The 71,903-nt window shown below is 42.7% G+C and overlaps 10 non-coding genes across 10 annotated transcripts; 2 read left to right on the top strand and 8 right to left on the bottom strand.

Moving 5' to 3' along the window:
* Positions 1 to 2,549: 2,549 nt before the first annotated feature.
* Positions 2,550 to 2,623, bottom strand: trnan-guu (transfer RNA asparagine (anticodon GUU)). The gene has a single exon. It is a non-coding gene; the product is annotated as a tRNA-Asn (tRNA).
* Positions 2,624 to 13,431: 10,808 nt separating this feature from the next.
* Positions 13,432 to 13,503, bottom strand: trnat-cgu (transfer RNA threonine (anticodon CGU)). Its single transcript has one exon. It is a non-coding gene; the product is annotated as a tRNA-Thr (tRNA).
* Positions 13,504 to 15,938: 2,435 nt separating this feature from the next.
* trnak-uuu (transfer RNA lysine (anticodon UUU)) lies at positions 15,939 to 16,011 on the bottom strand. The gene has a single exon. It is a non-coding gene; the product is annotated as a tRNA-Lys (tRNA).
* Positions 16,012 to 27,628: 11,617 nt separating this feature from the next.
* Positions 27,629 to 27,700, bottom strand: trnaw-cca (transfer RNA tryptophan (anticodon CCA)). The gene has a single exon. It is a non-coding gene; the product is annotated as a tRNA-Trp (tRNA).
* A 1,440-nt stretch (positions 27,701 to 29,140) lies between these two features.
* On the bottom strand, positions 29,141 to 29,214 carry trnan-guu (transfer RNA asparagine (anticodon GUU)). Its single transcript has one exon. It is a non-coding gene; the product is annotated as a tRNA-Asn (tRNA).
* Positions 29,215 to 30,821: 1,607 nt separating this feature from the next.
* trnaw-cca (transfer RNA tryptophan (anticodon CCA)) lies at positions 30,822 to 30,893 on the bottom strand. Its single transcript has one exon. It is a non-coding gene; the product is annotated as a tRNA-Trp (tRNA).
* A 6,769-nt stretch (positions 30,894 to 37,662) lies between these two features.
* On the top strand, positions 37,663 to 37,734 carry trnaw-cca (transfer RNA tryptophan (anticodon CCA)). Its single transcript has one exon. It is a non-coding gene; the product is annotated as a tRNA-Trp (tRNA).
* A 1,576-nt stretch (positions 37,735 to 39,310) lies between these two features.
* trnan-guu (transfer RNA asparagine (anticodon GUU)) lies at positions 39,311 to 39,384 on the top strand. The gene has a single exon. It is a non-coding gene; the product is annotated as a tRNA-Asn (tRNA).
* Positions 39,385 to 57,584: 18,200 nt separating this feature from the next.
* On the bottom strand, positions 57,585 to 57,658 carry trnan-guu (transfer RNA asparagine (anticodon GUU)). The gene has a single exon. It is a non-coding gene; the product is annotated as a tRNA-Asn (tRNA).
* A 13,532-nt stretch (positions 57,659 to 71,190) lies between these two features.
* trnak-uuu (transfer RNA lysine (anticodon UUU)) lies at positions 71,191 to 71,263 on the bottom strand. The gene has a single exon. It is a non-coding gene; the product is annotated as a tRNA-Lys (tRNA).
* Between the last annotated feature and the right edge of the window lie 640 nt (positions 71,264 to 71,903).

Genomic DNA, 71,903 nt, shown 5'->3' on the forward strand with positions numbered 1-71,903 from the left:
TCAAACAAACCTGCACAGTATTTTTAAAATATTTCAGCAGAGGATTCAACTGGAGTATAATAATAATAATAATAAACTTTATTTTATATAGCGCCTTTAAAGGTGGCTTCTCAAAGCGCTTTACAGGATGACAATAACAATAAATAAGAAGACTACAACAATAAATAAGAAAAATTTCACAAGACAGGACACAATTATAATTACAGCAATACAACAATAACAATAGAGGAGACCGTGGAAGATGGTATTAAGAAGAGCAGAGGGGTGAAGAATGGAACCAGTTAAGTAAAGGCTTTTCTGAAAAGGAGGGTTTTGAGTCTGGATTTGAAGGAGTTTAGAGAAGGTGACTCTCTAATATCCTTGGGCAAGGAGTTCCAGAGCTTGGGGGCATAGCAGGAGAAGGCCCTGTCGCCCATACAATGTAGACGGGCTTGGGGGACAGTAAGGAGGGCAGAATTTGAAGAGCGGAGGTTGCGAGGTGGGGAGTAGGGCGATAAAAGTTCAGACAGGTATTGAGGTGCCAAGCCATGTAAAGCCTTGTAGGTGAGCATGAGGATTTTAAAGTCTACGCGGAATTTGACCGGAAGCCAGTGCAAGGACTCCAGGATAGGAGTAATGTGAACACTTGCACTAGATCTGGTCAGGATTCTGGCTGCTGAATTTTGGACATACTGCAGCTTGTTCAGAGTAGATTTAGATACCCCAGGGAGCAGAGCATTGCAGTAGTCAATTCGAGAGAATACAAATATGTTGATCAGCTTTTCAGCCACAGTTAATGATAGCATAGGGCGTAGTCTTGCGATATTTCTAAGGTGAAAAAAAGATGTTTTGACAGTATGCTGTACATGTGGGTCGAATGTTAAGCCAGAATCGAATATAACCCCAAGGTTTTTCAATTTTGATTGGAGCTCAAGTACAGAGCCATCTACAGACAGGGTTACAGGACTGGCTTTGCGAAGTTGATGGGGGGTACCAATAAGCATGACTTCAGTCTTGTCACAGTTAAGATGAAGGAAGTTTTGAGTCATCCAAATTTTTATGTCAGAGATGCAATTAGATAGAATAGAGACAGCCACATCAGTGTCGGGTTTGGTATGGATGTATATTTGAGTATCGTCAGCGTAAAAATGAAAGCTGAGGCCATGTGATCTTAAAAGCTGACCAAGTGGGAACATGTAAATGCTGAAGAGCAAGGGGCCCAGTATTGAGCCCTGAGGGACACCAGACTTGACAAGACCAATTTCAGACCTGTACCCATTGAGAGAGACAAAGTGACAGCGATCAGTGAGGTAAGACTTAAACCATTTGAGGGCAGTGTCAGAGACTCCAAACACAGTCTCGAGACGAGAAAGCAAGATGTTATGGTCAACAGTGTCAAAGGCAGCACTGAGATCAAGAAGGATGAGTATGGAAAGAGAACCAGAATCAGAAGCTATTAGGAGATCGTTGGTGACTTTGACTAGGGCGGTTTCTGTGCTGTGAAGTTGACGGAAGCCAGATTGGAGGGGTTCGAAAAGGTTGTTTGTCATGAGGTGGTTATGTAACTGAAGTGTGACAGCACGTTCTAGAATTTTAGAGAGAAAGGGTAAGTTGGAGATGGGGCGAAAGTTGTTAAGATTGTCGAGAGCCATGTTAGGCTTCTTTGGCACTGGGGTAATAGCAGCAGTTTTGAGGACCGTTGGTACAATGCCGGTGCTCAAGGATTCATGTATTATATTGAGGACAATGGGACAGAGAGAAGAGAAACAGGACTGGAATAAAGTGGTGGGAATGGGATCTAAAATAGATGTGGTGGGTTTCATGCGCGTAACTAGTTTGTTTAGGGATGCTGAGTCAAGAAGAGAGAAGCTGGAGAGACGGGAACCAGAGAAGTTGGATGAGGAGGGAGGAGGTGTGGAAATTATATCCGTAGTGGAGAGAATGTGATGCCGGATGTTGTCAATCTTAGAACTAAAGAAATCTAAGAATGTGTTGCAAAGTTGTGATGAGGCAGGTAATGTGGTGGGGCAGTTTGGCTTGAGCAGTCTGTTGATGGTGGAGAAAAGATGTCTGGGATTGTTTTGGTGATTTTCAATGATATGAGAGAAGTAGGTGGATCTAGCAGACTCTATAGTAACCTTATAATCAGATAAGTAATCTCTCCAGGCCTGATAATGTACATTTAGGCCGGAAAGACGCCACCTACGCTCAAGTTTGCGAGAGGCTGCCTTCATGAAACGCAGATGGTCATTGTACCAGGGGGCAGGGCGAGAGAAGGAGATGGTTCGAGTTTTTAAAGGAGCAAAGGTGTCGAGGGTAGATAAAAGAGCATTGTCAAGTAACTGTATTTTGTCCTCTAGAGGGTCAGAGGAAGAGAAACAGGACTCGACGATAATTTGTTTTGGGTGAATATGGTTTTCTGGGGAGTTGCAATGTTGGGCATTATTGGACATTTCTCGGTGACCCTGACACGTGTTACACACTCGCATTTCCTGCAAATATTAAAATGGTTATGGTTTCGCTGAAAAATCCAATCGACTAAAGACAACGTTTACATCGCAAAAGAATCCCGTCCCTGGGTGGAATCGAACCACCAACCTTTCGGTTAACAGCCGAACGCGCTAACCGATTGCGCCACAGAGACCGGTGTGTTCTTTTCTCGAATCAGAGGTTTTCGGTTAAAACAAAATCTCTTACCGTTTATTTTGGTAATATATGGTAATATTTCTTCTGCACTGTTAACCAATAATTGAATTTCATTTTTCGCAAGCTGTGTGAATTTCATCAAAAACAAGTTTTCCAGAAAGGAAATGAACACATGCATTTAACGAAATCAAGCCCTTTGTGATTGCCCGAAATGGTACGTTCTGTACTACAAGATAGGAAGAAAGACACGGCTGGGATTTGAATCTCGGTTCTTTTGTTTAATAGAGAAGCGCTTTAACCAACTAGGCTACGGTGACAGGACACCCATCACCTTTTACAGCCGCTTGGACACACCGCTCTGAGACATCTGCGTTCAGTAAGCGTTTAACCTGAGCTCAGAGCAAATTGCCTCTTTTACATAGCAGCCCCGACACTGAGAAACGAAGAGAACTGGCTTTTATCTGGCATTTCCATGTCCAATGCGTTTGACATCTCCCAAGGGCGACAGAGTTCTTTTGCCACACTATTTCTTCTTCTTTTTTATTTCTGTACGCTTTGATAAAAAACGAGAAATCATGCAAGGGAAAAATGTCTTTTTTTTTCATAGAGAAAACGTGCACCAGGAAATGTTGTGTTGAGAAGAAATGATTTAACATGATACGTGACCTAATTTATCGGAGCAATTGCTCAACCAGCAAGGTCTGGAGAGGTTGGAGAGTCTGGTGGATGTGATAATTATACGGTGTTGTGAAAGAAAACAGTCTTTCTTTGAATTCTCAGTCAATCGGAATTTCAGTGCGAAACATAAACCCCTTGTCTGATTTAAAGAGATTATATTTTAAAACTCATAAAAAATCAGAAAACACATGTTTCTCACTTTGAAATTTTAGACGGAGCGGTGCATTACTAGTAGCGACGCTGAGCATCCTATGGGGGAATTCAGGTCATGTGAAATGCCAGCGGTTTAATAAACAACGCGTCTGGTTTCGGATCATAAGATTGTAGGTTCGACTTCTACCTGGCTCGTGTAAATTTTTTTCAAGCTCCTCAGTAATAATGTATATTATGTAATGAACCGCACCTGAAAGCAAACGTTGGGTCTGTTTCCTTTGTTTTCCAGCATGAAATAGCAAATCGTTACAAAAAGCAGCTGCTAATGTCCAATAGCGTTTTTTTTTTTTCAAATTACATTTTCAGGCTTCAGACACTTTTTAATAAAACAAAAGTGTCCGGAAACACATTAACTTTCAGGTTTGCTTGAACCTGTATTAAAAAAAGTTATCTGAAACTTCTGGGATTCCATTATCTGATGTAGCTGTCTCTAAAGTTGGACGTGATGTTAAGCAGATGTGAACTGTGCCTTTTCACTTAAAAAAAAAACAAACAAAGTTCTTTTTTTCCCCTTCACTCCAATGCTGGAGACTGTAAGCCTGTGTGAGCTCCACACTGCGTGTCCTGTACTGCTCTATTTTGTTTAGATTATCTATGTGGTGTACAGATAGAACTCAACTGCATGGTGTGAATTCCGTGTTCAGGACCAGCAGAACCTGAAAAAGTAACAGCTGACCTCGACATGATTTGAACACACAGCCTCCTGATCTGGCGTCAGACACGCTACCATTGGGCCATGAAGTCACAGCTGTCTGTGCCTTTGAATTCCCCAAAGGAGACAAATGAGCTTCACAAAGAAAAATCTGTGAAGAGCGCAGCTCTTCCGAAGAGAGTCTTTTCTTCCCAGACCACATTTTATTCTTCCTGCGCAGCTCTTGTGTAGGTGTTGTTCTCAATTACAGATCCAGGAACACTGATTGTTTTTTCTATTTTTTTAAATTAAGTACCCCATGGTGCAACGGTAGCACGTCTGACTCTAAATCCCCAAGTTCATTTTCAAAGTATATCGGAGTCAACTGATACTGATCAGGTTCTGCTGCTACTGAACCCGCAGTCTTCACCTTAAAGTTCAATTCCCCAAGCCTTTTGACCTTATATGTCCATCCCTTCTCGTCAAAACTCGTATTTTCACAGGGTACCCTTCAGAAATCGCAGTATAGAATGAAAAAACTCCAGTAGATCTCGGCCGCTGTTGGTGATTTTTCTTTTAAAATAAATGAATCTCTGGAAATTTTACGGAGTGTATCACTTTCACTGAGACCGAGAAGTATTAAGCTGTACATGCGTCTTTGTGGCTCAGTTGTTAACAAAAAGGGTGGTGGTTTGAGCCCCTCCAGGGACGCTATGAGCCTTTTAATGTACACACCCTCCTCACTTCATTTCTCCACGGCCGGTCTTGTATCGCTAACAAATACAGAGCCCGTAGGAGGCAGTAAGCTCGCATATTTTTTTTCTTATAAAATATACTTTATTCCGAAAAAAACACATCTCAAAAAGAAAACATCTCACACATGTCCATTCTGCCCCACACCGCCTTGGCGAAGGGGCAGCTCCAGAACACGTGCTCCTGAGTCTCCTCGACGAAACACGTGTCCCGGGGGCAATGCGGGTTCCTGGTAAGCGAGTGTCTGTAGAGGACCTCTCTGGTAGCCAGTCTCTTGTGTACGGCCATCCAGTTGAGGTCCTTCAGTTCGTTGTCCAGTTCTTTAGGCTGCGTCCTTTCCCAGACTTGTCTGGGAACTTGCAGCCTTTCGTCGGAGACCAGATGCCCCCTCACCTCTTTGTACAGAGCTCTGTGGTTGGTGCAGAGCTCTGGCTGTCTCGTGGCCTCGTACCTCCTGCTCCACTTGACAGCGTGGGTGTAGAACTTTGGTCGCCTCTCTGCCTTGGGCCCAGTGTTTGACCACTGGACCAAGTGCCTCATCGGGATGGAGAGCCACAGCCTGACAAAGTACTGGTACTTGTGGCCGATGGGCTCCCGCAGCGCCCGACAGAGGTTGCAGTAAAAGATGCAGTCGAGTTTCAGGGGGAAATGTGGGACATCTCGACCCCCTTCCTCGACCGGCTGACACATCCGGTTTCTCGTGATGTACTCGTACCTGCCGCCCCAGACGAAGTCGAAGATCATCCCTTGCAGCGCTCGTCTGAGTCTAGCCGGCAGCGGGTACACCACCGCCAGGTAAACCAAAGCCGGCAGGACGTCTGCTTTCAACACCATCACTTTCCCTGTGTAGGACAGCGACCGCGTTTTCCACAGACCCAGCTTGGCGTTCACCCTGGCGATCCTCTCGGTCCAGTTGTTGGTCTCGTTGTCCCGGCTCTGGAAGGAAACCCCCAGTATTCTGAGGGGCTCCGTGCAGAGCTCGAGACCCTCCGGCGCCATCGTCCTGTGCTTCCAGGGCCCGAAGAACTTCAGTTTGCTCTTTCGGCGGTAGAGCTTCGACACCGAGGCTCTGGAGTATTGCTCCATGACCTGCAGGGCCCTCCTCAACCCCCTGTCTGACCTCAGGAACAGCGTTGTGTCGTCGGCGTACTGGGAGATCTTCAGGGTTTCCCCCGCGCCTCCCGGTATCTCCAGGCCGTCGATGATGGGGTCCCGTTTCACCGCCTCTGCTAAGGGCTCTGTGAAGAGAACATAGAGAAGGGGTGAAAGGGGGCAGCCCTGTCGTACTCTGGATTCCTGGGGAATGAAATCCCCCAGGATTCCGTTCACGTTCACTCTGCTGCCCACGTCAGAGTACAGAATCTGAATCCAGCGGCTGAAACTCTCTCCGAAACCGAAGCGTTCCAGCACCCTGAACAGATAGCTGTGGTTCACTCTGTCGAAGGCTTTCTCCTGGTCCAGGCTGACCACCATCATGGGCACGTTCCGGTCCTCGGCCCAGGCGATGGCGTCTCTGGTCAGCTGGAGGTTCCAGCTGACGGATTGCCCCTCCACACGTCTGGTCGCTGTGGATGATATGGGGGAGGGTGGTTCTCAGTCTGCCGGTCAGGAGCTTGGACAGGATCTTTACGTCCACGCAGAGCATCGTGATCGGCCTCCAGTTTTTGAGGTCGGCGGCGTCTCCTCCCTTGAAGAGCAGGGAGATGACGCCCTCCCTCATGGTGTCTCCGAGTTTCCCCCGGCGGAAGATCTCCTGCACCACTTCCACCAGATCTGCCGCCAGGGTGTCCCAGAAGCAGGTGTAGAATTCCTTGGGGAGTCCGTCCGGCCCCGGCACCTTGCCATTCTCCATGGACAAGCACGCCGCCTTCAGCTCCTCGGCCGTTATCGGACCCTCCAAGTCCTCCCTCACCTCCTCCGGTACTCGTGCCTTCAGCCCCTCCAGAAAAGCATCGCCTGCCTCCACCTCCGTCTGCTTTTCTGAAAAGAGCTCCGTGTAGAAAGCGGTGGCTGCTTCTACTTTGTCGCTCTCGTCCAGCACTTCCTCTCCATCTCCCCGTCTCAGGCTGTGGATCACCCTCTTTTTCTGGGCTCCCCGGACCTGGTTGAAGAAATAGGAGGAACAGGTTTCATTATTTTCATAATGCTCCCTTTGTGCCTTGACCAGGAAAGCCTTGGCTTTCTCGGTGTGCAGTTTGCGGAGCCTCTCCTTCAGGTCCCGTGCCCGGGCTGAATTGAAGGCTCCTCCCCCGTTAGCCGAGCTGTACTCCTCCTCGAGTTGCCTCTGGAGACGTGCAGCTTCCTTCCTCTCCCTGGCCGCCTTCCGTCTGCAGTACATCTGCGCCAGGGTTCGGGTCCCGTCCTTCACCGACTCCCACCATTCCACCACGGAGCTGTAGCCGTCTCTCAGATCAACCCAGCTCACGTAGTCTTTCCGGAACAGTGCCCTGAAGTCGTCTTCCTCCAGTATCTCCCAGTTCAGCTTCCAGTACCCACGACCGAATGCCGGCAGGCTGGTGTTAGCCACCACCGTCAAGCGACCGTGGTCGGAATACCACGCCGGGGACACCGTCGCCGATTCCAGGGAGCAGGTCGTGTGCAGGAAGATGTAGTCCAGGCGGCTGCAAACTGCCCCGGGAGTTTTTCCAGGTCGTTCCGGCGTCGTTAGGGCGGCACCGTCTGAAGCCGTCTACCAGGGAGAACTGCTTGAGTAGCGACTCCAGCTCTGCCGAGCTAGCGTCGCTCCCCTTCTCCCGGTCGACGTTGAAGTCCCCGCCGAGCACCATCTGTCTGTTGGTGGTGCAGCAGCTGGCCAGGTCAGCAAACACTTCCTTCAGGATAGAGGGTTCTGTTGGAGCATAGACGTTAATTGCTCTCAACTTCTGCCCCCTCCAGTCGATGTCTGCGACCAGGATCTGGCCCTGCACCACCGAGAAGGAGGAAACCAGCGTCATCTCTGGGTTTCCGAGGAGAATTCCCACTCCGGAAGAGTGGACCCCTCCTACGCTCCAGCATGATTCTCCCTTCGTCCATTCCCTGGTGAATGTCAGCTTGTCGCTTTCATCCTTCAAGTGGACCTCCTGTAAGAAACAAACTGAGAAAGACTTTGAGGCCAGATCATGAAAGACTCCCCGTCTTTTCACGGGGTCTCTCAGCCCTCTCACGTTAGTTGTTAGGAAGGTTAGTTTCACAGTCATGGTTAAACTAGTGAAAGTTAAACCTCCTCTCTGTACTTACAGTTGAAACTTGGGAGTCTACATCTGGGCACTGTTTAGCCTAGATGTAACTCCTCTCGTTCGGGTCCTGGGGGGAATATGCTGGGCTCCCTCCAGGTTTCGCTGGGGACTGAAATGTAAACATGCTGGACAGGTCCAGCCCTACCATCAGTCCGGGCTCCAGGCCGGCTTCGAAATAATCCTCGTCGTCCTCGAGGATACTCTCCGCCACCGCTTCGGGAAGGCTCCTTTCTTCCCTTTCTCCGGGAGTTTCGGGGGCCTCAAGTTTCTCCTGGGCCTCGGGGGAAGGGGGCTCCAATTTCTGGGCTGCCTCTTCCTGTTGTTCCTGGGCCTCGGGGGAGGGGGTTCCAACTTCCTGTGATGCCTCTTCCTGTTGTCCCTGGGCCTCGGGGGAGGGGGTTACCTCTTCCTGGGCTGCCTCCTCCTTTTGTCCGTGGGACTCGGGGGAGGGGGGTTCCGTTTCCTGGGGAGCCTCCTCCGGTTGTTCCTGGGCCTCGAGGGAAGAAAGTTCCGTTTCCTCTAGGACGAGGAAACGGTTTTCCCTTACCACTCTTTTTTTCTGTCCTTCCGAAAGTGGGTCCACCCTGGGTCTCTTCTCCCGCTATCGCTTTCCCTTTTTGCTGGGAGTTATCCAGGACCCTTACTCCGGTCGGCCGTCTTGTCCCTCTTCCTGGCGGCCATCTTGTGGCACCGATGCGGCTGGGGGTGTGGCCTCGGCAGTTTCGGTTCTCAGCGGGGGAGGTGCGGGTTCTTTGTTCTCAGCCCTCTCCCTTTGTCTGGAGACCGGTTTCTGCCTGCCGGCTTCCACCACCTGCGCAAACGAAGGTTTGCTTACCTTACATTGGCGAAGGAGGTGTCCCTCGGCGCCGCATCCGTCGCACTTTTTGGCTGCCCGGCAGGTTTTTGCCAGGTGCCCGTCCTCATTGCAGTTGTGACATCTGACGATGTCACATGTGTTTGTCTTGTGGCCGGACTGTCTGCACTTGCTGCAAAAATCCGGCATCTTGGGGTAGTAGAGGTACCCCCTGTCGGCTCCGATGTTGAAGCGAGCCGGGGGGTGCTGGAAACCGTCAACGCCCTCTGGGTCCTCCTTCAGGAGGACTCGGTACTGGCGTTTGCCGTACCAGACGCCTTTGTCCCTGATCTCTGTCGGTTTTCCCACCACGGTTACATACCTCCCTAGGTACGCTGTTACCCGTTCCGCTGGTACGTAGGGATTGTATGTGCAAACCGTGATGGTCCTCTGATTCGTCTTCCTCATCGGCTCCGGCCTGTAATCAGAGAAACCAGGGTGCTTACCTTTCTCCCTGATCAGTCTCGTTGCCTTTTCGTACGATGCATCCGTAGCCATTTAGGCCTCCATGTATCTCTCTGCCTTGTTGTCCTGGAGGCAGTAGAGATCTCCGGCCACCAACTGCAAGATTCCTCGCAGGAAGGTCATAAAGAAGGCCTTTGCAGTCGGCATCGGCTCCGTCTTCTTTGTCCAGTGGAACCGGATCAATGTCCTCTTGTCTGCCATCTTTGAGGGAGAAAAAAAAAAAGGAGGGAAAGAGAGAGAGCAAAGGGAGCAGCGAGGGAGCCCTGGCCTTTGTCCTTGTGGGCAAAGCCCAGCTAGGTGCAGGCGCAGGAGGAGAGAGAGAGAGGAGAGCGGAAAGTGCTTCCGGGTCTCAAGGAAGAAAGCAAGCACCGCGGGCAGGCCACGTGTACCTGCTCCCAGCCAAGAGGCCAAGGAGGCAGAGAGAGAGAGAGCGAGAGAGAGAGGGAGCGGATAGCGCTTCCGAGCCTCGAGGTGGAAAGCAAGCACCGCGGGCAGGCCACGTGTACCTGCTCCCAGCCAAGAGGCCAAGGAGGCAGAGAGAGAGAGAGCGAGAGAGAGAGGGAGCGGATAGCGCTTCCGAGCCTCGAGGTGGAAAGCAAGCACCGCGGGCAGGCCACGTGTACCTACTCCCAGCCAAGAGGCCAAGGAGGCAGAGAGAGAGGCAGAGAGAGAGGGAGAGAGAGAGAGCGAGAGAGAGAGGGAGCGGATAGCGCTTCCGAGTCTCGAGGAAGAAAGCAAGCACCGCGGGCAGGCCACGTGTACCCACTTCCAGGCAAGAGGCCAAGGAGGCGGAGCAAGAGAAAGGGGGAGGGGAGAGGAGAGGAGAGAGCAGAGAGAGAGAACGTTGATGCCGGATTCCACCCAGCTCAGCTGCTGCTTGGCCTTAACCCCCTAGGCTCAACCTAGAGCGATACCAGCTCAAGCACTCTTCAGAATCTTCGATCGCCTTCTAGACCTTTGGAAAGACAAGAACTGCGGGCATGCCACTTGAACTTGATCTTAGCCAAAAGGCCGAGAAGGCATAGGTTTCTTTACGGCATTCCTGAACTCTTTGCACTAATGAGCCCGGGCCTTTTTCCCGTCTCGCCGCTACGCATATGGGTCTTTTTCCGCTCTCCTACTCCCCATGGCTAGTCCCTTTGGACGTCCGTGACAGGTGCCCCTTTGGAATAGTTTTCAGAAAATGTGAGAAAAGGAAAGTTATGTACAGTAAGCTCTCACACACAGCTCTCAAACACAGCATTAGAGATTGGAATCTGATTGTAAAAAAAAACTGCCCGTCTCCCTGGCATTTAACGTTGCTGTTGTTTTTATTTTACATATTGTTAGCATTTTAATGAATTGTTAAAAGATTTATACACAAATCGCTAAATACAAAACGAAAAAAACCCAACTGTATGCAATTGACCATTCATATTCCTGAATTTTAAATCCCTGTGTTTATCTGTGTCCAAGTGCCTGGTGCAGCTATTTTGAAAGCATACCTCAAGGAGGACTTTACACGCAGTCTGGGGTATTTAGCTTGTACTGTGTGCCCTGTTTGCCTTTGTAAGCATTTGTTTAAAAAATAAGTTCACAATACGATAAAAACAGAGAAAGCACAAACTTAATAATATAACGATTCAAAATCAAAACCAAATCATATGAAGAAAAATCATATGACCAAATCATAAAGAAAAAGAGTCAATTTCCGCCTGCACTGATATCCCTTCAAATGTTTTAGAAGAACTCTTGACGTTAATAGAGTAGAAGCCTGCATTTCTTCTACTAAACGAGACTATGGGGAGTGAGTATTTTGATGTCGAACTGGGATTTAAATAAAGAGGAACACTACACTACATTGGGCTACGCGTGTGACAAAACGTTTATTTTAGACCTCTCGATAGCTCAGTTGCTAGCTCTTAAAACTGTAGAAAAAACAGCGAGTATGTCTTATGTCCCTGGTCTGAATCCAGTTTGAAGGATGGTGTTTTCTTGTTCCTTAATCAAAAAGTGAAAATTGCGAATTTGTCTTTCACTTTGACGTTCACCCGAAAGCTCAGTATACAAAGAAGTAGAGGCTCCTGTTCTGAATAATTCCGCTCTGAGACACCTGCGTTAAGTTAGCGCTGAGTCGGCTGGCTGAGCTTGTTGCCTCCTTTACATTCAATAGGAGCCCCGACACTAAGAGAAACGTACAGAAATGGGTTTTATCGGGAACTTTTCATGTCCAATGCACTTGACATCTCCCACGGGCGACAAAGTTCATTTAGGACACCTTTCTTTCTTTCTTCTTTCAGCAGGAGTACAATAATGGCAACAACATGTTTGGAGTTCGGCATTTCATTTAGTCTGCGGAAACATCGTATCGGAATGAACTACCTGAGATAAAAGAGTAATTGCGGCTTCAGATCGTTTTTACAGAGCATTGCGTTGTTCTGTTCATGCTGACTACACGCTTTAGATATGTCATTTACTGCAAGCGTTGCTTTTCCAGGTTTTTCTGAAATTCCTCGCATTTGAGCCAGCACTAAAATATTTCATTCCCGTCGCTGAATACATCGTGGAAACGGTATTTGCAACGGAATGCTGTCACACATGAAACCTTTTTGTTATTCGGTTCTGAAGTTTGAAAATGAAAATAAAACGGGGGTCACCTCATAGGCTTGAAAGAAGTCCAAGCAGCATAAAAACCCATGAATTCTCACAAATTGCATTGTGCTGCAACTTTCTTCTGCTGCTGTTATAAATCAGCCTTAAACATTTGAATGCATACCTTACTGCTGCTAATCACATTCACATGTTTATGAAGCTTTTTTCTGTCCGTTATGTTTTTGCTAAGCAGTTTCTCCGTTTTCCTCGTACTGTGATTGTCAGCGAGCACAACAAGACTGAAACAGTGTAAAAGCAGGCAAAAAAGACAGGGTAAAACGCCTGACTGTCGGGAGTGGGATTTGAACCTCTGCCTCTATTTGGAGAGTGAAACACAAAGCTTAAAAGACACGAAGCTGTGAATTTGCTGTTTTAAACCGCTCGACTATCCTGAAAAAATGTGTGCTGATTGCACCAGTCGCATCCAATTTTCTGTAACTTTAGGATGATTGATACGACTGGACAAACACAATTTGTGGCGTTTAGCATGACATGGAAAACGGTACCAGAGCATTCGGGTCCGGACTACCAGACTCAGAAACAGTTTTTACCCCGCACTATCAAACTATTAAACTCCCAGCCTCTCTCACTCTCTCCTCACTTCTCACCTATGATCTGAACCTCACGGTGCCTTCTTTCTTACCAAAAACCCAAACACACATTGAAAATCTACCTCTACCATACATGTCAAAAGCTCACTCCCCATCATTTCTATCCCTTTATTTCATTCTTTTGATGCATGTTTTTGCACATAACCTGTTACCTTTTTGTTGTTTTGCACGCTGCCTGTTGTTTTTTGCACATCGGCTGTTGTCTCTGTCTTTCTTTTGTTATACAATTGTATTGTTGTTGTGTTTTCTTCTTTGTACTACTTATGTCCGAGAGCTTGCTAAATAGCATTTCGTTATACCATATACCTGTGTATGAGTATAATGAAAATAAACTTGAACTTGAACTTTAAACTTGAACTTGAACTTGACATAGTCTTGCAGGCAGTATATTATTTTATCGTTTACTCGTTTAAAAAAACACGGTCTTCTCGTTTCTAAGTCAGATTTTTAGTGCTTTCGAACGTTCCTTCCAACCTGGACTGACAGCTCACCCGATCTGTTTGTGATCAGACCATGGAGTCGGGGGCTGTACAAAGCGCACGTTCCTTCCCAATGCTGAGGCGATCATTCAGAAGATGGGTGTGAAGAGAAACAAGCTTTGTCGACTAAAAAACAAGGCAGGATATGCAAGAATACTAATCACTGGCGAAAGTTATGTTCTCTTACTATTGAGATCCCTACATTGCGAGTTTTTTTAAGACTTTGAAACTAAAGAAAAGCGGTGACAAACGAAACAGGCACAGGTGGGGTTTGAACCCACGCTCTTTGGTTTACGAGACCAACGCCTTACCACTTGGCCACCGCGCCTTCGAGTAAGCATGGGAATAAGGTTGTTCAAATTATTTTTTTCTGAATCTGGTTTACATCGCCAAATGTAAACCGGAGGCAGCAACAACAATAAAAAGGATACTTGTCCTTAAACTTGGACGTGATGTTCTGCAGACATGTGCACAATGTCCTGTTTTCTTGCAGTGTAGACATTTTGCTGTTCACGATCCGCATTCATCTGCTTTGTGCGTTGTTAGTCCGCACCTGTAACATGTAATGTCAGCCGTCCCCTGTTCTTCTATTTCTCTAGCATGACTGTGTCCTGCTGCTCGGCTTTTGTTTGTAAAGTTTGAGCGAGCGCCCCGTTCAGTGTCACTTTGTCACTGTGGTCAGAAAGCATTCTTGATTCTGCTTGAGCTGCTTCATGAATTCTAGCGACTGTAAGAGCTCTTTTTAAAGTCAGCCCTTCCTCCTGCAGCAATTTATAGTCTCTTATGTGCACATTTTTCCACAAGTTGATCTCTTAACATGTCAGTTTCCAATACTCCAAAGTCACAAATTTAGCCAGTTCTCTTAGTGCAGTCACAAAAGCATCAACAGATTCGTCCTGAGACTAAGTTCTCTGCCTAAATTTATGCCGTTCCAAAACCACATTTCTCCGCGGTGTAAAGGAAGCGTCTAAGGCAGCTACAGTCTTTTTCTCCAGGGAGGTTGGCAAAAATCCGCTGCACGGGAGCCCCGATACAGTGCAGTAATGTAGCACGTCTCACGGCATCCTCAGCTTCTGTAGATCCACCGGCTATTTAAAAAAAATCTGTACGACTCCATCCATATCTTGTATTCCGTATACAAATCCGGAGCTCCGAGGTTCAGTAGAAGCGGTGGAAAAAGCCGGGCATAAGCAAAGCTTCTCGGCGCGGCGGCCATATCTTCCAATGCGCAAGCTAAACGAAAAGTCCGAAAATTCAGAAGTTCGTTTCTACCAGCAAGAGAACTAAAATCTGCAGTGTTCTGCTCGCTTTGAGTCCGTCAAGCACTCATCTCTCGTCGCCATAAATGTTGTGTATCTTAATAAAGAGATGTTTTTATATTATTTTAACTATTTTGTTAACTACACAGATCACGCCCTTACACCATATATTCCCGCCTTCTACTCTCTCGTTCTGTTGTCTCGCGATGTCTACTCACTATACTACATTTAGCATGACTTCTTGTTGCAGTTGAGCTCAAAGCTGGAGATGATCTCCATATTTTACCGCAGTAACTAGTCCGAAACGTAGTACACAGTACACACTTTTTAAGTGAACTCAGGTTGTTAAAAAATTAAACCAGTGCCCTGTCACAGAAACGTACCCCAGTCTCCCGTGCAACAAGCGGGGGTACTCAGCACTATACTAACGAGGAGCGCTTGTCTGCAGCTGAGCATCAGCTCTGTTTACTGTCAGCAGTCATTTCCTCATTTCCAAATACTTTTTCACCTGCTCTCAGCTTTTAAAGACGGTCATAAACGCTCAAGAAGTAATTCATGTCAGTTTGAAGTCTGTTTCTGTTGTCTCAGCTCTTGATAAAGAAAAGCCGTGCGTGGGAGACTCCCTCTCTGAAGAAGTTTGCCGTCACCCTGCGAGGGAGAAGAGCCATCAATCACCGAGGCAACCACTGAGACAGTTAACATTAAACACGTGAAATGCGAGATGTTGTGATTTTTTTTCCAGCTTAAGGCTTCTATCGTTTCTACTCTAACGAGAAAGACCTCTTTATTAGAAGTGAGATTTTAACAAACGTCTCCAGGGTTAACTGCGACCTGAACGCAACGCCTTAGACCACCAGCCATCTTGCCTGTGGTACTTAGAGCAGCGCTCATTAAAAATGATCAGAAACCGAAAGCGCTTCTTATGCGGATCAGTATATTCCGATACCACTGGTTCTGCAGAAGAAATAAGAAAAGCCAAACTCAAAGCAGTGTGTTGCCATTACGGGTATTCTGTCTGCAGCTGCTTTAAGATCTACTCACACCGTGTTGCCATTAAGGCTACCTAGTTAAAAAAAAACTTATCGTCATCTTTTTGAACGTGATTATTAGACACCCGTTAAATCTCCACCGAGGTTTCTTGAGAGATCGTTCAGCGAGCGAGTATTAAAACACTACGTCGCTTCCAACCTCTGCTGTCACTGTAAACTCGGACGTGATGTTCTGCAGATGTGCAGTGTGCCTTTCCTCTTGTCGTATTCAAGAGTACTCACTGTGTGAGTTCCTCACTGCGTGTTCTGTGCTCTACTGTGATTTAATTTAGATGATTACGTGGAGTAGAGTGACAAGATCTACTTGAACATTTTCGGTTTGTGAAATGAAACACTAAATACACTACTGTAAATACAAGTAATGGACATTTAAAATAACCACAGTAAAGCTAGAAGAGTGAAAGATAAAAGACTATTTAGAATGACATTCACAATAGAATTAAAAACGGCACAGCCGCCCGAACAGGGACTTGAACCCTGGGCCCTCAGATTAAAAGTCTGATGCTCTACCGACTGAGCTATCCGGGCTCTGAAAAGACACCGACACTGTCGGGATCCTCGGAAGTCACGTGTCTCTTGTGCCGAAGAGCAGTCATACCTGACCCGTCTGGAATGACCACTGACAGACTTTATCATGAAGCGACGGCACCACTCCCAGTAGAATGAGTGAGAAATACAGCATGACATGGGTAGTTAAGGGGCTCCCACAATCCATCTTTCCTCACATTACTGATTTTTTTCAATAGCATTTTGACCTTTTTTCACATTCAGATTTTTTTCACATTTAATAAAATCTTTTAATCAACAACATTAAAAAGAAAACAAATGGAACATTTTTTGGAACAATAATTAAAAAAAAAACTTTCAATGCCTTGGCTGTATACGTTTATAAAGGGAGTTGCAACATTGCTGAAATGTAAAGAGCATTTCTGTAGAGAAAACAGCATTTTTTCTGCCTTGATGTTAAGCTTAGGGAGCCTGTCTTTTGGAAATTCTATTTTATAACACCTTGCACAGCCTCCCGGCAGACTAACAAATATTTTTTTGGAGAAATTGGCTCACACACCGGAAGACACTAACGTTTATTTACGTTAGAGTATGTAAAACTCAGGCTTTAACAGATGTTCATGATGTTTCACACGGGGTGTTACCTGTTGTAGTGTTTCAAAAGATGTGTTAGCGGACCACAAATTATCTTGAAAAGATTTGGGTTTGTACTGGCTGGGATTCAAACCCGACTCAATTATTTGGAAGGCGCCTGTACCACCAACGCACTTCCGAGAAGCACCTGCAAATTATCACAATCCTCTCTCTCACCTACAAAGTTATGGAGACACAGACGTCCAATGAAAACTAATTTTATTCACTCAAGGCTCCACTTTTGTTGTGATGTCATTTTAATTAATATTAACTTTGATAAGGTGTCGTTTTTGCCTCTTAAAGTTAAAGTCTGCTCCTTTCTTCCTGGTATAGAAATAACATGTTCCATCTTTGTTTAAAAACACCACTAAAAGTAAATTATTCAGCTCTAACGCCTGTGTGCATTGACAAGACATCTCAAAAGGACTTATCAAATAAGAACACGATCCTTCCCGTTACCATTCCTGTGGCTGGGGCATTGTTTCACCCTTTTATTTTCTTCTACATTACTTGCAGACAGGGCTTTATCACTCGAGTTGTACAGAACAAGTGTGCATCGGTCCATGAAAATCATCAGTAGTGCTGTTTTTCTATGCATAGTTTAATCAAGAGCACTTAAAAGATGCAAAAAGCTTTCAAATAAATCAGAATTGAAAGACAGTCGAGTAAGGAGGTAGAAAAAAAGCACTTCCCCGTCTGGGAATTAACCACCGTCGCACGTGTGACTGGATACAAAAATAATAGATTAATTTGTTCCCAGTCTCTTGAAGCTTTAATGCGATTATTTTTCCTTCCTTATTTCTTCATTCCCATGAATTTACTCTGTAGTAGAGGAAACGCGAAAGTGGGAAACTGCAGGCATTCTTCGTGAGTGGTGGATTGTGATCAGTGAGCATCTGGACAAGTCTGTTCCATTACCTTTTCCATCGGGGATGTAGCTCAGTGGTAGAGCGCATGCTTCGCATGTACAGATGCAGCCATTCAAAATGCGCGGGGGATACTGCATTATTTTGCGGTACGCTGTACGCAGTCTACCGCAAGCTACTGGTAAATACCACGAGTTACCGTAAATTCTCCTATAATATGACAAGCAAAATAATAGTATCCGGAATTTCGGCAAGGTGGAGCTAATAAAGCTCAACCTCTCATGTTTGAGCTGTGGCCATTAAAGTCTTTAAAGAAGATATTACTAATAGTATTAATAATGAATGACCTTGGACAAGCTGTAAGTGTAAACTCAAAGTATTGCCCTGGTCAACGTTCTTTTTTTCATTGACCGTCTTGTTAAAAGTAACACCACAGCATTTCGCAATCACGCATTTGTTTCCAATCATGCAAAGTACAGTAATTTTTGAGAATCTCCGATTCACCATGCCTTTCACATGCTCATAAAAGAGATTGATTTAGGAACGTAAACATATTACAGTATGAAAACTGTACTGTATACAGTATGTATATGTATATTTAATGTCTTAACTGTGGCCGTTTAAGTATTGAATATTCATATCTAATTTTACCACTGAAGGGAAATCTTAGTAGCTGAGCATAAAAAGAATAGGAGCATACTGCAACGCGTGTGAAGGCCATAAACGATATTAATTTTGGAACATAAACATACAGTACATGGCTGGTCTCGGTACTTTAAAGAAAACATTCACGAAACATGGTTTCATTATGACCAGAATCGGTCTTGAGATATTTTTAACTTGATTTACAGTATTTGAGAGGTATGTCTTAACACCGATACTACAGTGCGTAAATACTGCTCACGTATATGTTTCTAGGTTTATATTATGTATTTCATACGGTCAAATTACTTTTGAGCAACTAATAAGAAGCGCAAAACGGTATGCATTTTAGTTTCATTTTGTGCTGGGACTCTGCTTTTAACAATGTCGCCGTGGATTGATTAGAGATATCAAGTACATACAAGTCATTTTTTAAATGTTGTAGTTCGTCTTGTAAAAATGTTACGAGTACATCATCTATCAACAATTACACAGGTTCTGTTTCCATATTGCGGATTTTGCGGATTTTAGATTTCACGTTGTGAATATATGATTTGGGCAAACAGAGCCGCAAAGAAGTACATTATGGGTTGTTGTTTTTTTTTTTGCAGTTTTATCTAGAACAAGCGATGCTTAAACCTTTGTCTGATTCTTGTGAAACTATCCACACGACAGTTACAGTACCTAGGAGTTGACTTCAGTGATGTCACTGATGGGATGTTTCTAAAAATCCATCCTCTGTAAAGCGTCTTCTCTAGTTGTCCTGCATATGTATTCGCTAATGAAGCTGTGTGTTCTGAGCCTGGATCTCTACATTTCTGTATGAACCAGCTTAGAGGGCTAAAGACAGCTTGTGTTTAAATTGAGTGTAAGGCAATTTATGCTTCTGAAGTCATGGTCAGCATTTATTATTGTACTGTGCTGTAAACTTGTTTTGTGCCTAGTCACATTATTTTATAGTGTTTTTATAGCGTTATTAAATCCGGTGGCGCTGTGTGTTAGTTTCCTGACTCCCATGTCACATGGTCTGTGATTGAATCCCTTGGAACTATGACTTTATTTTTTAACAAACATTTCTTTGAAAAAATGAAACGTTTACCTTGGTCAGAGATTAAGGTCGCTGCCTTTCATCTAAAACCCTACTTGAATCCTTCTAAACTAAAAATCAGTGTTAGTGAGTTAAATAAAGAGGTATCCAGGTAACAGTGAAACGGGCAGACAGTCTGGGGAGATCGCCCGTTTTCCATGTAAATAGTTCCCTGGTTCTGCACCCCTTGGTGTTTCTCTCGCTCTCTCTCGGGTCACCTGATCATTAGCTCGAAAGATTTGAGTGCTTTGTGTATATTCTAATGGTAGTGGGGGCAGGGTGTGTGGGAACAGGTTTGGTTGAAATTGCATTGGAGATCTATGTTCTTCACACCTGAAACATTTTCTCTGAAAGCATTTTCTTCGCAGTTTAGCCGATCTTGTTACAGCATGTTACAGTTTACTATTATTAACCATATTAATTTTAAGTGCTTAATGCCATTTTTTGACCAGGCACGAATATTCTTAAGTCCATATCTTTGCAAGGGAATCAGTGCGAATTGCAATACTAATTAAATGACCGCAGGCACTTTCCACCCCCTCTGCCAGCAGGAACATTCCTATTCTTAGCTCAGCAGCTCATTACAAACCGGGTTTTTTTACACAGCAATACAGCTTTGCGTTGTGAATCTGTTTTTCCAAAGAAAGTGGAATACAGTGATACTACCTGCTATACAGATACATATGTTTAGATATTTAGACCCTTAAATTAATATCATTATTAATAATAATGATTATAATGATAATAATGATAATCGGCCAGTGAAAGCTCTCTTGTCCTTCACATCAATGCCTGAAACATTTTTTTCATAATGTCGACATACACAGTCGTGTAACTGACAGTTTGAGGTAGCCTATCGTGTAAATTTCGCTTTGTTGCTGATAGGTTAAGATTTCGAAACTCTGCCCCAAAGTCATGTGACTGATTTTTCGCCCTGTTTCGTTGGTCAAACGCAATGATCACAAGCACCACCATGGTAACTGGGATGTATAGTTTTTAATTCCGTTTGAATTATAACTGTACGTACTGTCTTCATATTTGGCCAGGGCTTTAAAGAGAAGGCGCGCCAAAAAATTTTGGTGCCGTCGTCTCCGCTTTAAAGGTACCCCCTTGCTGGAAGAATTTGACCTCGGAACGTTTGCCCAGCGTAGTTATAGTGGACATAAAAACAAGAGTTTGCTGGCATTATATAATTATGTGAATTACACAAATATAATTATATCTTATTAATTTCTTGAGATACGCGATTCTTTTAATACAGTCTTTGCTGTGCTCTAGAGGATCCTTGTGATATTCGAGCTCTAGTTGAATGATAAGTGTCGCAGTTTAAATAAATTTTGTAGTTGGCAATTATGAAACACTCTGTTAAAAGCAAGGGAGTTTTTATGTCCGTTGCAGTTCTTTTGAAACTGAACTTGTTTGAATTGACTGAGCTCCGTGCTGTACCACACAATGTCTGTTTTTTTTGTGCTGTCCTACTGTACTTCCTACTTTGAAAATACCTGTGAAACCGGTTTAATTCATCACAGCCAGCCCTCCCGCAGAGAGGGGGGTTGTACTTGTTAATGTCTTAGCACAAAGCAGAAACTTCTTGGAAAGATTACAGATTTTAATCGTCTTTTTTCTGAACCAGGGAAAATCTGATCATGTTTCTCTATAACAATAATAAAAAACTTTATTTTACATATCACCTTTAAAAGTGGCATCTCAAAATAATACAGTAGATGTAAACCACAGATTACAAAGTAAATACCCAGACAAAAGCAAACGCGTTTTTAATAAGATGCTTTTATTCGTTCATAATCCGACGATCTCAGGAAGACTAATGGGGGTCTGGCTTTTTTTCTGGAAAACCATAACTCTGGTCTTGTCCAGATTGACTGTCAGCGCCCAGGTCTGACAGTGCTGCTCCAGCCTCTGTTCTGTGGGCGACAGCAGGACCAGTTCCTCTGCAAAGAGGAGGAACTCGATTTCTGTAATTAATGCCGATCAGTAAATCAGGGGACGACAAAACAGTTATTGCGCCCGGCTCCTCAATGGGCTTTGACGTGCTAATGCGTTGGTTTAACAGTCCGGGTGTGGCAATGTTTTTTTTATTATTGTTATAGAGAAACATGATCAGATTTTCCCCGGTTCAGAAAAAAAGATCTGAAGTACTGTACTGTATACTAGTTTGTCACTCTTCTCATCCCCTCTTTGCTAAATGGCTTTTGAATCGAGTCACATGAAGACAGAGGTGAAACAGCCCTGTCGCAGTACACAAATATAATTATATCTTATTAATTTCTTGAGATACGTGATTCTTTTGATACAGTCTTTGCTGTGCTCTAGAGGATCCTTGTGATATTTCGAGCTCTTGGTGAATGATAAGTGTCGCAGTTTAAATCATTTTCGTAATTAGAAATTATGGAACGCTCTGTTAAAAGCAAGGGAGTTTTTATGTCCGCTGCAGTTTTTTTGCAACATGAATATAATTATATCGTTATTAATTTCTTGAGATACGCGATTCCATATTATATTCCCTTTTAATCAAATTCTAAAAGTATGCTTGTTGTCTCCGGTATCACGTTAGTTAAAGTCTTCGATGCTTAAAATGTTTAGGGAGAAATGGAATACTGGTGTGTATGTCTTCTTTAAAGTACCGAGACCAGCCATATACTGTATGTTTAAGTTCCAAAATTAATATCGTTTATGGACTTCACACGCGTTGCAATATGCTCCTATTCTTTTTATGCTCAGGCACTAAGATTTCCCTTCAGAGGTAAAATTCCATATAAATATTAAATACTACAATGGACACAGTAATGACGTTTACTGTAAATCTTTCTACGACAGACCAACGGACCACGAGTGCCCCTGTCAGTCAACCAATCACATACCGCGGTACCCCGCGTCATCTTGTGTCACGATGCGCGACGCCGTAGCCAATTACCTCCAGTACGTGTCTGTACCGCGCACTTTGAATGGCTGCATCTGTAGATGAATATTTTTGGCACAGCTGTTACAACAAACAGGCAAATAAACTTTTTTTATTATTCCATTCGAGCTGTAGTTTTGAAAATGTTTTTTTCCATTCATTAAATAATACAAAACACAAACCCACCATAAACGTCTGACCATTGTTATTCCTGAATTATAAGCTCGTACCCACGTACTGCGAAATTCGTGCAAGAGTCACAGCTGGTAGGCAGTTCAACGAATATGATGCTTTTCAGGGGCCGAGTATTAGACACGTGTTATCGTGCGGAGCTTAGTCTTCCTCTAACGCAGTCTTTGCCTCGGACCACCCCTCTTGGCACATTAGCCCTTTAATTTTCGATTTTCTGTATAGAACACCGAATATCTTGAGGAAGTCTGTCAAGCAATGACTGCTGGATAATTGAGGTGAAAACATTGGTTCAAAATCAACATCCTCTGCTATTGCCGTTGATTCTTTGAGAGTTTCTTCAAGTTCTTCATTTGACCTTCAATATTGAGGGATATTGAGCATAATACCGTACTATTTGTAGCTTTCTTTTGATCGCCCGTTTTATTAAAATGCCAGCCTCTTTTACAATTATTTAGATGTTTGGCAAGGTGTAATAGCCCCCCTCGCATCCTCAGCTAAAATATTTCAAAAGTACAACAAAATTACATTATATTGAACAGCATTTATGTTAACATTTATATTCAAATTAAAGTAAATATACGAAAATATTAAAATACAACTTCGGCGATCTGTCGTTTTTGCTTGTCAAGTTCTCAAACAATTTTGCGTTGTATTTTAAATTACTTTAGCTGAAGATGCAACGGGAGCATAAGTGAATTCTCCCGCCACCCACTGGAACATATAATTCCATGGGTGAATACTAACTTTCTCGCAAGTTGCCAATATCGGAAATTATTGGAAATTCCCGGTAATGTTGACTCTGGTACTCAATTGTTTACTACTACAAATATCAAAATAGTTCAGGTTTTGCGGAACAATTAAATTTTTGCGGTGATGATGTTTACTATAGGAAGAAGTGCGTCCCTGGGTGGGATCAAAAAACCCACCTTGGGGTTAATAGCTAAACACGCTAACCGATTGCACCACAGAAATGCTTACACCTTGATTTTTTTCATTTACATACTTTTGGTGAACAAAAAAATTCACTCGCATTTCATCTTTCGCAAGCTATATGATTTAAAAAAAACAAGTTGTTCTTCAAAGGAAATGAATAAACGCATTAAACCAAATCAAGACCTCTTTGAGTGTCCCAAATTACATGTTCTGTAAAACAAGACAGGAAAAAAAGGTACCGCTGGAATTCGGATCCAGGATCTCCTCTTTATGAAATAGGTGTTTTAACCAGCTTTACCACAGCACCGGCAGAACACTATTCTTATACAGGTGGGTACCCACCCTCAAACCTTTGTTCTCCCGCTACTTTACCTTTGAATACTGCCCTGTCTCTCTCACACCTGAAGAAGGCTCCACGGCCGAAATGTTGTGTTCTCTTTCTTCTTTTTTTCAGCATGGAATAAACCTATTACCTATTCTTATACAGCCGCTTGGACACACCGCTCTGAGACATCTGAGGTCGATGTGCTGAGCCTGGTCGCCGAGCAAAATCATGCCCGGGGGGGGCAGCTTTCATGATGTGGTTGCCGAGTGGTTAAGGTGATGGACTGCTAATCCGTTGTGCTTTGTACGCGTGGGTTCGAATCCCATCCTTGTCGGTTTATGTCTTCGACTTGTGATCTGTTTCTAAGTTGTACTTGCTTTCTTTAGCTACTGTAGTAGAGCAGTAATATTTCTAGCATTGGCTGAACATTGCTTACAGCTGTTAGGAATCCCTGGTGGGAAGATACACGGATCCTGTGCAGACGCAGGCACGGGTGATAGATGAGGCAGGCGAACAAACCAAAACGAGAGGCAAGGTCGTAGTCAAAAGGCGAAAGGCAAGTCGTAATCCAGGAAGTTCTCCGGTAGCAGGCAGTCCGAGGCGAGAGGCGAGGTGCAAAGTCGAAAAGGCAGAAGGGGAATCCAAAATCCAGAATAAACGAGGTACGGGGAAAAACGCCAGGTAGAGCTCTCAAGGAGTAGACTCAATACTGAGCAGAGGGAAGCAGGTGAAGATGGTTTAAATAGCAGTGCGCACCGCACAGTGAGTGTGCGCAGGTGGTTTAACTCGTACGGCGGTGTTTGTTAATAATCACCCGCTGCTGGGGCTGATTAGCTCGCTTACGCTTTGGTCTTGACTGCCTGGTGGTCGTGATAACAGCAGTAGCTGACAGATATAGTCTCTTAATATTTAGGTTAAATTTATGCTTTGTACTGCTTTCACCTGATATTAATAGTAGTCCTGATGAACGATTTAGGGACATGGCGCATCTTGAAAATGTTCTTGTTAATTTCAGTTTGGAAAAAATGCACTCACCAGAACCAGAAACTGGTCGTATCTGCAAAATGCGCAATGCAATAGCATGTCCTGTCTTGCTATGAGTCCTTATCTGTTACAGGAGGCGTTGTAGGACTTTTTAAGCTCAGAAAAAGCTATCAATTCATCTTACATTTCTACTCCATCAATATTAGCAATGTTATCTTTACTAAGCTCTAAATAAATGCAAATTTTAAAATACATTTTAAAATAAATGCTATTCCATATATTGTAACTTTTTGGTATTTAGAATTTTTATCTGAGGATGCAAGGGAAAGTATTATACAAATGTGAAAGAGGGTTGTATTTTAATACAATTTTCCATCAAAAGAAAACCAAAATCCGTATGATATTACCGTCAATATCCCTCGATACATTATTTTAAACCAGACATAATGAAAGACGTAGTAACTAGACACACCTACAAAACACATGAATAGTAGCGGCTCTGAACTCAATGTGGTGCTGGATGGGAATGCAATACAAACGCCAATGGCACAATGGATAATGTGTCTGATTACGGATCAGAAGACTGTAGGTTTGTACTCCTTCCTGGTTCGTGAAAAAGCTTTTAAACCACACTACTCAACACTGACATCATAGGGTGTGCGGTCCTACACAACCTTACTATCGACTGGATGAGTCTTCTGTTCAATCTCCGATTCTTTCCGCACATTCCTGCTATTTCACCACCGTTATTGTAGGACAACAGCCACAGACACGAGAAGATACACTATTCCGAACAAATGTCTTAAAAAATCACGTTGACAATACGTTTTTTGTTTCTTTAAGGTAACCTTACTTTTGCCTGTAAAGTTCACATTATTTTCTGTAGCCGCAAATCCCCAATATTTCTGCTGTCTCCTGAGAAACACAAGCATGGAGTCAAATCATATTAAATAACACAACACATCTATTAATTTAATACCCAGATGTGACAGAACACATGTAAGACTTACACACAGCCTTTATTTTGCGATAGTGAATTTGCAGGTATCCTGGGGAGGGAAGAGAACTGATATTAAGGAAATACATATTTAAAGGGGATGTAAGTCTTAAATGTGTTTTGTCACATCTGGGTGTTAACTGAATATTTTTTTAGCATTATTTGTTGTGTTTTGACTCTATACTTGTGTTTCTCAGGAGACAGCAGAAATATTGATGTTTACATTTATATTCACATTCCCCTTGATATTGACTTAGGTACTCAACTATTTACTTGTAGTTTGACTCGTGTCAAAAGTTGAAAATCTCTGCAAACATCAAGATGGCTAAGGACGTGCAAAGAAACTCAATCACATTTAGAGAAGGTAATGTTTAGATCGGATTAATTCGAAGTGTGTCTCTGGGTGCGTTTGATCTACGAACGTTGTGTTTAACTGAAGCACACCCTGACTGAGTGTGCCATAGAAACTGACACATGTCGTATTTTTCTACATTCACAGATTTTTGGCTAAAGTAAAAAAAAATCGTTGTCATTTTCTTCCCAGCTGGCAGTAATTCTTTTGCACTGATAACAAAGATAAGCATTTTAGCTTTCGCAATGTGTGGAGTTCTTGAAAAACAAGTTGTGCCAAAAACGAAATAAACACCTCCATTAAACTTAATGCAGAAGCATGTTGTCTATAACAGTAAACGATGCAAGAAGACAGGAAGAAAGGCACCGCTGGGATTTAAACCCAGGATCTCCTGTTTACTAAAGAGGCGCTTTAACCATCTAAGCCACGACACCGGCAGAACTCTCTTCTTTTACTGCCACTTGGACACACCGCTCTGAGACACCTGCGTTTAGTAAGCACTGAGTCCGCCGGCTGAGCAAGCTGCCTCCTTTACACGGAACAGGAGCCCTGACCGTAAGAGAAATGAAGAGAAATGGCTTTTATCGGGCACTTTTCATGTCCAATGCACTTGACATCTCCCAAGGGGGACAGAGTTCATTAACGACACTTTTCCTTTCTTTCTTCTTTCTGTACACTTTGATGAAACAAAACGAGAAATCATGTAAGGAAAAATGTCTTTTTTCATGGAGAAAACATGCACCGGGAAATGTTGTGTTTAGAAGAAGTGAGTTAACATGAAAAGTGACCTAATTTACCAGAGCAAATGCTCACCAAGCAAGATCTGCTTTACTACTAGAGAGAAGTAGAGTGAAAGACGTGATCATTTCACGCCGCTGTGGAACAAAACGCTTTTGTCTTGGAATTCTAAATCAATTAGAAATTCAGAGCGACACATAAAGGCTTTGTCTGCTTAAAAGTGATGATTTTTTAAAACTAAAAAAAATGTAGAAAACACGTTTCTCACTTAGAAATTTAAGATGGGGGTGGGGTATTACTAGTAACGGCACTGAACTCACCATGGTGCAATTAATTTACGTGACGGGCTAGTGGTTTAATGGATAACGCGTCTGATTTCGGTTTATAAGATTGTCGATTCGACTTCTACCGGGGGTTGTGTGATTCAAATCAGGCTCCTCAGAAATAGATGTCTGTTATGTAAATGAACCCCACCTGAAAGCAAACGTTGGGTCTGGGTTCCTTTCTTTCCTGCATGAAATAGCAAATCGTTACAAAAACAAAAACACCAACTAATGTCCAATAGTCCAATAGTTAGTCATTTAAGTAAACATGAATATACTGTAAGGTCTTGGTACATGGGAGTGGATTTCAACCACAATTAAAAGAAGGGCAAATTATAATTACAGGCTTCAGTCACTTTTTCATACAAAAGTGACCAAACACTCCCTAACTTTCAGGTTTGCTTGAACCTGTAACAGAAAAGCGGTTTGAAACTTCCATTCTCTGATGTCACTGTCTCTAAAGTCGGACGTGATGTTTCGCGGATGTCCAGTGTGCCTTTTCTCTTGTCGTGTTCAAGATGAAATGCTGCATAAGCTCCTGACTGGGTGTTCTGTACTGTTCAGATTACCTAGGTGGTGTACAGCTAAAACCCAACTGCATGGTGTGAATTCCAGATTCGGCACCAGCAGCACCTGCAAACACATCAGCTGACCTCGACATGATTTGAACACGCGACCTTCTGATCTGGAGTCAGACGCGCTACCGTTGCGCCACGAGGTCACCTGCGACACGTGCTTTTAATTCACCCAAAGAGAAATATCAGCGTCCCTGAAAAAGATTGTTTTCATTCTCTCCTGTGAGGAGCGCCGCTCTTCCAACGAGGGTCTCTTCATCCCAGACCACAGATTATTCCTCCCGCCCGGCTCTCTCACGGAGAGCAGACACACTGTCTCCACTAATGTGTTTACTACATCTATAGATCTGACCCCCTACAGCCCCGATATTCCTGGACAGGATATTTACCACCAGCCTGGTGAACTTCTCATCTTGACCTCTCCCAGGAGGAGCACAATTAACACAGAATCCTCTCTCCATTTAGCAAATAACACAAAAAACTGGTTACCTGTCAAGACAGAAAACCAGGCTGCTCCAGGTGAGGCTTAAACTCACAACCTCGGCATGAGTCCACTGAATATGTCATTTTACATGGCCTGAACCAGGAAAGAGATTGGAAGTCAAGAAGTTATGGTTTTGTTTTAATACTTGCCTACTCTTTTAATTTTTCGGTCAAATCTTTTATTTGGGAGTACTTTAAATGGATGTTAATCTTTGTCCCAATGCACGATTCTGGGCTATGGTGTATCTTGAATAATGTTCTTATAGGCTTCAGTTTGGAAAAGTGCGGTCTTCAGAAGCTACTGAAACCGCTAATGGTTTCATAACACTTAATGCAAAAGCAACGTTCGGGTTTGAAAAATAATATTTCTTGCTATGAATACAAACACTGTTACAGGAGGCGTGTTAGGGCTATTTTAGCTTAGATCATCAATTCATCTTACATTTCTTCTCCATCTATATCAACAGCGTCATCGCTACTGAGCGCTAAAGGCAGGTCCTGGCAATACAATCTTCTTTAGAAAACATTTTTAAAACTATTTCCACTACCATACATTAAGTAAAAGATACCGATTGCACACAACTCATAAAATCTCTTTTCCAGGGACGTTGTAGCTAGATGCAAATTCCAATCGAAAATGTATCAGCTTTAAAATTTTCTTTTGGATCCACAGGACGATCAGCATGAGACTCAAAATATACCTGTGTTTGATTGTACAGCATAGATTGTACAGCATTTATGTTTACATTTATGTTACAATTAAGGTAAATATATCAAAATATCAACATCCAACTTCACAGTGCTAAGGTACTGTAACAGTGCTTGTCAAATTCTCAAACAAATCTGCGTTGTATTTCTAAACTCTTTTAGCAGAGGACGCAACAGGAGTATAAATGATATCTCCTGCAAGCCATTCAAAGATACTTTTCCAAGAGTGAATATGGATTTCTGGGGAGTTGCGGTGTTGATCACTATTGGACTTCCCCGGTCTCAAGTGTTGTTGTTGGACACGGGCAAAAGACTCGCATTTTCTGCAAATATAAAGAGGGTTAAGGTTTCAGCTTTAGCGGAGACAGTGTTTACATTGACAATAATAAGAAGATCGTCCCTGGGTGGGTTTAAACCACCAACCTTTCAGTTAACAGCCGAACGCGCTCGCCAATTGCGCCACAGAGACTGATGAGAGAAGCTTTTCTCCATTCGCACCTTTCCGGTCAAAAAATAAACATTGCTTGCATTTTCTTGCCAGTTGGCAATATTCCTACTGCTCTGATAGCAAAGAATTACATTTCATTTTTCACAAGCTGTATGAATTTCTTGAAAAACAAGTTGTTGCAGAAAGGAAATACATTCATGCTTTAAACTAAATCAAGCCCTATGTGGTTGTCCAAGATGGTAGTTTCTGCACAAAAAGACAGGAAGAAAGGCACAGCTGGGATGTGGAGCTAGGATCTCCAGTCAACGAGACAGGTACTTAAACCAACTCAGCTACGGTGCCGGCAGAATTCTCCTCTTTTATAGCCTCTTGGACACACCGCTCTGAGCCATCTGCATTCAGTAAGCCCTGAGTCTGCTGGCTGAGCAAGCTGCCTCCTTTACACGGAACAGGAGTCCTGACCGTAAGAGAAATGAAGAGAAATGGCTTTTATTGGGCACTTTTCATGTCCAATGCGCTTGACATCTTCCAAGGAGGACAGAGTTCATTAACGACACTTTTCCTTTCTTTCTTCTTTCTGTACACTTTGATGAAACAAAACGAGAAATCATGTAAGGAAAAATGTCTTTTTTCATGGAGAAAACATGCACCGGGAAATGTGTTTAGAAGAAGTGAGTTAACATGAAAAATGACCTAAGTTACTGGAGCAAATGCTCACCTAGCAAGATCTGCTTTACCACTAGAGAGAAGTAGAGTGAAAGACGTGATCATTTCACGCCGTTGTGGAACGAAACGCTTTTGTCTTGGAATTCTAAATCAATTAGAAATTCAGAGCGACACATAAAGGCTTTGTCTGCTTAAAAGTGATGATTTTTTAAAACTAAAAAAAAAATGTAGAAAACACGTTTCTCACTTAGAAATTTAAGATGGGGGTGGGGTATTACTAGTAGCGGAACTGAACTCACCATGGTGCAATTAATTTACGTGATGGGCTAGTGGTTTAATGGATAACGCGTCTGATTTCGGTTTATAAGATTGTCGATTCGACTTCTACCGGGGGTTGTGTGATTCAAATCAGGCTCCTTAGAAATAGATGTCCGTTATGTAAATGAACCCCACCTGAAAGCAAACGTTGGGTCTGGGTTCCTTTCTTTCCTGCATGAAATAGCAAATCGTTACAAAAAAAAAACACCAACTAATGTCCAATAGTTCAAAAGTTAGTCATTTAAGTAAACATGAATATACTGTAAGGTCTTGGTACATGGGAGTGGATTTCAACCACAATTAAAAAAGGGCAAATTATAATTACAGGCTTCAGACACTTTGTCATACAAAAGTGACCAAACACTCCCTAACTTTCAGGTTTGCTTGAACCTGTAACAAAAAAGCAGTCTGAAACTTCCATTCTCTGATGTTACTGTCTCTAAAGCCAGACGTGATGTTTCACAGATGTGCAGTGTACCTTTTCTCTTGTCGTGTTCAAGATGACCTGCTGCATAAGCTCCTATCTGGGTGTTCTGTACTGCACTGTTATTTCATTCAGATTACCTATGTGGTGTACAGAGAAAACCTGACTGCATGGTATAATTTCCAGGTTCAGCACCAGCAGCACCTGCAAACACACCAGCTGACCTCGATGTGATTTGAACACACAACCTTCTGATCTGGAGTCAGACGCGCTACCGTTGCGCCACGCGGTCACTCGTGACAAGTCCTTTTAATTCCCCCAAAGAGAATAACAGTAATGCTAGAATAACTAGTATTAAAACTAATAATACTACTGTTAATTCTCTAACAGTAACACTATAATTATAAATAATATTTACATGAATATTAACATTAAAACTAAAACTATCAGTAGCGCTATCATCATTAATACTCACATGAACACTAGCATTAAAACAACCAGTTGTACTCTCATTAATATTGATATGAATACACTAGTATTAGTATTTGTTGCTACCCATGACGTTACATCGCTCTTTGTGATGAACGAGATACACCTAGACGCGCACAGTGACGTGGCGCCTGTCCCCGTGGTTACCATACTTATGATTTATAAACACGGGAAAAAATACATGTAAACTGTTACTTACAGTGCCTTGCGAAAGTATTCGGCCCCCTTGAACTTTTCAACCTTTTGCCACATTTCAGGCTTCAAACATAAAGATATAAATTTTTTATTTTATGTGAAGAATCACCAACAAGTGGGACACAATTGTGAAGTGGAACGAAATCTATTGGATTTTTGAAACTTTTTTAACTAATAAAAAAATGAAAAGTGGGGCGTGCAAAATTATTCGGCCCCCTTGCGTTAATACTTTGTAGAGCCACCTTTTGCTGCGATTACAGCTGCAAGTCGCTTGGGGTATGTCTCTATCAGTTTTGCACATCGAGATGACTGAAATTCTTGCCCATTCTTCCTTGCAAAACAGCTCGAGCTCAGTGAGGTTGGATGGAGAGCGTTTGTGAACAGCAGTTTTCAGCTCTTTCCACAGATTCTCGATTGGATTCAGGTCTGGACTTTGACTTGGCCATTCAAACACCTGGATACGTTTATTTGTGAACCATTCCTTTGTAGATTTTGCTGTATGTTTGGGATCATTGTCTTGTTGGAAGATAAATCTCCGTCCCAGTTTCAGGTCTTTTGCAGACTCCAACAGGTTTTCATCCAGAATGGTCCTGTATTTGGCTGCATCCATCTTCCCCTCAATTTTAACCATCTTCCCTGTCCCTGCTGAAGAAAAGCAGGCCCAAACCATGATGCTGCCACCACCATGTTTGACAGTGGGGATGGTGTATTGAGGATGATGAGCTGTGTTGCTTTTACGCCAAACATATCGTTTTGCATTGTGGCCAAAAAGTTCGATTTTGGTTTCATCTGACCAGAGCACCTTCTTCCACATGTTTGGGGTGTCTCCCAGGTGGCTTGTGGCAAACTTTAGACGAGACTTTTTATGGATATCTTTGAGAAATGGCTTTCTTCTTGCCACTCTTCCATAAAGGCCAGATTTGTGCAGTGTAAGACTGATTGTTGTCCTATGGACAGACTCTCCCACCTCAGCTGTAGTTCTCTGCAGTTCATCCAGAGTGATCATGGGCCTCTTGGCTGCATCTCTGATCAGTCTTCTCCTTGTCTGAGCTGAAAGTTTAGAGGGACGGCCAGGTCTTGGTAGATTTGCAGTGGTCTGATACTCCTTCCATTTCAAGATGATCGCTTGCACAGTGCTCCTTGGGATGTCTGAAGCTTGGGAAATCTTTTTGTATCCAAATCCGGCTTTAAACTTCTCCACAACAGTATTACGGACCTGCCTGGTGTGTTCCTTGGTCTTCATGATGCTCTCTGCGCTTTCAACAGAACCTTGAGACTATCACAGAGCAGGTGCATTTATACAGAGACTTGATTACACACAGGTGGATTCTATTTATCACCATCAGTCATTTAGGAAAACATTGGATCATTCAGAGATCCTCGCTGAACTTCTGGAGTGAGTTTGCTGCACTGAAAGTAAAGGGGCCGAATAATTTTGCACGCCCCACTTTTCATTTTTTTATTAGTTAAAAAAGTTTCAAAAATCCAATAGATTTCGTTCCACTTCACAATTGTGTCCCACTTGTTGGTGATTCTTCACATAAAATAAAAAATTTATATCTTTATGTTTGAAGCTTGAAATGTGGCAAAAGGTTGAAAAGTTCAAGGGGGCCGAATACTTTCGCAAGGCACTGTACATACATTTATCAACTTGGAATATATTTTTTTAGCTCTAGGATACAGTTACCTAAATAATAATAAGAATAGTCATTGTTTAATTTCGGTTTGAACATTTTTTACACTAAACGCACTGTGGTAATTGATCGATACAGTCTTTATTGACTGTTTTCTAGATATTTAAAACAGGATCAAAAACAGAAAAAGAACCAGTACTCACCAATCGGTGAAGTTAATCGTTTATTCTACGGGTTTTCAATTGAATTAATTGGTTTTCGATAGATAAATGATCAATAACTCTCCTCCGTGCGCACCCTCCCGCGGTCTTGCTCTCTGATCCAGGTGCTCAGGCTGGTGTCTGTGACATTACAGCGCTCTTTCTAATAGAGCAGAGCGCGTCTCCGCTGGAGGAGACTCCTGTCCGGAGCCTGGGGGGCTTTTCTTACAGATATAACATCCCCCCCAAAAAAGAATACACCGGGCTGTGAAGAGAAGCAAATCATAACAGTTGTAAAAGGAGAGTGACAAACCAAGGAATGAAATTCATTAAACAGGAAAAAAAATAGTTTACTTCGCAGATGAATGTGTTACAAGGCGTACCTGTGTGGAGCAGTAGAGAACGAGTACAAGTCCCTGTAATAAGTGCATTTAAATGTTTTAAACGAATCATCAGAGTATAGAAGCCAGGAGGATCAGGAACCTGATCCTGGAGGTTAAAATGTGTATCCTGGTTTTATTTCCAGCCTGCTCTCAGTTCCATAGGTAGTCTGATTATTTAAATTAAATGTATAACTGTTACAATAATTCATCTAATTGTAAATTTATAAGACTGTGAGACACCTGTGAGAGACATATGAGAGCTGGTGATTCCCTGGGCTGGTGTGGAATCACACACAGACAGGTCTTCTTCTGTGTGATCTGAGTCCCACTGCTGAGAGCTACAGACTGGTCAACTGGTCACTACTGTAGACACGGTCATTGGCCCATCGGCTACTAATAATCAATATACAGTGTACTGACCAGAGTGTCACTACTTGTGTTTATTACATTAAAAGATAATTCCACACTCACGTGTGTTAGAAAACATTTATAAAACATGTTTGGAGATTGACATACAGTAAAGAAAGTAATACTGAAGGGCTGGAGGTCCTGGAAAGGGTTAATAGAAGCTGCTTGCTTCTGACCTGGAACAGAGTCCACAGCTGACAGATCAGTGAGTCTTGAGCCCAGTTCACAGAGAGGAGAACCAGGAGCTCTTCTCTGTCTCTAAGTGGCTGTGAGGAAGGAGAAAATGGGGAGATGTGACCTGAGTCCAGGCTGTTCCAGGATTGTCTGAACGTCCTCTGGTTCTGGATTGACGGATAAAAAGAAGTATGGAGCTTCTGTCCGATTGTCTCTGAGCTGTGAATCAGACTGAGAAGAGAATAATGATTTATTATTCTGCCTCTGATAATTTTTCTGTTTGCCAAGTGGTGTTACATCCCCTTCAGAAACTCTGCACAGACTGTCAGAGTGAGAGAAAAGTAGAGAGATGGACAGATAAGAGCACACGCGGTGAGAGATACATATGTCTTGATTTACTTTGAACCAAGTGTTCATTTCCTTTGTGGAACAAGTTGTTTCTGAACTTCAAGAAATTCATACAACTTCTGAAAGATAAAATATAAGTCTTGCTAATCAGGACAGAAGAAATACCGCAAGAAAATATCAGTGATTTTTCTCCTTTTAACGAAAAGTGGAGAAAAACAACGGCAGTGCATCTCCGTCATCTTAATTTAGCTTAATACAAGTATTCACTTCCTTTTCTGTGGATTACAGACTGCGAAAGATGAAATAAAGTTATTGGTTATTCATGGTCAGTGCAGAAGATATACTGCCGGCTGGCAGGAAAATGTCAGTATTTTATAATTCTTTAATTACAAACGTGTGAATGGCAAAAAGCAACGGGAGTGTGTCTCTCTGCAGCTATTAAATGAAGGGCTGGTGGTTCAAACCCACTAAGGGACGAGCTTCAGACTGTTCCGCTGTAACCATAACCTCTGCTAAAACTTGATGGGATTTCTTCGCAAGCCCTCCTGAAATTTGCAGGAAATATGGATTTTACTCGTGTGGAACTACAAGTAAACAATTAAGTACCTGTCAATGTCCAAGAAAACCATTTTCACGTGTGGAATTTTATCTTTAACTGGCTGTCAGGAGAATTCATTTATACACCCGTTGTATCCTTAGCAAAAATATTTTAAAATTAGAACACAGATTTGTTGGAGAACTTGACAATCCTTGACAATCATTATTAAATGAGCATTATACAATTGTGTGTTGATATTTTGTATATGTACCTTAATTGTAATAAAATTAAACATAATTGCTTTGATATGGATGTTCATTTGAAGGATTTGAGGAAACTATCAAGGATCTCAGAACAACCAAAGATACATTTGGGCATCTGCTATTGGTAAAGATTAAAGAGTACTGTAAGTGTGAAGCTTGCACACACACGAGAGAAAAATCAGTTTTAATGTACTTCATTAAACTGATGGTGTGCTTATCAATCGTGCATAGAATGTACATAGCTGAGGATGGTTTCAATCAGTCGATTTCTGGATTAAGGGCCCAGCACGGTTCCGCTGCACCACTCTGCTAACAGATGTCTTAGTGTGATTCAACACAACTACTCTATCTTTGCTTTCTAAAAGTGTGCCCGAGATGGAAAAGTCTAAATGGTAAACGCAGACGTCACTTTGAGCACTTGGTCTTTTATAGTACAAATCATCACACGCTGCCTTACATGGCGTGTCTTCAAGATCGTTGTGAACCAAACCTTCTGCCAAACTGAATCTTTCGTCGTTAATTCCCAAATCTTCAATGAGAATCAGTGAAACGAAAACCAAGCCCATGTACACACTCGCGTCCTAGCGTGAAAGAAAAATGATGTAAGCATTTGAGAAATAACGAGAGTAGTCTGAACATCTCCAGCCTGTCAACTGCTCTACAAAGAGATCGCTCCCTCTACACCCACTTTATAACGCTGAAAATGATTCAGGAAGCACAGCAAAGTTCTAGAACCAGCGAATGCATCTGCATACATAAAATGTCAATTTTTCAAAAGTAAAATCTTCAGCTTTGAAAGATTGTCATCTATATATTTTCGTTTTTCTCTTTTTTACATAACACGCTTTCGAGAAACAAACTGTCTTGTAATGAAGGCTGCATTAGAAAATGTGTATCTAGCTTTGTTAAATTAAAATCGGCACATCCCAGTGGACAAAAGATGTAGAATATATGGCTATTAAACGCATACTTTAGACGTATAAATGTGCTCTGTAACTGGTCTAGAAAGAAATTCAAATATACATATATCATTATACGTCAATTAGACATCTATGATTATATGTTTATTATACATAAATGGCTGGAGTTATATTATACGGATAAATTTAGAGGACTAATATACATATATAGTTAAAGGCCTATTATACATCAAATAAATATTTTATAGGTGTAGAAACTAGTAAATAAAGCCAATGATTTGTTTTAGAAATGTATTCTTAAAATATACAATTATTCACACCTGAAAAATATGTAGTTCAAATTATACATTATATACAATATTGTAATCAACAAATGGCTAATCATCATAAAAACACAACTAGTAAACTTTAGTTACAAATTCTAGTAACATGGCAATATATATAGTAATGACAAACAAACTAATCACATGATCCCGCTAAAATTTAACTCAAAACCACATTTCGATTCAAATATAAATTTTAACATTTACAACTTCTATATTTCCACGAAAATATAATTAATGCAGCACAAACGCTACTTTCTAAAAAAGACAGAATGAAACTGTTTGTTTTTGTGTTTCATGGTGATCCTCCTCTCGATACTAATGAAATGTTTAATATGATCCCTCGAGAAACAAAAAGGAGTCCATTTCCGCCTGGAATGATTGATGCCCCGTGGTACACTACGAGTTGCGTAAGGCTCTGTAACGCGCAGATGAGAAACTAACCTCTGCTTCTTCATTATATACACAGAGAGCTATATATGCGAGCTTACTGCCTCCTACGGGCTCTGTATTTGTTAGCGGTACAAGACCGGACGTGGAGAAATGAAGTGAGGAGGGTGTGTACATTAAAAGGCTCATATCGTCCCTGGAAGGGCTCAAACCACCACCCTTTTGGTTAACAACCAAACCACAAAGACGCATGTACAGCTTAACACTTCTCGGTCTCAGTGAAAGTGATACTCCGTAAAATTTCCAGAGATTCATTTATTTTTAAAGGAAAATCAACAACAGCGGCCGAGATCTACTGGAGTTTTTTCATTCTATACTGCGATTTATGAAGGGTACCCTGTGAAAATACGAGTTTTGACGAGACGGGATGGACATATAAGGTCAAAAAGCTTGGGGAATTGAACTTTAAGGTGAAGACTGCGGGTTCAGTAGCAGCAGAACCTGATCAGTATCAGTTGACTCCGATATACTTTGAAAATGAACTTGGGGATTTAGAGTCAGACGTGCTACCGTTGCACCTTGGGGTACTTAATTTAAAAAAATAGAAAAAACAATCAGTGTTCCTGGATCTGTAATTGAGAACAACACCTGCACAAGAGCTGCGCAGGAAGAATAAAATGTGGTCTGGGAAGAAGAGACTCTCTTTGGAAGAGCTGCGCTCTTCATAGGAGATTTTTTTTTTTTTTTGTGAAGCTGATTTGTCTCCTTTGGGGAATTCAAAGGTATGGACAGCCGTGACTTCGTGGCGCAACGGTAGCGCGTCTGACTCCAGATCAGAAGGCTGTGTGTTCAAATCACGTCGAGGTCAGCTGTTACTTTTTCAGGTTCTGCTGGTCCTGAACACGGAATTCACACAATGCAGTTGAGTTCTATCTGTACACCACATAGATAATCTAAACAAAATAGAGCAGTACAGGACACGCAGTGTGGAGCTCACACAGGCTTACAGTCTCCAGCATTGGAGTGAGGAGGAAAAAAAGAACTTTGTTTTTTTTTTAAGAGAAAAGGCACAGTTCACATCTGCTTAACATCACGTCCAACTTTAGAGACAGCTACTGTACATCAGATAATGGAATCCCGGAAGTTTCAGATAACTTTTTTTAATACAGGTTCAAGCAAACCTGAAAGTTAATGAGTTTCCGGACACTTTTGTTTTATTAAAAAGTGTCTGAAGCCTGAAAATGTAATTTGAAAAAAAAAACCGCTATTGGACATTAGCAGGTGCTTTTTGTAACGATTTGCTATTTCATGCTCGAAAACAAAGGAAACAGACCCAACGTTTGCTTTCAGGTGCGGTTCATTACATAATATACATCTATTACTGAGGAGCTATAATAAAATTTACACGAGCCAGGTAGAAGTCGAACCTATAATCTTATGATCCGAAATCAGACGCGTTGTTTATTAAACCGCTGGCATTTCACATGACTTGAATTTCCCCATAGTGTGCTCAGCGCCTCTACTAGTAATGCACCGCTCCGTCTAAAATTTCAAAGTGAGAAACATGTGTTTTCTGATTTTTTATGAGTTTTAAAATATAATCTCTTTAAATCAGACAAGGGGTTTATGTTTCGCACTGAAATTCCGATTGACTGAGAATTCAAAGAAAGACTGTTTTCTTCCACAACACCGTATAATTATCACATCCACCAGACTCCCCAACCTCTCCAGACCTTGCTGGGTGAGCAATTGCTCTGATAAATTAGGTCACGTATCATGTTAAATCATTTCTTCTCAACACAACATTTCCTGGTGCACGTTTTCTCTATGAAAAAAAAAAGACATTTTTCCCTTGCACGATTTCTCGTTTTTTATCAAAGCGTACAGAAATAAAAAAGAAGAAGAAATAGTGTCGCAAAAGAACTCTGTCGCCCTTGGGAGATGTCAAACGCATTGGACATGAAAATGCCAGATAAAAGCCAGTTCTCTTCGTTTCTCAGTGTCGGGGCTGCTATGTAAAAGAGGCAATTTGCTCTGAGCGCAGGTTCAGCGCTTACTGAACGCAGATGTCTCAGAGCGGTGTGTCCAAGTGGCTGTAAAAGGTGATGGGTGTCCTGTCACCGTAGCCTAGTTGGATAAAGCGCTTCTCTATTAACCAAAAGAACCGAGATTCAAATCCCAGCCGTGTCTTTCTTCCTATCTTGTAGTACAGAACGTATCATTTCGGGCAATCACAAAGGGCTTAATTTCGTTAAATGCAGGTGTTCATTTTCTTTCTGGAAAACTTTTTTTCCGTTTTTGATGAAATTCACACAGCTTGCGAAAAATGAAATTCAATTCTTGGTTATCAGTGCAGAAGAAATATTACCGGCTGGCAAAATAAACGGTAAGATTATTATTTTTTAACCGAAAACTTGTGATTCGATAGAAGAATCCGCCAGTCAGTCTCTGTGGCGCAATCGGTTAGCGCGTTCGGCTGTTAACTGAAAGGTTGGTGGTTCGAGTCCACCCAGCGATGGGATTCTTCTGCAATGTAAATGTTGTCTGAAATCAATTGGATTTCTCGGCGAAACCATAACCATTTTAATATTTGCAGGAAATGCGAGTGTTTAACACGTGTCAGGGTCACCGGGAAATGTCCAATAATGCCCAACATTGCAACTCCCCAGAAAACCATATTCACTCAAAAAAAATTATCGTTGAATCTTCATTTATACTCCAGTTGAATCCTCTGCTGAAATATTTTAAAAATACAATGCAGGTTTGTTTGAGAACTTGACAAGCATTGTTACGATAGCACTGTGCAGTTGGATTTTGATATTTTGACATATTTACCTTAATTTTAAACATAAATACTATACAGTCTATTGTAATTTTAAAATAAGTTAGCCGAGGATGCAAAGGGGTGAAAGGGAAAGGTCAGAAGGTATAGTAAAAACAAGGTTAGGATTGGTGGAGGTGGTAGGGGTGTTGATGGTTTTTCTCTGTAGAGGATGATTGAGTTTTTTATCCTTCTCTGAAGTGAGGAATTGGAAGAGTTGGGAGTTGAGGGATCTGATGAGGTTAGTTATAAAAGGAAGTTGATGTGGAGCTGTTAGCCGTAAAACTTCCTAACGTCTTTAAACTGCAGTAAGCAAAGATAAAGGAAATTATCTTTGCTTACTGCCCTGTCTTTCTCACACCTGAAGAAGGCTCCACGGCCAACACGTTATGTTTCCTTTCTTCTCTTTTCAGCATGGAATAATCCTTTACTTTTTCCTTTGCAGCCTACGCATGCTGACACAGCTACCCACCTGATATATAACATTCCTATAATCACAACTATGAATGTCCAATGTGGGTATTTTTTCCATTATTATTTATTTTGGCATTGAAGCATATTTTATGTAATACAGAAGTGTCATAATCACTGAAAAACATATTTTTTCATTTAGAAAGAATTAAAAAAATATAAATCACTATGAATTACATTTAGCCTGTTCTGATCTAGGTTTTCTATATACTTTAACATGCCATGTTCAGAATGTCACAACGCAGAAATGCAACAGTGAAGTTTTGTCATTACAAATGTTCGTGGTGAGTGATTTTGTCTCTCTTACCTTAGTGTCAGTGTTTTGGTAATGAGGAAGGAGGGAAAAAGTAATTCAGCAGAAGGGGTGCTATTTTGTTGACTATAAATCCTCACATGCCATGTTCAGAGGGTCATATTAAAAAAAGGTACAGTAAATTTTCTTATAGTTCATGATTTTCATAATTTGTTACATTGTGTCTCACACCTTTGTGTCAGAATTCTGAGATGTTTTTTTTTTTAAACAGGGGCCATCGCAATACAACAGAAAGAGCAATTAGCTTTTCCCTATGAATTCTCTCATGCCATATTCAGAAGGTCATATCTTAAAAATGGTACAGCAACATTTCCTGAAGTTCAGGATTTTGAGAGTCTGTTACATTGTGTCTCACACCTCATTGGCAGAATTGTGAGACAATTTTATAATCAGGAGGGAGGGTCATAGCAATACGCAGAAAGTGTCATCACCCTTTGCTCATCCTCCGTTAACCATATATTCTCATATGCCATGTTCTAAATGTCCCATTGTAAACTGCTATAATAACATTTCTTGCAAAATGCAAGATTTTAAGACTTTGAGAATTCACGTTTTGCCTTTGTCTTATTTACTTGTTGTCTAACATGCCAGTTTGTGTTATTGTGAGTTTTGAAAATTGGTTTTCGATTTTCTGAAATGTGTTTCATACAAAAATGCAATTTGGATAATCATTACTTACATATTCCCCTTTACTGAGGATATGTGCAGTAATCCACTCGGATTAGTATTTTTAAAAATGACTATAGAGAGCCATCTACAGGCGAAAGGCGGCATAACATCACAGCAGCAGCACTGGAACGAAAAACGCGAATAAGAAGCTGGCGAATAAGCAGCCAACTTCAGCCTCGTTAATACAATAGGATTGGGTGAGGTAGAAAAATATTTCTTCCTCTGAATCCTAACATTTTTGTAGGTGTTCTAGGACTTCTCGTTTCAGATAAAGCTGCCAATACATCACTTATTTCTACTCCATCAATATCAGCAGTGTTATCAGTACTGAGCCCTAAGTGTGGGTCCTGTCATCATAGAAAAACTTGAACGTATCAACTGCATTCACCTGAAAAAATCTGATAAAATTGAAAAATACATCGGAAACAAATTTACACTGTTTTTTTCAGATCCAGAAGAGACTCATCATGAGACTCAAAACAGACCTGTTTTTAATTCTTTCCAGGAGGAAAGATTATTCAGATGCAAACATGGGTCCAAAATCAATGTACTCACCTATCTGTGTTGCTTCTTCAAATCCTTCAACTGAACGTCGGTATTAAGGGATGATATCATACAAATTTTGGTTTTCTTTTAAAGCACTTTTTTAAAAAAATATGAGCCTCTATTATAGTTGTCTTGGATGTTTCGCAAGGTATAATAGACCCCCTTGTGCCCTCTGCTAAAATATGATAAAATACAACAATCTTTATATATATATAGAACAGCATTTATGGTTACATCTATATTAAAATTAAGATAAATATACAAAAGTATTGAAATACAAATGTACAGTCCTAACATAATCATGCTGTCCAACTGTCTTTTTTGCTTTTCAAGTTCTCCAACAAATCTGTATTGTAATTTTAAATATTTTAACTAAGGGTGCAACGAGAGTATAAATGAATTCTCCCGCCAGCCATTTGAAGGTCAAAGTCCATGGCTGAATATGATTCCCTTGAATGCTGGCCATGACTGGTCATTCCCAGTGATAATGACTAATGTACTCACTTGTTTACTTGTTGTAGTTTGACACACAAAACAACTGCATTTCCTGCAAATATCAAGTGGGTTAAGGTTTTACTAAGGAATCCAATTAAGTAGAATAATGAGAAATGGGCTCGAACCACTAACCTTTCAATTAACAGCTCCCAGAGACTCACGTGCATCCCTTTTCTCCATTTGCAAGCTTTTTGTAAAAAAAAATACTTTATTCTTGCCAGCCTGTGATATTTGTTTTGCACTGATAAGCAAGATCTGTGTTTCATCTTTCGCAAGCTGTATGAATTTCATGAAAAGCAAGTTGTTCTAGAAAGAAAATGAAAACTTGCATTTAACAAAATCAAGCCGCACGTGATCATCCATAGTGATACATTCTATAAGACAAGACAGGAAGAGAGGCACCACTGGGATTTGAACTCAAGATCTCCTGTTTAATAGGAAAACGCATTAACTAAATCAGCCAAAGTGCTGTCAGAGTATTAACATCATGTCTGATGTCAGTGATTGCAGCTGACGAGGAGGATCGCTGGAGGACAGTTCACTGTGAACAAGTCAGCCTGCATAATGAGGGGAAGAGACCAGCCTCTGTGATGCACTATAGAGTTACACTAACCTTCTGCCCTACTGTTCTCTGCTGCATTCTACCCTAGCAGATAAATATTGGTTTCCATGCGTGTAAGGTTTCTTTTTTTTGTCAAATATTTTCAAGCATATTTTTGCTGTTGAAAATAAGTTGTTTGTGGTTTTGAGTGTTGTGTTCCTCTTCCTTTAGTGTCACCCAAAGTGATACATTGTGCTTCGGCAATTCTTCGGGCTATAGTGTTTAGAGGAGTTCAGTTGAATTAGTTTGCATAGATAAAGTATTTATTTTCCTTTTAATCCTTTAAAGCATATTACATTGTCAATACATTGTATCTTTCTTCCTACTAATTGTCATCATTTTTTTTCTGGCTTGATCTCGTAATCAGATATTTCAGAATCTTCCTTAAAAACTAGTAAAAGAAGTGGGACACATTCATGCACACTAAAAAATATGAAAGGGTAGCAGGACACAGTAACCACAAAACATCTTGTAGATTATGAATGTGCCTAAAATATTTCAGTACTTTAGAGGGTTCTGCCATTTTAGATGTTGTACTGTGCCTGTCTGATTTATCAAACGTGTCATTTAAATCTCACATCATTTCTATATCAGTCTCAGGGCCTTGCAGTAAAGATTGCAATTCATCCCAAAATGCCAAGTTTCCCACTGTTGATACGTACAAAGAAATTAATGTACATTTTCCCCCAAAATCAACCAATTTAAAAATCAAATGCATCCCTCCTCATCTGCAGTTGGAGAGAATAATGTCAGAATAAATACAGGTTTAAAAGTCAGGAGCATTGATAGTCCTATTTAAAAATTTTGCTAAAATGCTCACAATATATTAAAAAGTTCTATAAAATGCAAAAATAATTAAAACATATTAAAACAAGGTAAAAAGAAATGATACAGTTATAAAGATCAGGAATTATCAATTTGAAGTTACAAACCACTTACAATATGCCAAAAATGGCAAGAATATGTAAAACAGGTGTATATTTTAAAAAAAAACAAGTTAAAATAAATACTAAATACTTTTAAAATTCAGGAATGTGATTGGTCAGATGCTTACGATGAGTGTTGTTGGTGTTTCGTGTGATTTAGCGAATTGAAAAAATATTCCATTTAAAAACGGCAGTAGCTCGTATGAAAAAAATAGTTCGTAAGTATCTTTGTTGTAACAGCTGCGCCAGAACTAGTGTATTCATATTCAGCAGAAAAATACCTGAACTTGACTGGTTTATATTCAGTTATGTGCGTTGGGAACAAAAGGGAGACTTACTGTACGTGGATTTTATTAGGTTTTAGGAATCAGAAAATGTATTTTTACACGTTTATGCCTACGAGCAAAAATAACTTCCTGCTTTCAGCACTTTTATTGTTTCTGCTTGTAACCTCGAACAGAGAAACCCAGTACTGACTCTGGGATTTAAGAGGCATGTATGAAGACAGTAAAGGTGAGTTTGTTGTTTTTTTTCCCCCGCTGAAGAGTATGAAGGCGGTGTGACGAGTCTGGAGGGAGGAGACGCGCATTCCGCACGGGGAGCGCAGAGCAATGAGTTTCACCTGCAGCTCGCCGAGTCCTGTCCTATATAACCGCTGAGCCCGGACACACAGAGTCTCCAGCCAGTGTTGGAGACGCACTATGTTAATAGTTTTTTTTAAGAAGAAGTCGGTGTTCTTTCGCTATTATTAGTATTATAATTGTTATTATTATTATTGAATTATTTGAGTTAGTGGTTACTGTGCTAGACCGGCGCGAATACCGCTTCTGTTTCTTTTCTCTGCTCAAACACTGCTGGGCAAAGCTTAAATTAAAACCCTTTTTCTGAAACATTGAGTGTGAGGGGTAACAGGTGGAGGTAGTCCGTATCGAGGTCACCGGGGGAGGTACTCCTGTCTCCCCAGGTGACACTTTTTATATTTGAGATAACGTTTGTTTGAAACCGCTCTACAAATTTTCTCACATGCACGTATTCTCCAATATCACCACAACAAAACCATAAAGTTTGTTTCCACAGACATGACACTACTATGCAATAAACCAATAAATTAATGAACTAGCAGAATCCCAATAAAAACACCTGGCCAGCCCAGCGTGTCAGTATCAGTTTCTTATCAGTGCTCCTTTTTTTCCACACCAGAAGTTAACTGAGGTTTTGTTTTCATTGCATAACAGCAGATAAAGGCTCTCTAGCAGTGTCTAAAGGTTTTTATAGCAATTGCAATGGTTTTTATTCTTATTTTCATGATTTTGTATTAATTTATTAATGTCATTCCAGGTCCAGTCTTCACAAAACATGATGTAGAATTTTTTCTAATTGATCAATTTGTCCCAGATTTTTATCCAATCTAGTAGTTACCTAGAACAAGGTTTTCAAATCATTCCCAGGCCCTTGACATGCATATAGTTGAAAAATATGACCTCTGAAGACCAAAAAAAACATGTTCACCAGCTGTTTTTTTTTCATATGTTTGTCTGCTGAGTGGGCACATTAAGAAATTTGACTATTCACACTCAAAGCCAAGGGGGCTAGCTTCAATTTAAGACCTGAACCAGGCTCCTGCTATGTTCTGCTGCAGAGATATAACAAATGTTTAAGGGGGAGGAAATTCCAGGCAGACATTGTCTAAATATGTCAATGTTGTTAAGTGTTTGAAGCCCAAATAAAGGGCTGTTTTGGATGAAAGCAGTAGATTGGGTCTGATCAAGCTCGTTACTGACCTCACTCACGCAAACTCCATACACGGTATTCGGGACTACGTGCGGTAAAGAGAAGAGTGCCCCCTTCTGATATATCAAGAATACACATAACTATGGAAGCCCGTCTCACCAGGGAGTGAAAAAAACCGTGCTATGGTATCTCATATTTGCAACTTCGAAATTATCCCCATTTAACTGTCTGCCCTTCTCTTATTGTAAGGGATTTGGTTTCTAGGGCTTGTACCCCTGCCACTCCCACCCTAGTTCATGCCTCACTGTATAGGCTCGAACCCAGGTCTTGCCCACTAAGCTAAAGACCTTCGAGTAAAAAAAGAATTGTACCAGAATTGTTTTGGATAGATTTGTGAAATGTTATTGTTAAATACATAACTCACCAGAGCTGTTTTTTAAACAAAATAAATAAAAAAGCAATAGGGCTGGAGTTTATAGACTGTGATTCAAATACGAGAGTAGGAGAGGAGGGGACTAGTTCAGGAGCACAACCGGCCCTCCCCTGCCCAATTCCACAGCAGGCTCTGTTGTACCCCAATGTGGAGTTCAGCTATTGATCACTCAGCTGAGAGATGAGCCCTGGGAATATGGGGCAAATACAGGAGATACACATGACTCGAGAGAGAGTTTTTATCCCTAAGGGATAACTTGTTTTACAATGGCAGACAATATAATGAAACAAAACCTCTGTTCTGCTGCTCCAGGCTGGTTCCACTGGGAACAAGTGGATCTAGGAGCTCATGAACAGCAATTGGCCCAGAGGGCAAAAGATGTAGAATATAAGTCTATTAAACGAATACCTTAGACGTATAAATGTGGTCCGTAATTTGTCTAGAATGAAATTCTAATATACGTATATTGTTATACGTCAATTATACATCTATGATTATATGTTCATTATATATAAATGGTTGGAGTTCTATTATACAGATAACTTAAGAGGACTATTATACATCAAAGAGATTTTAAATCAAGGCATAAATCAAGCCAATGACTTAGTGTAGGAATTTGTTAATTTTCAGAATAATCAAACACCTGAAAAATATGTAGTTCAAATTATACATGATATACAATATTGTAATCAACAAAGGCTAATTATAAAAAGACACAACTAGTGAACTTTAGCTACAAATTCTTGTAACATGGCAATATAAATAGTAAAGACAAACACAAACTAATTACCTGAACATGCTAATATTTAAGTCAAAAACACATTTCAATTCAGATGTAAATTTTGAAACGTATAACTTCTATATTTCCAAGAAAATATGATTACAATGTGAAGTTAAGACCAATTTTTACTGTTCACCATTTGCAAAGCCCTCTCTTATTGTCCTAACAGTTAGAACCAGCAACTTATCATTTTCAGTGTCCATACTTCCAGGCCCCCTGCCTTGCGTACGCAATCTTCAAACAAAGCATTTTGTGCTCCTTTATTTCATTTTCTGTTGTTGTTGGGTGGGACTTCAGCACTGCAGCTAGGAGAAAATTTTATAATATTAGTACTCAAATAAATTATGATTAATCTCAAGAAAGAACCATTAAGGTTTACTAAGCTCAAAGCTTAATCAGTGTATTAAGTTTAGCTTGCATCATAATAATGGACCAATAGTCTGTCCTAATTAAAGAGTACCCAAAGTTTGAAAGTACAACATAAAATAAGAGTACCTTTAATTACTCTATAAAGATTTGTCTCTCCCAGGCCCCTCTTTTGTCGTTGATCTTTCCAGTTTATGCCAGCGAAGTTGAATTCCATCATCAGTTCATTTGTCATTTGTCTGAAAAACAAATTCTCACTGAGCTTAGATGTTTTTCAAGTGAGTTTCCAGTCAATGTTTTTTTACTCAAATATTTAGGATCAAATGTACTACTGTAATCCTTATACTTTAAAAGACAGTTTTGCAGCTTTACACCTTGCAAATTCAGTGCTTAGCACATAGGTATCTATAAACTAAATTTTGTGCATATTTTAACTTGATCAAAGTAAAAATGTAATGTAAAAACATCTTAAAAATCAATAAGCAATACCTTGACAACACTGTGAACACACTCCCTCTGACATCACTGCCACCTACTCTCCAAAGTTGGTTTATTTGGAAATAATATATTTGAAATAATATTAGAAGTTTTTTTACTACTGGATCTTCATCAATCAACTAATCAGACATACACATTACCCATGACTACTCAATGGAACTAACACATTTTTACATATTAACTGCACTTTTCTGCAGTATTTGCTCAGTCTTAGAATACAAAGTCACCATATTTCAAAGTTAAATTGTAGTAACGTTTTAGAACATAGAACATTATGTAAAACACTTTATTTTGGCATTAAAAGATAAGTAATATTATACATTATAAACTAAAAATAAGAAAGTATGCCAGAGATGGATCCTATTAATCAAATGTAGGCTGTCAAATTATGACCCATCTGTAACCTAGAATACTAGTGAATATTTTCTACACCAGAGAGAATATACAGTAATATCATACCAGCAGCAAGGACTCACTCGTGTGTACAGAACTCATCCATTGTGCTCAGCCTCTTGATGTGGAACTGGGAGTCTAACGGTTCTGTACACCTTCCCACACATCTCAGTTCATCTCTGATCTCCATCAGGAGACCCAATACCCACTTCTGAACTTCTGAAGTCATTCACATTTTGTATCAACATTTGAAAGGAATTGGATCAGGATTTTCTTATACTATTGTTATATTAGCATTACTGTAGTGTTGCTAATGTGCTACATGCAATTTATAATCTTACAAGTTCCCACATTTGTAGTTGATTTTATGTGGTCTTCTCTTTCAAACTATTTTATGTGCCATTTATTGCTTATTAAAATACTATTTTTAATCAAAATAATATTAAGTAAGACCTGTAAGTAGTATAAAGCGACGCCTTTCGTCAAACTTTTTGACAGATACCATGCCCCCTTTTTCAGCCAATGGGAGGCTGTGGTGGGCGGATGTCCAGCCCCCTTTTCAACCAATGGTGTGTTGTTATGGTCAGCTGTCCCTCCCTCCACCCGAGCCAATGGTGTGTCATTGTGGAGCGGATGTCCCGCCTTCCCCCACTGAGCAGTCCTGAGCCTCAAGGTCCAAATACCCGCCACCGCATTCCCCTCGAAAAAGCACATATTAGTGACGAGGGTTGGAAGGCGATCATGTCTGCCACGGGGTTGAGCGCGCTCTATTATAACCCTAAGGAAGCGGGGAGTTACGGCAGCGTGGGGAGTCTGTTGAGGGCCATGACTTCCCCAGGTGTGAGCGCCACGTGTGGCGGCGTGTGAGCTTTAAGAGAAACAGGACGCTGGTACCTGAAATGGACTGGCAGTGGCAGGCCGACTTGGTGAACATGAGAGACTACAGTGAGTTCAACGATGGTTTGGCGACGTATATATACGTATAGACGTAATTTCGCCGTAAATATACGTATATTCGACGAATCAATGCCCACTGGGAAGACCCTTTTGACAGTCTTTAAAAGCTTATGCTTTCTCTTCAGGGTCCCAAACTGCTAAGCAGATAACGGTATGTTCCCTTTCAAGGTGTTCAAGGTGATTTTAGCTATTGCCTGTACAAGATCACCTGAAGCCCCACAGAGAATAGGTTTCGGCTGACTGGGGCTGGCTTTCACCAGAAAATGTAAGAGTCAGGTTTCACTGAACTCGTGAAGACATGTCGACGGACCGAATGTGTTTTTTTTTTACTGAGTCTATGGTTGCAAGATCACTGACTTTAATTTTTTTTTTTAAATACATAAGACGTGGGTACATCTGGGGGGGAAAGACTTGTTCGCAAGCGATAGTCTTCTGGGGTGTCGGCATTTAAATCCACCAACAAGTAACCGAAAGGTTTTTTAGTAGCGTCATTGAACGCTTCCAAATAAAATTTGGCTTTACCAGGGTACATCTGCCGGGACAGGGTTATAATCTGTAGTTTATCTCTAGGGTTTTTAAACAGCACCATGAAATTTGTATCTAACGCTACGGTTCTACTTTTCCGGCTTTGACAAAACACATTTTGGATGATATACATGATCATATACATGATGCTGAGGTTTCGGTGGTGTACGTATTTGGTTAAAGCTTTTTCTATCTCATTATTTTCACACGCAGACTCCATCAAATCATCAACTATAATCAAATTTACTCTACCCGGTGGCAGTAGCTGGTCGTCGGAAAACGACGTCGGTAGTCCTTCTATAAACTGAATGTATGGAAATTTCACAAGCAACTCAGCGGATAGAGGTTGCCAGCAGCTGTAACACCAGACTATGTTTTCGGGTTTACGAGTCATAACGGTATCACCGTTCTCCAAGAGCTGTTTTATAAAATAACTTTTACCGCAATTCGAGGGTCTGGACAAAATGCTTGAAAAAGGGTGTTTTAACCTGACATCCATCGTGTTAATATCCGTAGGGCAATGATGTCAAATTTTCTTGCAGCACCCGCTTGTCGTACACCACCTTTTGGGTTTTCTTTAAGGTCCGGCTCTCAATGTGCCAATCCTTTTTAACACGCACGATCATCGGCTGTTGAATAGAAATGTTTAAATTCCCGGCACTCAGCATAAGGGTTAACGCCATAGTCAAAAACCAAGTCCCGCAGACTCTCAAAGTTAACATTTTCACCATTATTACGCTCAATGTGAACAGGCTTTCCCACCAGACAGCTTGTACCCATACGACTTGGGCCCTGTTGATACAAACTTGATGTGTTGTCCAGCATCGATTTCGCTGGTCAGCTCATGATATGGCGTAAATAAGTACCTGAACAATTAATCGGGGTTTCTCACAATGGTGGTCTGTGGTAAATTGTCTCTTTGTCTGTACTTCCCCCCACAAACTGTTCAAGGCAATTTTTGAAAGCTGTCTTTTGGCCGGATTCTTTTTAATGTTGCCGGGGTCCAGCCGGACACCCTCTTTTTCATAATATTCGCTGATATATCTTTGTTTCGCAACATCCGTACACCACTCTGGAAACCCCGAAGCTCCCTGTTTCCCTTTCAGATGCAGTTTGATGTAGTCGGTAAAAAGATAGTGTGAGGCCTTTTCGAAATGCCTAATTTCGTACATTTTACACACTCTATACCCCAGATCTAAGGCCATCTGTAATTCCGGGGTGCACCAGACACCAGTCAAGGCGCGATCTTCATCACTGTGCTCACAGGGGGTGGTCTGTTTTGTTTCACCACATGTACGACAGTGTTGACAGTTTGTCAATTTTGGTTGGAAGAACTGGAAAGTACAAACGTCTGGGTGGGTAAACTTTCACCTTCACTAAACCGAAATACCGTTTTAAATCTCCAAAGTTGTTATATATTATTCGGGGGTGCCCCAGTGGGTATTTTTTATTTTTTAGTTTTGTTCACAAACGGATACAGACTGGTGAAATCATAGTAATGAATTTTTTCACCGGGCTGCGCTGTGTAATACAAACAAATCGCATTTGTTCTCCCCCCAAAAAGCGACTCATGCGGTTGCAGAGGCTCTGGTAACTGCGCAGCTGTTAGAAATTTACCCAAGTCTCCATTTTCAACAAGCATGTCTCTGAACTCTTGCTCCCACGAAACACGCACGTTAAAACCTCATTTTGAGAAAATTAATTTTAACCATCGTCTTTCTGTACAACCAACCAAAAGTAGTGTTTGTCAGCAGATTAAAATCGTTTTCACAATAACAAACGCTACAACCGTGAAAAAAACAACCGTTGAACTCAAAGGCTGTCGGCACTCCGTCAATTACAGCATAACCATCCACAAAATATGGGCCAACCTTGAACTCACCGGCCGTGGTTAACGCGTGTTGGATTTTAACGGGCTCTGTGTGTTCGATGTACATAAGCCATTGAATGCTGGGTGTAGAAAATCATTTTTGCTGCCGGTGGTAATTTTCATGGGGTAGCAACGCAATCGTCTCTTCCTGTAAAAACATAAGTCTGAACATAGCCATGCAGACACTAGCGATGGTCACAAACTGAAAGGGGTCGATGCACACAACGCAGGCGGCCCCTGACTCAGTCACGCGTGTCTGTCTGGTCATATTCATGACCTCGTCCCGAAACCTGATACAGCCTTCTCTTAGAATTGCCACATCCAACTGGCAGTAACGTTTCAACTCTCTGTAAGTTAAACACACTTCCCCTGCATTGTTCTTACCAAACCAAAAACTCGGCTTTCTCGCTCGGCAGCATGTAGTTAACGCCGTAAAGTTCTGGCGGCGGCATCGGTCCGACATAATTTTGGTTTTCTGAAGTGTTCATCAAGTGTGGAAAATTCCCCTTAGCCCCAGGGAACCCCATGGCGGCCGGCAGTTTGCTTAATTTCATAGGTAGAACGTTTAAAGAATCGATAAATCTGATGTTCAGAGCTTTTTACAGTCATACACATTATCTTGCCACCCTGATTAATTAGTTCAACGTCCATCTTTTCAGCTAACAACTGTCTGATTACTAGGTAATTGTCATATCCCTTGCCATTGTGCGATATGAACGTATGGTTTTCAAAACGTCTATCAATAAATTTACACACAAAATCCTTTAGACAAGTTTCACCATAAAATTCCCAGCTTCGTTTATTGTCAATATGAAGGGCGTGGACGTAATTTGGTATGTGTGTCCCCGTTTCTTGCTTGCATTCAAAGTCGAAAAAAATGTACTTGTTTGAAATTTAGGGGTTGTCCAAAGGCGGTATGTAGCACAAATGTGTGTCTAGGGTGTCGATCACGTTGTTACAACGCGAGCAGTTTCTCTTTACATTTGGGACTTGCGAGGTTATAAACCCCACATTTCTCACAAAAGACCCTGCGCTCACACTTACTCACACCCGTCGCCGCATTCCGCAAGTGTCTCGCCAAACACTGAGAGCTACGACAAAAGACCTTACAGGCCGGGCAATTCTGAATTTCGGCATCAATTTTGCAACAGTGGGGATCTAAACAGGTTTTACAAGCTTTAACACAGGCATGTGCGTTCTTGTGGCTATACGCCGCATGGCAGTTAGTGCAAAAATACGCCGCCCCCACAAAAGCTTTAATATTTAAAACCCCATAAAAATGCTCTTCATGCAGTAGAACAAAAAGTATTTTAGAAATTTGGTGGTGTGGGCCCCGTTGTAAAATATTTCCAATCACCCTGGTCGTGGTACAAAATTTTAATGACCACCTTTAAATGTTTTTCAAAAGCGGTAATGTCTGACAAACTAATTTTCCGATTCTCTGGAAAACCCAACTCTTTGTGCATTCGTTTAGCGCCCTGTAACATTTCCCCATCGGTACAACCCTCATTCAACAAACCGTACACACACCCGGCGAAACACAGATTACCGTCCGTGTAATGTAAGTCGATAAGGTGCGCTTTTTTCTGAGCAATTACCCGGCTGTACAGAACGGATTTAAATCTTCGGCGGGCACCCCCCTGCATATTCCTAACTATCGTCACCACTAAGCGGTGGCTATCATTGGTGAGAACCTCTGTGTGGCTCTGCAAGAGGTCCGAGATGTGGCTTAAAAAATCGGCAGCATTTAATTCTCCGGGATGTCTCCTGCGTGAGAACAAGGGCTTGTTAAAACCACCCGCAGTCAAACGCAGCTATACAAAATCATTTGCCCCGATGTTTGGAGAAAGTTCATCCAATAATCTCAGGACTGCACCATGCACAGCGTCTATAGCCTGTACATACGAGGTTATTCTGTCGAGATTAACAAAACGAAATTCTTCATGGTGCTCTGTTGCTCTAAAATTATTATAAGACCTGTTATAACTATGTATACGCTCCAGGAAAACTAAGGGGTCTCTATTCGCCCCTGCACCGCCACTAACCTGATTCAGATCGTTCAGTACAACCGGTTCTCAGTTACCGACATCCTGTTCTGCTACAACAACCTCGGGCCTTAAGTTATTTTCTACCACGGCATTCTCATTGTGTGGTTCGGGCGGCCCTTGGGAAATCTGATGCCTCTCTGAATCTTTGACGACGCAACAAACATGCTTTTGCCAGTTTAATTCTTTTATTTATGTACAAACGCTTGCTGTTGGCAAGTGCTCGGTCTTTTAAACACTTTTTAGACCGCATGTTTAGTCATTTATCACCGGGGTTTTGCACCAATGAAGCATGAAATATCATCATCATGGTCTGAAATCCTGAGCTTAGAGCGGCATCTTCTGTAGAAATTATATCTAATTATATCTGTTTTGGAAACAAGGTCTGTACACCGGCTAAAACCGCTCTTAGATGCTCTAAAGCTCGTTTTTTGGCCACCTCATTACTGATCGCTGTTGATAGTGACTGTGTAATACCGCGCACTGAATCTAGCACATCACCCAACACCAAGTCTTTAGGCGCGTTATAATTTTTCTCCGCAGGCTTGACACGTCTGGCTTTGGTCAGGGTCTTAACAGCCGTCTCCGATGCAGTCACCACCTTAGGGTCCAACGTTTCCGCCACATTTGTTTCGCCGCTCGTCGATACAGCGGCTGTGTGAAAAAATAAAAGATTTTTTATTACCACGCCAATAATCCACATCTCAAAATCAGAAAACTACACGGTGTTAAAAATAAAAGACTTTTCAACACAACAATCAATGAAATCTAAACTGTTAAAATCAGAAAACTACGATAACTATGATAAAAACGCCACACATGTGGTGCATCCTTACACACAGGGCTGCAGGTGAACGGAACAAGTTACACGGACATGTTGTTACACCGGTTTCCTTTACGGCTGTGGTGGCGCTACTGGGTCAAGCGGCATGGTTAACGGCCTATAGACCCGCGCACAGACCAGTCGCTTTTAACTTTAAAAGCTAAGCAGTTTTAAAATAAGGTTTTTTAACACTCCCAAACAGAAAACAACACTGGGGGGTTCTACAGTGTGTATTCCAAAATACAGCGTCTTTTGCACAGAACCTGTGGTAACACCATCCCGCTGATTACGCAGGCAAATTTTTTTGCCCTGCTAGATCAGATCGCCCAGTGTGGTTCGCATGGCTTTAGACACGGGGAGCGGAAGGGGTTTATGAATGCTTTTTCAGATGCCGCAAAGTTTCTCAGCAATGTTGGGGTGGTGGTTACGTGTACCGAACTAATTTTCCGCACCAACATTTAATTGTTGAATGCAAACAGGAGCCAGTAACGCGTGTGTGCTGCGTTGTTTCAGTGTTTGAAAACCCCCACTTGAAATAAAGCGGTTCACATTTCACATACTTGCAAACTGGAGTCTGTAACTTGTGTAAAAAGTGCTGCTGCGCTGTTTCTGTGTTTGAAAACCCCCTGTTGAAATAAAGCGGTTCACATTTCACATGGTGTTTGTCCTGCGAATTCTTTCCATGAGACTTTACGCAGTCAGTGTGTGTGTGTGTGTGCTTGCACCCCTGCTGCTTTTGAGACTCAGCTTGTGCAGCGTATAAGCAGCCTGGCCGGACAACCACTCGGCCACCCGGCCACGGCTAGCTAGCGCCGCTCACACCCCGGGATCTCGCGGCCCGCACCAGACTCCCTGCGCCGCCGTAACTACCCGATTTCCTAGGGTTATAATAGAGCGCACTCAACCCCACGGCAGACATGGTCCCCTTACAAACAATACACACTTTCACACACCTAAAGCGAGGGATGCACTGCCTTGGGGCTTTGGGACCCTGAGGCTCCGGACCGACCGGCTGGGGGGGAGGCGGGAGTTCCAAAAACGACACACCATTGGCTCCTGAGGGGGTGGGACATGCACAAATAACAACACGCCATTGGCTGGCAAGGGGGCGGGACAGCCAACCACCGCAGACTACCATTGGCTGGAAAAGGGGGCGTGGTACCTGTCAAAAGTTTGACGAAAGGTGTCGCTTTATACTACTAACAGGTCTGTTTTGAGTCTCATGATGATTCTCTTCTGGATCTGAAAAAAAACAAGCAAATTTGTTTCCGATGTATTTTTCAATTTTATCAGATTTTTTCAGGTGAATGCAGTCGATACATTCAAGTTTTTATATGATGACAGGACCTACACTTAGGGCTCAGTACTGATAACACTGCTGATATTGATAGAGTAGAAATAAGTGATGTATTGGCAGCTTTATCTGAGGCGAGAAGTCCTAGAACACCTACAAAAATGTTTGGATTCAGAGGAAGAAATATTTTTCTACCTCACCCAATCCTATTGCATTACCGAGGCTGAAGTTGGCTGCTTATTCGCCAGCTTCTTATTCGCGTTTTTTGTTCCACCTTAAATGCTGCTGCTGTGATGTTATGCCGCCTTTCGCCTGTAGATGGCTCTCTATAGTCATTTTTAAAAATACTAATCCGAGTGGATTACTGCACATATCCTCAGTAAAGGGGAATATGTAAGTAATGATTATCCAAATTGCATTTTTATATGAAACACATTTCAGAAAATCGAAAACCAATTTTCAAAACTCACAATAACACAAACTGGCATGTTAGACAACAAGTAAATAAGACAAAGGCAAAACGTGAAGTCTCAAAGTCTCAAAATCTTGCATTTTGCAAGAAATGTTATTATAGCAGTTTACAATGGGACATTTAGAACATGGCATATGAGAATATATGGTTAACGGAGGATGAGCAAAGGGTGATGACACTTTCTGCTTATTGCTATGACCCTCCCTCCTGATTATAAAATCGTCTCACAATTCTGCCACTGAGGTGTGAGACACAATGTAACAGACTCTCAAAATCCTGAACTTCAGGAAATGTTGCTGTACCATTTTTAAAATATGACCCTCTGAATATGGTATGAGAGAATTCATAGGGAAAAGCTAATTGCTCTTTCTGTTGTATTGCGATGGCCCCCGTTTAGAAAAAAACATCTCAGAATTCTGACACAAAGGTGTGAGACACAATGTAACAAATTATGAAAATCATGAAGTATAAGAAAATTTACTGTACCTTTTTTTAATATGACCCTCTGAACATGGCATGTGAGGATTTATAGTCAACAAAATAGCACCCCTTCTGCTGAATTACTTTTTCCCTCCTTACTCGTTACCAAAACATCTTAGTATTCTGACACTAAGGTAAGAGAAGATTTGTAATTACAAAACTTCTGTTGCATTTCTGCGTTGTGACATTCTGAACATGGCATGGTAAAGTATATAGAAAACCTAGATCAGAACAGGTTAAATGTAATTCATAGTGATTTATATTTTTTAAATTCTTTCTAAATGAAAAAATATGTTTTTCAGTGATTATGACACTTCGGTATTACATAAAATATGCTTCAATGCCAAAATAAATAATAATGGAAAAAATACCCACAGTGGACATTCATAGTTGCGATTATAGGAATGTTATATATCAGGTGAGTAGCTGTGTCAGCATGCGTAGGCTGCAAATGAACAAGTAAAAGGTTATTCCATGCTGAAAAGAGAAGAAAGGAAACATAACATGTTGGCCGTGGAGCCTTCTTCAGGTGTGAGAAAGACAGGTCAGTAAGCAAAGATAATTTTCTTTATCTTTGCTTACTGCAGTTTATCTTTGATGACAACATCAAAGATGTTAGGAAGTTCTACAGCTAACAGCTCCACATCAACTTCCTTTTATAACTAACCTCATCAGATCCTTCAACTCCCAACTCTTCCAATTTCTCACTTCAGAGAAGGATAAAAAACTCAATCATCCTCTACAGAGAAAAACCATCAACACCCCTACCACCTCCACCAATCCTAACCTCGTTTTTAATATACCCTCTGACCTTTCCCTTTCACCCTTTTGCATCCTCGGCTCACATATTTTAAAATTACAATAGACTGTATAGTATTTGTTTTGAATTAAGGTAAAAATGTCAAAATATCAAAATCCAACTGCACAGTGCTATCTTAACAATGCTTGTCAAGTCTCAAACAAACCTGCATTGTATTTTTAAAATATTTCAGCAGAGGATTCAACTGGAGTATAAATGAAGATTCGACGATAATTTGTTTTGGGTGAATATGGTTTTCTGGGGAGTTGCAATGTTGGGCATTATTGGACATTTCTCGGTGACCCTGACACGTGTTAAACACTCGCATTTCCTGCAAATATTAAAATGGTTATGGTTTCGCTGAAAAATCCAATCGACTAAAGACAACGTTTACATCGCAAAAGAACCCCGTCCCTGGGTGGACTCGAACCACCAACCTTTCGGTTAACAGCCGAACGCGCTAACCGATTGCGCCACAGAGACTGACTGGTGTGGTCTTTTCTCGAATCAGAAGTTTTCGGTTACAAAAAATCTCTTACCTTTTATTTTTCCAGATGGTAATATTTCTTCTGCACTGTTAACCAAGAATTGAATTTCATTTATCGCAAGCTGTGTGAATTTAAAAAAAAAACAAGTTTTCCAGAAAGGAAATGAACACATGCATTTAACGAAATCAAGCCCTTTGTGATTGCCCGAAATGGTACGTTCTGTACTACAAGATAGGAAGAAAGACACGGCTGGGATTTGAATCTCGGTTCTTTTGTTTAATAGAGAAGCGCTTTAACCAACTAGGCTACGGTGACAGGACACCCATCACCTTTTACAGCCACTTGGACACACCGCTCTGAGACATCTGCGTTCAGTAAGCGCTGAGCCTGCTCTCAGACCAAATTGCCTCTTTTACATAGCAGCCCCGACACTGAGAAACGAAGAGAACTGGCTTTTATCCGGCATTTTTCATGTCCAATGCGTTTGACATCTCCCAAGGGCGACAGAGTTCTTTTGCGACACTATTTCTTCTTCTTTTTTATTTCTGTACGCTTTGATAAAAAACGAGAAATCGTTCAAGGGAAAAATGTCTTTTTTTTCATGGAGAAAACGTGCACCAGGAAATGTTCTGTTGAGAAGAAATGATTTAACATGATACGTGACCTAATTTATCGGAGCAATTGCTCAACCAGCAAGGTCTGGAGAGTTTGGAGAGTTTGGTGGATGTGATAATTATACGGTGTTGTGGAAGAAAACAGTCTTTCTTTGAATTCTCAGTCAATCGGAATTTCAGTGCGAAACATAAACCCCTTGTCTGATTTAAAGAGATTATATTTTAAAACTCATAAAAAATCAGAAAGCACATGTTTCTCACTTTGAAATTTTAGACGGAGCGGTGCATAACTAGTAGCGACGCTGAGCACCCTATGGGGGAATTCAGGTCATGTGAAATGCCAGCGGTTTAATAAACAACGCGTCTGGTTTCGGATCATAAGATTGTAGGTTCGACTTCTACCTGGCTCGTGTAAATTTTATTCAAGCTCCTCAGTAATAATGTATATTATGTAATGAACCGCACCTGAAAGCAAACGTTGGGTCTGTTTCCTTTGTTTTCCAGCATGAAATAGCAAATCGTTACTAAAAGCAGCTGCTAATGTCCAATAGCGGTTTTTTTTTCAAATTACATTTTCAGGCTTCAGACACTTTTTAATAAAACAAAGGTGTCCGGAAACACATTAACTTTCAGGTTTGCTTGAACCTGTATTAAAAAAAGTTATCTGAAACTTCCGGGATTCCATTATCTGATGTAGCTGTCTCTAAAGTTGGACGTGATGTTAAGCAGATGTGAACTGTGCCTTTTCACTTAAAAAAAAAACAAACAAAGTTCTTTTTTTCCCCTTCACTCCAATGCTGGAGACTGTAAGCCTGTGTGAGCTCCACACTGCGTGTCCTGTACTGCTCTATTTTGTTTAGATTATCTATGTGGTGTACAGATAGAACTCAACTGCATGGTGTGAATTCCGTGTTCAGGACCAGCAGAACCTGAAAAAGTAACAGCTGACCTCGACATGATTTGAACACACAGCCTCCTGATCTGGCATCAGACACGCTACCATTGGGCCATGAAGTCACGGCTGTCTGTGCCTTTGAATTCCCCAAAGGAGACAAATCAGCTTCACAAAGAAAAATCTGTGAAGAGCGCAGCTCTTCCAAAGAGTCTTTTCTTCCCAGACCACATTTTATTCTTCATGCGCAGCTCTTGTGTAGGTGTTGTTCTCAATTACAGATCCAGGAACACTGATTGTTTTTTCTATTTTTTTAAATTAAGTACCCCATGGTGCAACGGTAGCATGTCTGACTCTAAATCCCCAAGTTCATTTTCAAAGTATATCGGAGTCAATTGATACTGATCAGGTTCTGCTGCTACTGAACCCGCAGTCTTCAGCTTAAAGTTCAATTCCCCAAGCCTTTTGACCTTATATGTCCATCCCTTCTCGTCAAAACTCGTATTTTCACAGGGTACCCTTCAGAAATCGCAGTATAGAATGAAAAAAACTCCAGTAGATCTCGGCCGCTGTTAGTGATTTTCCTTTTAAAATAAATGAATCTCTGGAAATTTTACGGAGTGTATCACTTTCACTGAGACCGGGAAGTGTTAAGCTGTACATGCGTCTTTGTGGCTCAGTTGTTAACAAAAAGGGTGGTGGTTTGAGCCCTTCCAGGGACGCTATGAGCCTTTTAATGTACACACCCTCCTCACTTCATTTCTCCACGGCCGGTCTTGTATCGCTAACAAATACAGAGCCCGTAGGAGGCAGTAAGCTCGCATATTTTTTTTCTTATAAAATATACTTTATTCTGAAAAAAACACATCTCAAAAAGAAAACATCTCACACATCATCACTTCACATAATTAAAACAACGGCGGAACGGCGGTGATTGTCCGTTATCAATCTTTGCAAGGGTGGGCGGATTTGCGCTATTATGAGAGTCCCTCCAAACCCTACCGTTTGCTGTAAACCATTAATCCCTGTACAGGGTCCATAGGCCTTTCCAGCGCTCCTTTGCCGTGGGGAAACCCCATTTAGCAACGTCGCGCTTCATCCTTCTCCTGAGGTCCGCCAGGATCCTCTCCTCCGGCTCTCTCGCTCCCCACTCGATGTTGTGCCGGATGAGATTGTTCCTTGCGTCCCACAGGCCTTTTTTTGTGAGGGTCAGCAGAAGCCATATCAGGAACTGCGTCCCTCTGTCCAGTCCGGTAGGTGCCAGCCCCAGCAGAATATACTGGTAACTGAGCACCGCAACCCGTCCCCAGGAGTTGCATGGTGCTGTCCATTCTGCCCCACACCGCCTTGGCGAAGGGGCAGCTCCAGAACACGTGCTCCTGAGTCTCCTCGACGAAACACGTGTCCCGGGGGCAATGCGGGTTCCTGGTAAGCAAGTGTCTGTAGAGGACCTCTCTGGTAGCCAGTCTCTTGTGTACGGCCATCCAGTTGAGGTCCTTCAGTTCGTTGTCCAGTTCTTTAGGCTGCATCCTTTCCCAGACTTGTCTGGGAACTTGCAGCCTTTCGTCAGTGACCAGATGCCCCCTCACCTCTTTGTACAGAGCTCCACTTGACAGCGTGGGTGTAGAACTTTGGTAGCCTCTCTGCCTTGGGCCCAGTGTTTGACCACTGGACCAAGTGCCTCATCGGGATGGAGAGCCACAGCCTGACAAAGTACTGGTACTTGTGGCCGATGGGCTCCCGCAGCGCCCGGCAGAGGTTGCAGTAAAAGATGCAGTCGAGTTTCAGGGGGAAATGTGGGACATCTCGACCCCCTTCCTCGACCGGCTGACACATCCGGTTTCTCGTGATGAACTCGTACCTGCCGCCCCAGACGAAGCCACCCTGGCGATCCTCTCGGTCCAGTTGTTGGTCTCGTTGTCCCGGCTCTGGAAGGAAACCCCCAGTATTCTGAGGGGCTCCATGCAGAGCTCGAGACCGTCCGGTGCCGTCGTCCTGTGCTTCCAGGGCCCGAAGAACTTCAGTTTGCTCTTTCGGCGGTTGAGCTTCGACCCCGAGGCTCTGGAGTATTGCTCCATGACCTGCAGGGCCCTCCTCAACCCCCTGTCCGACCTCAGGAACAGCGTCGTGTCGTCGGCGTACTGGTAGATCTTCAGGGTTTCCCCCGTGCCTCCCGGTATCTCCAGGCCGTCGATGACGGGGTCCCGTTTCACCGCCTCTGCTAAGGGCTCTGTGAAGAGAACATAGAGAAGGGGTGAAAGGGGGCAGCCCTGTCGTACTCTGGATTCCTGGGGAATGAAATCCCCCAGGTTTCCGTTCACGTTCACTCTGCTGCCCACGTCAGAGTACAGAATCTGAATCCGGCGGCTGAAACTCTCTCTGAAACCGAAGCGTTCCAGCACCCTGAACAGATAGCTGTGGTTCACTCTGTCGAAGGCTTTCTCCTGGTCCAGGCTGACCACCATCATGGGCACGTTCCGGTCCTCGGCCCAGGCGATGGCGTCTCTGGTCAGCTGGAGGTTCCAGCTGACGGATCGCCCCTCCACCCCACACGTCTGGTCGCTGTGGATGATGTGGGGGAGGGCGGTTCTCAGTCTGCCGGTCAGGAGCTTGGACAGGATCTTTACGTCCACACAGAGCATCGTGATCGGCCTCCAGTTTTTGAGGTCGGCGGCGTCTCCTCCCTTGAAGAGCAGGGAGATGACGCCCTCCCTCATGGTGTCTCCGAGTTTCCCCCGGCGGAAGATCTCCTGCGCCACTTCCACCAGATCTGCCGCCAGGGTGTCCCAGAAGCAGGTGTAGAATTCCTTGGGGAGTCCGTCCGGCCCCGGCACCTTGCCATTCTCCATGGACAAGAACGCCGCCTTCAGCTCCTCGGCCGTTATCGGACCCTCCAAGTCCTCCCTCACCTCCTCCGGTACTCGTGCCTTCAGCCCCTCCAGAAAAGCATCGCCTGCCTCCACCTCCGTCTGCTTTTCTGAAAAGAGCTCCGTGTAGAAAGCGGTGGCCGCTTCTACTTTGTCGCTCTCGTCCAGCACTTCCTCTCCATCTCCCCGTCTCAGGCTGTGGATCACCCTCTTTTTCTGGGCTCCTCGGACCTGGTTGAAGAAATAGGAGGAACAGGTTTCATTATTTTCATAATGCTCCCTTTGTGCCTTGACCAGGAAAGCCTTGGCTTTCTCGGTGTGCAGTTTGCGGAGCCTCTCCTTCAGGTCCCGTGCCCGGGCTGAATTGAAGGCTCCTCCCCCGTTAGCCGAGCTGTACTCCTCCTCGAGTTGCCTCTGGAGACGTGCAGCTTCCTTCCTCTCCCTGGCCGCCTTCCGTCTGCAGTACGTCTGCGCCAGGGTTCGGGTCCCGTCCTTCACCGACTCCCACCATTCCACCACGGAGCTGTAGCCATCTCTCAGATCAACCCAGCTCGCGTAGTCTTTCCGGAACAGTGCCCTGAAGTCGTCTTCCTCCAGTATCTCCCAGTTTAGCTTCCAGTACCCACGACCGAATGCCAGCAGGCTGGTGTTAGCCACCACCGTCAAGCGACCGTGGTCGGAATACCACGCCGGGGACACCGTCGCCGACTCCAGGGAGCAGGTCGTGTGCAGGAAGATGTAGTCCAGGCGGCTGCACACTCCCCGGGAGTTTTTCCAGGTCGTTCCGGCGTCGTTAGGGCGGCACCGTCTGAAGCCGTCTTGAGTAGTGACTCCAGCTCTGCCGAGCTAGCGTGGCTCCCCTTCTCCCGGTCGACGTTGAAGTCCCTGCCAAGCACCACCTGTCTGTTGGTGGTGCAGCAGCTGGCCAGGTCAGCAAACACTTCCTTCAGGATAGAGGGTTCTGTTGGAGCATAGACGTTAATCGCTCTCAACTTCTGCCCCCTCCAGTCAATGTCTGCGACCAGGATCCAGCCCTGCACCACCGAGAAGGAGGAAACCAGCGTCATCTCTGGGTTTCCAAGGAGGATTCCCACTCTGGAAGAGTGGACCCCTCCTATGCTCCAGCATGATTCTCCCTTCGTCCATTCCCTGGTGAATGTCAGCTTGTCGCTTTCATCCTTCAGGTGGACCTCCTGTAAGAAACAAACTGAGAAAGACTTTGAGGCCAGATCATGAAAGACTCCCCGTCTTTTCACCGGGTCTCTCAGCTCTCTCACGTTAGTTGTTAGGAAGGTTAGTTTCACAGTCATGGTTAAACTAGTGAAAGTTAAACCTCCTCTCTGTACTTACAGTTGAAACTTGGGAGTCTACATCTGGGCACTGTTTAGCCTAGATGTAACTCCTCTCGTTCAGGTCCTGGGGGGAATATGCTGGGCTCCCTCCAGGTTTCGCTGGGGACTGAAATGTAAACATGCTGGACAGGTCCAGCCCTACCATCAGTCCGGGCTCCAGGGCGGCTTCGAAATAATCCTCGTCGTCCTCGAGGATACTCTCCGCCACCGCTTCGGGAAGGCTCCTTTCTTCCCTTTCTCCGGGAGTTTCGGGGGCCTCCAGTTTCTCCTGGACCTTGGGGGAGGGGGGCTCCACTTCCTGTGATGCCTCTTCCTGTTGTCCCTGGGCCTCGGGGGAGGAGGTTACCTCTTCTTGGGCTGCCTCCTCCTTTTGTCCGTGGGACTCGGGGGAGGGGGGTTCCGTTTCCTGGGGAGCCTCCTCCGGTTGTTCCTGGGCCTCGAGGGAAGAAAGTTCCATTTCCTCTAGGACGAGGAAACGGTTTTCCCTTACCACTCTTTTTTTCTGTCCTTCCGAAAGTGGGTCCGCCCTGGGTCTCTTCTCCCGCTATCACTTTCCCTTTTTGCTGGGAGTTATCCAGGGCCCTTCCTCCGGTCAGCCATCTTGTCCCTCTTCCTGGCGGCCATCTTGTGGCACCGATGCGGCTGGGGCTGTGGCCTCGGTTCTCAGCGGGGGAGGTGCGGGTTCTTTGTTCTCAGCCCTCTCCCTTTGTCTGGAGACCGGTTTCTGCCTGCCGGCTTCCACCACCTGCGCAAACGAAGGTTTGCTTACCTTGCATTGGCGAAGGAGGTGTCCCTCTGCGCCGCATCCGTCGCACTTTTTGGCTGCCCGGCAGGTTTTTGCCAGGTGCCCGTCCTCATTGCAGTTGTGACATCTGACGATGTCACATGTGTTTGTCTTGTGGCCGGACTGTCTGCACTTGCTGCAAAAATCCGGCATCCTGGGGTAGTAGAGGTACCCCCTGTCGGCTCCGATGTTGAAGCGAGCCGGGGGGTGCTGGAAACCGTCAACGCCCTCTGGGTCCTCCTTCAGGAGGACTCGGTACTGGTGGTTGCCGTACCAGACGCCTTCGTCCCTGACCTCTGTCGGTTTTCCCCCCACGGTTACATACCTCCCTAGGTACGCTGTTACCCGTTCCACTGGTACGTAGGGATTGTATGTGCAAACCGTGATGGTCCTCTGATTCGTCTTCCTCATCGGCTCCGGCCTGTAATCAGAGAAACCAGGGTGCTTACCTTTCTCCCTGATCAGTCTCGTTGCCTTTTCGTACGATGCGTCCGTAGCCATGTAGGCCTCCATGTATCTCTCTGCCTTGTTGTCCTGGAGGCAGTAGAGATCTCCGGCCACCAACTGCAAGATCCCTCGCAGGAAGGTCATAAAGAAGGCCTTTGCAGTCGGCATCGGCTCCGTCTTCTTTGTCCAGTGGAACCGGATCAATGTCCTCTTGTCTGCCATCTCTGAGGGAGAAAAAAAAAAGGAGGGGAAAGAGAGAGAGCAAAAGGAGCAGCGAGGGAGCCCTGGCCTTTGTCCTTGTGGGCAAAGCCCAGCTAGGTGCAGGCGCAGGAGGAGAGAGCGAGAGAGGAGAGCGAAAAGTGCTCTTCGGGTCTCAAGGAAGAAAGCAAGCACCACGGGCAGGCCACGTATACCTGCTCCCAGCCAAGAGGCCAAGGAGGCAGAGAGAGAGAGAGCGAGAGAGAGAGGGAGCGGATAGCGCTTCCGAGTCTCGAGGTGGAAAGCAAGCACCGCGGGCAGGCCACGTGTACCTGCTCCCAGCCAAGAGGCCAAGGAGGCAGAGAGAGCGAGAGAGAGAGGGAGCGGATAGCGCTTCCGAGTCTCGAGGAAGAAAGCAAGCACCGCGGGCAGGCCACGTGTACCCACTTCCAGCCAAGAGGCCAAGGAGGCGGAGCAAGAGAAAGGGGGAGAGGAGAGGAGAGAGCAGAGAGAGAGAACGTTGCTGCCGGATCCCACCCAGCTCTGCTGCTGCTTGGCCTTAACCCCCTAGGCTCAACCTAGAGCGATACCAGCCCAAGCACTCTTCAGAATCTTCGATCGCCTTCTAGACCTTTGGAAAGACAAGAACTGCGGGCATGCCACTTGAACTTGATCTTAGCCAAAAGGCCGAGAAGGCATAGGTTTCTATACGGCATTCCTGAACTCTTTGCACTAATGAGCCCGGGCCTTTTTCCCGTCTCGCCGCTACGCATATGGGTCTTTTTCCGCTCTCCTACTCCCCATGGCTAGTCCCTTTGGACGTCCGTGACAGGTGCCCCTTTGGAATAGTTTTCAGAAAATGTGAGAAAAGGAAAGTTATGTTCAGTAAGCTCTCACACACAGCTCTCAAACACAGCATTAGAGATTGGAATCTGATTGTAAAAAAAACTGCCCGTCTCCCCGGCATTTAACGTTGCTGTTGTTTTTATTTTACATATTGTTAGCATTTTAATGAATTGTTAAAAGATTTATACACAAATCGCTAAATACAAAACGTAAAAAACCCAACTGTATGCAATTGACCATTCATATTCCTGAATTTTAAATCCCTGTGTTTATCTGTGTCCAAGTGCCTGGTGTAGCTATTTTGAAAGCATACCTCAAGGAGGACTTTACACGCAGTCTGGGGTATTTAGCTTGTACTGTGTGCCCTGTTTGCCTTTGTAAGCATTTGTTTAAACAATAAGTTCACAATACGATAAAAACAGAGAAAGCACAAACTTAATAATATAGCGATTCAAAATCAAAACCAAATCATATGAAGAAAAATCATATGACCAAATCATAAAGAAAAAGAGTCAATTTCCGCCTGCACTGATATCCCTTCAAATGTTTTAGAAGAACTCTTGACGTTTATAGAGTAGAAGCCTGCATTTCTTCTACTAAACGAGACTATGGGGAGTGAGTATTTTGATGTCGAACTGGGATTTAAATAAAGAGGAACACTACACTACATTGGGCTACGCGTGTGACAAAACGTTTATTTTAGACCTCTCGATAGCTCAGTTGCTAGCTCTTAAAACTGTAGAAAAAACAGCGAGTATGTCTTATGTCCCTGGTCTGAATCCAGTTTGAAGGATGGTGTTTTCTTGTTCCTTAATCAAAAAGTGAAAATTGCGAATTTGTCTTTCACTTTGACGTTCACCCGAGAGCTCAGTATACAAAGAAGTAGAGGCTCCTGTTCTGAATAAAACCGCTCTGAGACACCTGCGTTAAGTTAGCGCTGAGTCGGCTGGCTGAGCATGTTGCCTCCTTTACATTCAATAGGAGTCCCGACACTAAGAGAAACGTACGGAAATGGGTTTTATCGGGAACTTTTCATGTCCAACGCACTTGACATCTCCCACGGGCGACAAAGTTCATTTACGACACCTTTCTTTCTTTCTTCTTTCAGCAGGAGTACAATAATGGCAACAACATGTTTGGAGTTCGGCATTTCATTTAGTCTGCGGAAACATCGTATCGGAATGAACTGCCCGAGATAAAAGAGTAATTGCGGCTTCAGATCGTTTTTACAGAGCATTGCGTTGTTCTGTTCATGCTGACTACACGCTTTAGATATGTCATTTACTGTAAGCGTTGCTTTTCCAGGTTTTTCTGAAATGCCTCGCATTTGAGCCAGCACTAAAATATTTCATTCCCGTCGCTGAATACATCGTGGAAACGGTATTTGCAACGGAATGCTGTCACACATGAAACCTTTTTGTTATTCGGTTCTGAAGTTTGAAAATGAAAATAAAACGGGGGTCACCTCATAGGCTTGAAAGAAGTCCAAGCAGCATAAAAACCCGTGAATTCTCACAAATTGCATTGTGCTGCACCTTTCTTCTGCTGCTGTTATAAACCAGCCTTAAACATTTGAATGCATACCTTACTGCTGCTAATCACATTCACATGTTTATGAAGCTTTTTTCTGTCCGTTATGTTTTTGCTAAGCAGTTTCTCCGTTTTCCTCGTACTGTGATTGTCAGCGAGCACAACAAGACTGAAACAGTGTAAAAGCAGGCAAAAAAGACAGGGTAAAACGCCTGACTGTCGGGAGTGGGATTTGAACCCGTGCCTCTATTTGGAGAGTGAAACACAAAGCTTAAAAGACACGAAGCTGTGAATTTGCTGTTTTAAACCGCTCGACTATCCTGAAAAAAATGTGTGCTGATTGCACCAGTCGCATCCGATTTTCTGTAACTTTAGGATGATTGATACGACTGGACAAACACAATTTGTGGCGTTTAGCATGACATGGAAAACGGTACCGGAGCATTCGGGTCCGGACTACCAGACTCAGAAACAGTTTTTACCCCCGCACTATCAAACTATTAAACTCACAGCCTCTCTCACTCTCTCCTCACCTCTCACCTATGATCTGAACCTCACGGTGCCTTCTTTCTTACCAAAAACCTAAACACACATTGAAAATCTGCCTCTACCATACATGTCAAAAGCTCACTCCCCATCATTTCTATCCCTTTATTTCATTCTTTTGATGCATGTTTTTGCACATAACCTGTTACCTTTTTGTTGTTTTGCACGCTGCCTGTTGTTTTTTGCACATCGGCTGTTGTCTCTGTCTTTCTTTTGTTATACAATTGTATTGTTGTTGTGTTTTTTTCTTTGTACTACTTATGTCCGAGAGCTAGCTAAATAGCATTTCGTTAAACCATATACCTGTGTATGAGTATAATGACAATAAACTTGGACTTCAACTTGAACTTGACATAGTCTTGCAGGCAGTATATTATTTTATCGTTTACTCGTTTAAAAAAACATGGTCTTCTCGTTCCTAAGTCAGATTTTTAGTGCTTTCGAATGTTACTTCCAACCTGGACTGACAGCTCACCCGATCTGTTTGTGATCAGACCATGGAGTGGGGGGCTGTACCAAGCGCACGTTCCTTCCCAATGCTGAGGCGATCATTCAGAAGATGGGTGTGAAGAGAGACAAGCTTTAAAAGGGATACTTAACAAGGAGATACGCTGTAGCAGTGCGACTCCAACAGATGCTCCTGAAGAGACTGGAGGTTTAAGCCAGCTCCTTAGAGCGCTCGGCTGCGTTACTCTCAACAGTGGCTCTTCAGCTCTTGTTGTTTGACCTAGTGGTTTTATAACGCCTGGAAACGACCGAAACTTCCTTTTCTGAGATGCTTTCTCTCACGTGGTGAAATCTCGACCTCTTTGGCATCTCTGGCTATAGTTCTTCTGTAGAGCAGGCTTTCACACCTCTGCTTATAGTGCCCTTGAAGTCATTTTATTTTTACAGGAAGACGCATTCCCTAACAATCTCTCCTATTTTAGAAATGCTTCATAAGGCGTGTTTGATTCAACGGACAAACAGTATAATAATTGTACAATGCTGATTTATGCGGCATTCGTATTGGATTTGAGGGATTCTGAAATACTTCTTGCAAAGGTATTCAGACTTTCTTGAACCTATAATAAAAACACAGCCCTGATCTCCCTAGCTTCCAATCTCTGATGTTGCTGTCCTTAAACTCGGACGTGATGTTCTGCAGACGTGTGCATAATGTCCTGTTTTCTTACAGTGTAGACATTTTGCTGTTCACGCGCCGCATTCATCTGCTTTGTGCATTGTTAGTCCGCACCTGTAACAAGTAATGTCAGCCGTCCCCTGTTCTTCTATATCTCTGGCATGACTGCGTCCTGCTGCTCGGCTTTTGTTTGTAAACTTTGTTTGTAAAGTTCAGTGTCACTTTGTCACTGTGGTCAGAAAGCATTCTTGATTCTGCTTGAGCTGCTTCATGAATTCTAGCGACTGTAAGAGCTCTTTAAAATGTCAGCCCTTCCTCCTGCAGCAATTTATAGTCTCTTACAGTATGTGCACATTTTTCCACAAGTTGATCTCTTAACATGTCAGTTTCCAATACTCCAAAGTCACAAGATTTAGCCAGTTCTCTTAGTGCAGTCACAAAAGCATCAACAGATTCGTCCTGAGACTAAGTTCTCTGCCTAAATTTATGCCGTTCTAAAACCACTTTTCTCCGCGGTGTAAAGGAAGCGTCTAAGGCAGCTACAGTCTTTTTCTCCAGGGAGGTTGGCAAAAATCCGCTGCACGGGAGCCCCGATACAGTGCAGTAATGTAGCACGTCTCACAGCATCCTGAGCTTCTGTAGATCCACTGGCTATTTAAAAAAAATCTGTACGACTCCATCCATATCTTGTATTCCGTACACAAATCTGGAGCTCCGAGGTTCAGTGCAAGCGGTGGAAAAAGCTGGGCATAAGCAAAGCTTCTCGGCGCGGCTGCCATATCTTCCATGGCGCAAGCTAAACGAATAGTCCTAAAATTCAAAAGTTCGTTTCTACCAGCAAGAGAACTAAAATCTGCAGTGTTCTGCCCGCTTTGAGTCTGCCCGCTTTGAGCACTCATCTCTCGTTGCCATAAATGTTTTGTATCTTAATAAAAATACGTTTTTATATTATTTTAACTATTTTGTAAACTACACAGATCACGCCCTTACACCATATATTCCAGCCTTCTACTCTCTCGTTTTGTTGTCTCGCGATGTCTGCTCACTATACTACATTTAGCATGACTTCTTGTTGCAGTTGAGCTCAAAACTGGAGATGATCTCCATATTCTACCGCTGTAACAAGTCCGAAACGTAGGACACAGTACACACTTTTTAAGTGAAGTCAGGTTGTTAAAAAATTAAACCAGCGACCTGTCACAGAAACGTACCCCAGTCTCCCGCGCAACAAGCGGGGGTACTCAGCACTATACTAACGAGGAGCGCTTGTCTGCAGCTGAGCGTCAGCTCTGTTTACTGTCAGCAGTCATTGCCTCATTTCCAAAGACTTTTTCACCTGCTCTCAGCTTTTAAAGACAGTCATAAACGCTCAAGAAGTAATTCATGTCAGTTGGAAGTCTGTTTCTGCTGTCTCAGCTCTTGGTAAAGAAAAGCCGTGCGTGGGAGACTCCCTCTCTGAAGAAGTTTGCCGTCACCCTGCGAGGGAGAAGAGCCATCAATCACCGAGGCAACCACTGAGACAGTTAACATTAAACACGTGAAATGCGAGATGTTGTGATTTTTTTTCCAGCTTAAGGCTTCTATCGTTTCTACTCTAACGAGAAAGACCTCTTTATTAGAAGTGAGATTTTAACAAACGTCTCCAGGGTTAACTGCGACCTGAACGCAACGCCTAAGACCACCAGCCATCTTGCCTGTGGTACTTAGAGCAGCGCTCAATAAAAATGATCAGAACCCGAAAGCGCTTCTTATGCGGATCAGTATATTCCGATTCCACTGGTTCTGCAGAAGAAATAAGAAAAGCCGAACTCAAAGCACTGTGTTGCCATTACGGGTACTCTGCAGCTGCTTTAAGATATACTCACACCGTGTTGCCATTAAGGCTACCTAGTTAAAAAAAAAACTTATCGTCATCTTTTTGAACGTGATTATTAGACACCCGTTAAATCTCCACCGAGGTTTCTTGAGAGATCTTCAGTGAGCGAGTATTAAAAAACTACGTCGCTTCCAACCTCTGCTGTCACTGTAAACTCGGACGTGATGTTCTGCAGAGTTGCAGTGTGCCTTTCCTCTTGTCGTATTCAAGAGTACTCACTGTGTGAGCTCCTCACTGCGTGTTCTGTACTCTACTGTGATTTAATTTAGATGATTACGTGGAATAGAGTGACAAGATCTACTTGAACATTTTCGGTTTGTGAAATGAAACACTAAATACACTACTGTAAATACAAGTAATGGACATTTAAAATAACCACAGTACAGCTAGAACAGTGAAAGATAAAAGACTATTTAGAATGACATTCACAATAGATTTAAGAACAGCACATCCGCCCGAACAGGGACTTGAACCCTGGGCCCTCAGATTAAAAGTCTGATGCTCTACCGACTGAGCTATCCGGGCTCTGAAAGAAAATCGACACTGTCGGGATCCTCGCAAGTCACGTGTCTCTTGTTCCGAAGAGCAGTCATACCTGACCCGTCTGGAATGACCACTGACAGACTTTATCATGAAGCGACGGCACCACTCCCAGTAGAATGAGTGAGAAATACAGCATGACATGGGTAGTTAAGGGGCTCCCACAATCCATCTTTCCTCACATTACTGATTTTTTTCAATAGCATTTGGACCTTTTTTCACATTCAGATTTTTTTCTCATTTAATAAAATCTTTTAATCAACAACATTAAAAAGAAAACAAATGGAACATTTTTTGGAACAATAATTTTAAAAAAAAATCTTTCAATGCCTTGGTTGTATACGTGTGCACACCCTTTATAAAGGGAGTTGCAACAGTGCTGAAATGTAAAGAGCATTTCTGTAGAGAAAACAGCATTTTTTCTGCCTTGATGTTAAGCTTAGGGAGCCTGTCTTTTAGAAATTCTATTTCTTCACATCCTGCACAGCCTCCCGACAGACTAACGAATATTTTTGGGAGAAATTGGCTCACACACCGGAAGACACTAACGTTTATTTACGTTAGAGTATGTGAATAACAGTTTAACCGAAAAAGTTTGTAATTGTGATTTTGTTAAAATTTAATA

The sequence above is a fragment of the Lepisosteus platostomus genome, chromosome 5 (genome assembly GCF_059453375.1).
Source record: "Lepisosteus platostomus isolate fLepPlt1 chromosome 5, fLepPlt1.hap1, whole genome shotgun sequence".
NCBI lineage: Eukaryota > Metazoa > Chordata > Actinopteri > Semionotiformes > Lepisosteidae > Lepisosteus > Lepisosteus platostomus.